Source organism: Eubalaena glacialis, chromosome 14, assembly GCF_028564815.1.
Source record: "Eubalaena glacialis isolate mEubGla1 chromosome 14, mEubGla1.1.hap2.+ XY, whole genome shotgun sequence".
Taxonomy (NCBI): domain Eukaryota; kingdom Metazoa; phylum Chordata; class Mammalia; order Artiodactyla; family Balaenidae; genus Eubalaena; species Eubalaena glacialis.
In genome coordinates, this window is record NC_083729.1 from 31,406,519 (window position 1) to 31,467,466 (window position 60,948).

General features: G+C 41.7%; 1 long non-coding RNA gene across 2 annotated transcripts; it reads right to left on the bottom strand.

Moving 5' to 3' along the window:
• Positions 1-11,557: 11,557 nt before the first annotated feature.
• On the bottom strand, positions 11,558-60,188 carry LOC133105251 (uncharacterized). 2 transcript variants are annotated; one of them, XR_009703821.1, is made up of 4 exons: positions 60,066-60,188; positions 52,948-54,580; positions 27,088-27,152; positions 11,558-11,645 (listed from the first exon to the last, which is right to left on the bottom strand). It is a non-coding gene; the product is annotated as an uncharacterized LOC133105251 (long non-coding RNA). The 2 variants fall into 2 exon arrangements; XR_009703820.1 differs by having other exon boundaries at positions 11,627-11,645; positions 27,054-27,152.
• Positions 60,189-60,948: the final 760 nt, after the last annotated feature.

The following is a 60,948-nucleotide window of genomic DNA, read 5'->3' on the forward strand; positions in this document are numbered from 1 at the left end:
TTAGTGTGTTTTAACTTGTCTGTTCCATGGGTTTAGCTCAAGAAAATGGAGAGGAAAAAAAACCCTCCCATTCAAGGTTGTTGTAAGGACTACAGATGAAGTATATGAAGTTCCTGGCGCACAGGAGATATCGAACAAATGTCAGTCAGTAGCAGCAGCGGGAGTAGAAATGAAAACTGACTCCCAAGTTCTCAGACTCTGCCCATCACAGAGTCCTTCTCTGCCCTAAGTGTCCCACAGTCCTGGTCCACACACCTGTGCTCCTCACCCGCAGCCAGTGGAAGCTCTAGCATTGTTGAAGCTTGTGTGACAGGAAAAGCAAAATGGAGTCGGTATTGCTAAGAGCACTCTAAAATGGAGCCAGGGGGCCATTAAGGAAATGTGACTTATGCACATCTCAGCCTGGATGGAATCTGACCTTTGGACCAGATGAAGTTATCCAGAACATCTGCCAGAAACTCATGACAGCCTATCTACTTATCGGACTCTTACCCTAAAATAACTCATGACAGTTTATCTACTAATTGGACCTTATCCTAAAAAAAACTCATGATTCCTTAAGGACAAATATTTTCTGACTTGCGTCAGAGTTGTTCACAATTCTTACCAGGCAACTTTTTAAAGCCTGTGGCCTTTTGTCTTAATAAGCCCCTGACTCTTTCTCTTCCCTGGAACACCCTTTCGGGATTACCCGAATCTGTGTCTCCCAAATTGCAATTCTTAGGACCCCAAATAAATTATTTTCTTACTTGCAGCCTCCTGCATTACTTTTTTGGTGGACACTTGGGGAGGCAATGAGACTGGCGTGGGGGAGGTGTAGCCAACTGCTGAGAGAATCAAGGTACAGCTGAACTTACCTGGTGGATGTGATCACTAGCTGGCCCACTTGCCAGCCAACACCACCAGCTACAAATCCACCTAGAAGGTTTCTTAAATGCACTTGATAGGATCAAAATCTAGGATGTTTCCCCCTTTTAAACAATCAATGTTTCCAACAGCAAAGTACAGCACTTTCTTAGTGTCTTCCTTCTACAAATTACAGTGGGATGCGTCTTAGTCACATGCTTAGCCAATTATTTTATGTGTTTGTTCATATGATGATTTTGACCACATGCTTTGCTACATGCTTGCTGTGAGTGGTTTTTTAAAAGCTGTTAAAGACTGGGACCCTACCACCCACCCCACCAAGTCATCCGTTGGTATCAGCACAACCTCCCAGCTTCAAAGAGGTAGTTCCTAGGAAGATAGGGGCCATTGGGGCAATATTCTTGATCCTGATACCAAAGTTAACAAGGGAATCTGCTGCTCGTGTTGCATTCTCAACAACAGAAATGACAGGTGTGCCCCTCAGAATCCTCAGAGACGCTGAAAAGCGGGAGAGGGGGAGCAATGAGGAGGTCTAGGAAGGCATGACCGGAAGATCTTACCTCCCTGACTTTCTCTATCCATGAGTCCTTTATGCTGAAAGCTATTTATGCCAGCTGGATTCTCTGAATTTGGGCTTGGTATGTTGACTGAAAAAAATGCACGACGTGAGAGTAGCGAGTTAAGTTTTATTTGGGGCAAAATGAGGACTATAGCCCAAGAGACAGCTTCTCAGATAACTCTGAGGAACTATTCCAAAGAGATAAGGGGGGAGGTCAGTATATATATGATTTGGGTGAAGGCGGATACGTGCAGTCAAGCACACATTTTTGGCAGACGATTACTGCTAGTCATAAGGGGCAGATGTCTCTGTTAATGATTTTAGTGCTTTTCTAGGTATGAGAAGATGCAAGAATTTGGGTTCATAAAATCTTCTGAAAATCACTATCTATAGCCCCATTCTTCCAGTTTTTCCCAGAGCACAGAGTGCCTCTTTCCTGATCTCCGCCCTGAAGTCCTTTCAGAGTGTGTTGAAGATCAGTGACTGCAGTGCCTAGTGACTTCATCCTTATAGAGGCAAGATGGCGTGTGACAATTTTTCGTCCACAGGTATAGTGTTGATGTTCTGTGGATGGGTCAGGATCTCTTGTCCTCACCCAAAATGTCACCATGTTGAATGGTGCTTTGCTCTCTGCTGGCTCTCTTCATTGGTTTCAGATGAGCGAAGTGTAGCCTTTGGGTCAGAGGACTTATTAAAGAGGAAAAATAAAAAATAAAGCCTCTGTGTATACAGAATGGGTCAGAGCAGTAGACCAAAATTTGAACTATGAGAAAGAGAAATTGGGGAGATAGGGAAAATGGAGTTCAGAATTTTTATTATGACCAATTTCTCAAAAGCTGGCAAAAAAATTGAAGCTGGAGTAGAGAATGTAAAAAAATTCACAAGTAGTTGCTATTTTAGCTAAGTTGAGGAAAAAACATTGAACTTCAAATGAAAATAATGTTCAAAGATGAACATAGGGCCCATTCAAGATGTGGAGGAGTGATGAGCAGGGAAATACCTGCAAAAAGAGACTAGATGTTATTTGAAAAAGAAGTGGGACTCAAAGGTACACACACACTCACACACAGATAAAACAAAATATTTTAATGATTTCCCTTTCCTGTGGTCTACTTTAGAATTCACCCACAAGCCATTTGCTTTTGTGGTTATTCAGATTTTTTTTCTCTTCTTACTACCTCCTACTGTGTATTCCTGATTCCCAGAGTTTGGGCTGAATAAGGGAGAGGAAGTGAAATTCAAATCACTATATTTTATCCATTGGCCTTTTGGCTAAGAGATATGAGGGGTGAAGAGGTGCTTGTGGCTAAATTGTGGTTTGTAGAACGTGTGGGTGTTGTTTATTTTTGTTTTTAACTACTGTACCCATATTAGCCCAATTTACCACATAAGTCCTGTTAGGGCAGGAAAGAGAAAGACTCCACAAACATTTGTTGAATGCCTTGACTCTGCTTTGCTCCTTCTCTTAATCATTCCTCAGCAGAGTCTTAGCAACTTCCCCCAACAATATCCATGCTAAAGGCTAATTAATCCAGTCCTCAATAATGTGCTAACCATTAGTTGGATATAAAGTGGTCTAAAGTTTATACCATCAAAAGATTTTATAACATGTTCTTTAATGTCAGCAACAATGTAAAAAAGAGGAATTCTAAACTACTCAGGAGGATAAGCTATTTTCAAATAGTTCAGCAGTAAATATTTGATACCAACAAGAAACATGCTAAATGCAAATGGGATTTCTCAGTGCATTAAAGCAAATCAGCAAAGACCTTAACCTGGGAATGCTGAGGACACTTTCTTAGCCACTAATTCATGTCATTACATATATGTATAACAATGCATCCTTTTTGTAATTTTCAATATTTCAGGTCACTCACTAACCTGGTCTGCCCTTCAATCATTTGAAGTCTGAATAAGTGAGGTTTTATTATCATTTACAAAACTGTATAACAAGGCAGGAAGAAGTATGTTTATCTAATATTGGGTGTTTCTTTCTCCTTGTTTAATCTGGAAAGGAGGGGAAAAAAAGCAAAATTCTGTCCAGCAAAATGACTTAGGGCTGGATAAAAAGACAAGTGTCTCTGAGGTCCGTAAGGATTGCAAATGCGATTTGAAAAAAGAGAAGAGATCCAAGAAGTCAGAAAGCCCAGCTCAGTGTAGAAAGTGTCTTCTATTAGAACTCAGATTCCAATTTCATCCTACCAAGCTGGGGATAATCATCAGGGAAGCTAAAGTCCCTTCCAGGCCAAGCATTCCCCATGACCTGGGGAGAAACTCAACCCACCAACATGTATTTGGAAAGGCACCAGCCACATCAGGCTCCCAAAGAGCCCTACACTTTAGGGTTTTGGGGAGAACCCCAAGTTATCAAGGAGAGATAGACCTCTTGTCTCTACCCTTGGTGGTAAGCATTGTTTCAGAGTCATCAAAAGAAAGATATGCTTTTTTTTTTTTTCTCTGCTTTGCAAACTGGACAGCTGAAAGAGAAGGCAAAGATAAAAAGAAAGACATATAGTATATTCCAGGGGTCTCACATTTTTAGAGCCTCTTCATCTGTGACTCTACATTCCACTGAGGTCACGTCTGCCTTCTGAAAGGCTTATCACTCTATATCCTAAATTCAACTCAGTAACTTGTTCAACTTTGACTGAGAGACATTTTTAAGAGAAGTCCCATAAAAGCATAAAATTTTAGATATGGCAAAGGCAATTAATATCTACATAAAACTGATACACTTGCCTGATTCAGAGGCGGAAATTGGCCTCTGTGTATTTTCTACTATTAAAAGTAATGTGGCTTAATAAACAGGCTGCAGGCTGTGTTGAGTGTGTCAGCCTGTTCTTGGCTCTTGGAGAGTGGAGAGGTTATGAGAACCTACTAGATTATCTTACGTTCATTCCTATCCCTGCGCCTCTGTTCATGCTGATTTCTTTGCCTGGAATTTCCACCCTGTTTCTCATTTAAGGTCCCACTACAAGTTCAATTCCTTTGTGAATCCTTCCCACAAACTCTTGCCCACAAGCCTCTCCCCTTTTTCTCTTTCTTAGTATCACTAATTACTATAACGCCTTCTTTAATACTAGATCATACAGTAAGTTTTGTTTTAGTACATATGGCTCTCCTTTTCCCCCCAATTATTTTTTAAGTGTTTCTAAGGCCAGAATTTTTTTTCCCTCTCTCTAAATCTCTCTCTCCTCCTGACCTCTCATTCCTGTCTCTCTCTTAATTTTCTGTGCTAGGAAACTAATGATAACAAATATTTCCTGCATATGTACTATGTGCCAGTAGATGTACTAAGTGATTTACATGCTTTATCACAGAATACATGTAGAATAGTCACCAAATTAAATTGAATTTAGTTGAAAAAAATTAATATGGTTTATACGTCCTTGGTCATTGAATCACTTGCTCCGATCTTTAACCATCCTCTTCCTTTCCTTTTCACTACTCTTGGAAGTAAGTGTCACCTCCAGGGATACTTCACAATCCCACCATCAATATCTCAGGGACTGCAGTTAGGGCAGCTCAAAAGAAAATCAAATTCAGTTATTTGAGTACCAAGTACATGACAACAAGATGACCTTCTGACTGGCATGGTCATTAGTTTCTGGACTAAACACCCCTCAGAGAAAACAATAGCAGAAAATGCCAAGTAGGTGCTGATATCCAGTCTGTGACATGACAAAGCAGTTAAGCTCCATTTTCACCCACTCACAATTCAGCTCCCCATCCTCCCTTCCCAAGCCATTCTTGTCTCCTTCATACACCCTCACCTGGTTTCCCCTGACCCTAAGTCCTAAAAGAAGCCTAATTCACTTCCATGTCCTGCTTCCCTCCATGAAAATAAAAGATGAGACAATAACTGTATCTAGCTCTTCTTTAAGATGTTCAAACTGACTTGATTTCCAGCTGAAATTAAAACTGGCCAGATGAGGTGGTTTTAAGGAAATGGTAATTCTTATTTTGACCACCAAGTCAGCACAACAGGCCATTGTATATATAAATCCACCCAAAGTCAGTCAGCTAAATAGACAATGCCTAGAGCTATAGATACAGTATCTACACGACTCCTTCAAATGAACCTTTATTCATTTGTTTAGTCTATAGCAGAAAGCCAACTGCCTCACTTCAGTTCAGAGGGGGAATGCTGAGATATTGTACAAACTACATGCAGTTTTCCAAGCTTCAGGAAATTTGAACTGAAACATGGACTAAAAAAGCCCATAGTACATTTACGTGTTGAGCTGTTGTTTAAAACCTTTTCATATGTGATGAGCTCATATTCAAAATGTTTTGACTCAACATTCATAAGGGCTTGGCAAGGACTCGTGGGGAGGAGTGCCCTGTCACGGGAAATAGGAGAAAAACAAGGCCACCTCAGCACATTCCCAGGCCTTCATGGGCCAGGGTTTCTGTTATTAAAAAAAGAAAAAAGTCAAATAGAGACGCTCTTCTCTCAATCCGGCACTAATTCCAAGGTTACAATAAGTCAACAGTCACTTTTCCCATGGCTTCCTACTACAGAGTGTCTCAACAAAGTGTATACTTAGTATATTAATATATTAATATATGTTTTAAAGAGTAGAGCAGTTAGACATTAACTAATATCTGTTTTGGTTATGCTAAAGTCACACATGTTTTAAAAAGCCACCATTTCAGAGTGGACCACATGCAAGATACATATTGCCTTAATAAATACATTTAACTGCTGAAAGGGATTCACATTTTCCTAGGACACACAGTTCTGAGCGAGTTTATAAAGGCCCGGAGTTGTTAGCTCTAAGGGTGATAGGTCTGGTAGTCACCAGCATATATGCCCCACAGCTTGGGTCCAGCCACAGATTTACTCTCAGATGCCAACACTTCTTGAAAAAGTCCTTGGAAGGGACTATCAACACAGTTCATGCATAAAGTTTTCACCCTCAAAAAGACTTTCTGTTCTTGTGTCTCAATTGAACCTGTAGGTAATCCAAGTTAAAGAGCTAAAATGGCTGCAGTGAATGGACCACATGGAATGCCATGCTGAGCGATATAGACTTCATATTTCCATTAATGGGGCATCCAGTAAATTTCTAAAAGTCTGTTTGAGGCTATTAATCCAGCAAGAGTAGGAAGATGGATTCAAGGGAGTAGACGCTCTGGGGAGATGTAGGGAGCAGATCAAGGCAGAAGGGATGCTTAGGAAGAAGAATTGAGAAGCCCTGATAACTGAGCAGATATAGAGGATAAAGAAGAGAGGTGGAAGGACTTCCCTGGTGGCTCAGTGGTTAAGACTTTGCGCTCCCAATGCAGGGGGCCCAGGTTCGATCCCTGGCCAGGGAACTAGATCCCACATGCATGCCACAACTAAGAGTTCGCATGTCACAACTAAGGAGCCCATGTGCCACAACTAAGGAGCCCTCAAGCCACAACCAAGGAGCCCACGAGCTGCAACTAAGGAACCCTCCTGCCGCAACTAAGACCCAGTGCAACCAAATAAATAAATAAATATTTTTAAAAAAATAAAAAAGAAGAGAGGTGGATGGGATACAGGGATGACGTCAAGGTTTCTATCCAGAGAGCTGGGAGTGTGATGCAATCATTGACAGAAACAGCAAACCAGGAGTAGGAGCCAGTTGGCAATGAATTAAGAAGAGGGTTGAACTCAAAGAATCTTGAAGCTGGGACAGATCTTAAAGAAGACACCAAGCCCAACTTTCTACTTCTTCTATGTACCAATATTTCAGAGACAAAACTGAGGCCCAGAGTGGAGAGCATAAAGACTCATTGAAGGTTTCACAGCCAGTTGGCATGAAATACACACTAATACCGACTCTTTGGTCTCTTGGTTCTTTCTGCCCTGTGATCGTTCAATTGTCCTGTGCAAAAGCTAGAAATCTTTCAGTTGCAAGTGATAGAAAACCCAACCCAATTTGACTTGCACAAATAGAAATCTATAGGCTCATATAGCTTTAAAGTCCAAAAGCTTCATGTGATGCTTGGTTCAGCAACTCAACAATGTCACTAAGTACCTAGTTTCTTTTTGTCTGGTCTCTGCTCAACATCCTAGGTGGTTCCAAGATGGGTGTGAACAGGTCCCTGGGCTGTGGGCTTACTCATTCATATCCAGCAGGAAGGAGAGAAGATATTTGTTCTGGAATTCCAAGTAAAAGTCTTGAGACTGGGCTTCCCTGGTGGCGCAGTGGTTGAGAATCTGCCTGCCAATGCAGGGGACACGGGTTCGAGCCCTGGTCTGGGAGGATCCCACATGCCGCGGAGCAACTGGGCCCATGAGCCACGATTGCTGAGCCTGCGCGTCTGGAGCCTGTGCTCTGCAACGAGAGGGGCCGCGATAGTGAGAGGCCCGCGCACCGCGATGAGGAGTGTCCCCCGCTTGCCACAACTAGAGAAAGCCCTCGCACAGAAACGAGGACCCAACATAGCCATAAATAAATACATAAATTAATTAAAAAAAAAAAAAAAAAAGTCTTGAGACTTACTCCAATTGGATCTGCTTACTCACATGTCCACCCAGAACCAATCACAATGACCAGGGAGTCAACTATGCTTATCTGGGTCACATGCTTCACCCCTGGAATCAGATTTCATAGAGCCAAATGGATCCCCAAACTGAAATGAGGGCTATAAAGAAGAAAATGATAGAAGATATAGGACCAACCAAAAATGTCTATTACACATTGGTTGTCTAAATCTCTCTCTTTTTCTCCATATCAAGTTTATAGCTTTTGTGTTAGATACAATGATTAAGTGGTTTGCTCAAAGTTTCAAAAATATATTATACAGAAATCAGAATCTCCATACTCACCATAGTACTGAGAAAAGGGAGCAGGGGTTTAACAAATATGTTAAAGGGAAAAAAAAGTAATCAGAGTGATTAGGCTCAAACTCTAGGCAAATGCAACCAAGTCTTTCCCCTGAGATATATTTTCGGCAGCATTCTCTAAAGCCAAGTAAAGTCTGAGGCTGCTGTGTGCCGGGGCCTTTTCCCCTCACTTCAGTTGTGGGCTGGCTTGTTGATTGGTGACCCTACAATACGAAGCCTCTTGTCACTCTGACATCAATGATGAGTGGTATGGCAAGGCTTGGTATAGCTTTGATAATTACTTAAAAATGACTCTAAACTACCCAGTTTTTGTTTTTTTTCCTACACCATTGCCTAAGGAAGTCTTTAGCAACCACTGGTACATGCTTCTGAGAAACATTTGACCACAAGTGTCTTAGATTCAAAACACATTAATATGTATGTATTTATGTATTACGTTTGGTTCCCAAGCCCAGTATCATAGAGATAGGAGGTGCTCTGGTCCCAGGCTTAGACTCCTGATAATGACCCCACGTGGGGAAGAGCATCTTGCAGCCTCCGACACGGGCAGTTCTTACTTGGTGAAAGGTTTCTTTTTCGGGAAGCCAGAGCCACTATTCCGTGGCCTCTGAGGCACCATTCAAGAATGGGAGGTTGATTTTATGGTTGGTTTGCTTTCATTTGTTTTCATCTGGTACCTGGCACCATGGCCATCATTCCATGTTTGTCTTGGCTCCTGACTCCAATTCTTCGGGCACCAGTGGTTTCTGAAGTCTTTCTCATGTCATTTCCCAGTATGGCTCAAACTGCCTTGTGAATTAGCAGAATGAAGAAATGGCCCCGAGGGACATGGTCTTGAAGCCCCATGAGGAGAGACACAGCCACATGATTCCCTGTAAATGAAGTGTGAATGAGACCATATGTTCAGAAAAGGGAAAGCTAGCATGGGTCTAGCATGATCAACTGCTTTGTATTCCAAGGCGAACACGCAGCTCTTGCAAGAAGGGAATCCTACCATGTTACTCTCTGAGTGAATAAAGTTCACTTTTGCAGGAAAGAAGTTCAGTGTGTATTTAGGAATGAACGTGTGTGCATGGATGTGTGGGCACATGCATATTTGCTTTATTTTTTTTTTATTGAAGTATAGTTGATTTGCAATGCTGTGTTAGTTTCTGGTATACAGCAAAGTGATTCAGATATATATGTATATACACATATATTGAATATCTAAAATAATATATATTATTCTTTTCCATTATGGTTTATTACAGGGTATTTAATGTAGCTCCCTGTGCTGTACAGTAGGACCTTGTTGTTTATCTATTTTATATATAGTAGTTGGTAACTGCTAATTCCAAACTCCTAATTTATCCCTCCCCTGCCTTCCCCTTTGTCAACCATAAGTTTATTTGCTTTAAAATATTAACTATTTAAATTATTAATATTAAATTAAAATATTTTCTGTTAACTGCTGACAACAGCAATCCCAAAAAACCAGACCCCCTGTTTCTCCCCACTTGGAAATGGCCTGTTTGCCTCCTGGAGCAGCGGCTGAGGTGTTGCATAGGTTCATCCCTGTCCTCCCTGGCCTGGCCTCCCCAGTCTCTGAAGTCTGCGTGTCCTGAGCCTTCCTTCCCAGCCTCCCTGCTCCTGTCATGCAAAGTTACTCAACGCCCAATAGTGGCTGTTCCCACCATGTTCCCTTTGTGCGTATGGGTCCCTCTGCACTGCCATTACGCGGCAAAGAAGGGGAAAGGGCTCCACATTTACATCCCCAGCCTTGGGAAGCAGACCTTGCCCCCTCCCCTGCCTCGCACCAACCCTTGCTGGCCGGCTCTCTGTAGTCCAGCATGTGCCATTTCTCCTCTTGGCCAAATTTCACGACACAGACTCTACACAGTTTAGAAGTATCAAGAGTAGTGCTTCATCTTTTTCAATCCACTTCAAGCTTAGGTTTAAATCTACCAAACCAGCTCTTCTTTTATCTTTTATCTGTTTTATCGTTAAGATCCTTTTCTCTTTGGGGCCTTTGTTAATACTGCTTGATACGGTGTAAGAGACCAGCCTTTTTTATGACAGTCTGATTTACCGAATCTTCTTCTATTTTCTCCTCTGTGAAATAGTGATAATACTGACTCACTGTCTGCTTCCTGGAGCTGTTGTGAGGAGTAAGAGAAATTACATGTGAAATTCCTCACTTGGAAACTGATTCATAACTGGGGCTCAATAAATGTTAATAACACTCCCCCACCACCACTAACCACATCTACTGTGACTAAGGTAGATTCAGATTGGCAAGTCACACTCTACAACAGTGCTTCTCAAGCCCTGGTGCACAATGCAATCACCTGGGGAGCTTTAAAAGTACTTGTGTCTGGGAGCCACTCTCCTGTCCCACCTTTAAATATCTGAAGCGTTGGACCTCCTTATTTCTTGTTAGGTAATATTTCTGCTGCCACACCAGACATGTGGTTTTCTCCCTCCGGCTCCTCTCATTCTTCCCTTTCCACTAAGCTTTGGGGAAGTTTGTTACACAGCAATAGAAGCACACCTTGGAGATATTATGGGTTCGGTTCCAGACAATCGCAATCAAATGAATCTCACAGGGTTTTTGGTTTCCCAGTGCATAGAAAAGTTACGTTTACTTTATACTGTAGTCTATTAAGTATGTAATAGCATTATGTCTAAAACAACATTGTGCATGCCTTAATTTATTGCTAAAAAATGCTGACCACTGTCTGAGCCTTCAATGAGTCATAATCCTTTTGCTGGTGAAGGGTTTGAAATATTACAAGGATTACCAAAATGTGACACAGAGACACGAAGTGAGCAAATGCTATTGGAAAAATGGTGCCCATAGACTTGCTCAACACCGGTTGCCAGAAACTTTCAATTCATTAAAAAATGCAACATTTGCAAAGTGCAGAGCAAAGTGCAATAAAACGAGGTGTGCCTGTAGATAACTATCATACTCCTCTTATCACAACATGGCACTGTTATGACCCTCACTTTCAGATAGATTTTCATTTTTGGGTGACTTGTTTCTCAGGAATAAGGTGGTCATTAAATTTGCAAGACTGGATATATTAGTGGGTCCCTCTATGACTTTGATATATCGCCCTTGTCTGTTAGCTTTATTAAAAATGAATGTCTTCTTTATTAGTAGTTTATTCTCATTGGTGGGCCCATCTTGAGATTCCATCTCTGAAAAAATGAAAGATCACCTCCCCTCTCTAGGATATTGGATAATTCATCAGTGTGGAACACATCCTGGAGCCCTCCTTCTGTTCACAAACCCCTTCCTACCTCATCATTAAACATGATCACAGAGGCTGATGAGTCCTTTCTGTTCTTGGAACAGGTTCTACTTTTTCAGGGACACCTTGCTGACTCCCAGGTCCCTGTGTTTATTCTCTCCTGCTTGGGCAGACAGGAACAAATACAAGTCAATACTTTAAAACAGACATGTATTTAATATTTTTAAAAATAATACCTACATATTCTAATATACTCTTCTATTCACCTTTCTTTTATAACTATATTTTTATACATGTATTATTTTGGAGTATTATTATGAACTCATAGCCTTTCACAGACTCACCCTGTACCAATTTGCCATAACTGGTTTTATTAGTTGATGTTCACATCTGCACATCTGGGCTAATAGAAACTCCTCAAGCATTGCTCTGATAGTCTTGAAAGATCCTTGTTTTTAGACCACAGCAATGAGATGTTTCAAGCCTGACTGTTTTTCCTGTCCCAAAACTGGAATCAACTAACTTCCAAGAAATTCTGATTGCTTTGAGCAGTCAGAAAAGAATAGTATTAGAAATGACAATCCAAGCTTCTCGCTGGTGCATCGTGGAGGGGAGAAGTACTAGGCCCTTGGCCATTGCTGCTCGGGGCCTGTTTTGTGACAGAGCCAAATAAGATGTTTTTTAGGGTAGGAATTCATACTGATTTTCCTGATACAATGTGTTATGTTGCTATTCCTTGTTCTAGAAAAATAGAGTGAATATTCCTAGAAAGCCTAAAGGTAGGTCGTTTCCCAGCCGGGCAGTGAGACGGAGGCCCCCCAGAGACACTGGCTCCTCAGGACAAGGTTACACAGCTTTGTCCTCAGGAGAGGAGAGCCGTGGGGCTCACAGCTTGCTTGATGGCACTGCCTGGCCACCTGGTTCCTTCCCAGAGCTGCGTTTCTTTCTATCAGGATTAACGCTTCATCTCCAATTTGCTTCTTTACTCCTCCAAGTTTTTTCTTTGACTCCAAGCAGCCCCACTGCACCACTATACGGGGCCAACTGCCCGGTTCGCTCAAGACTGAGAGGGTTTCCGGGAGGCAGGACTTTCCGTTTGCAAACCAGGATAGTCCGGGGCCAACCAGGATGAGTTGGTCTTCCCATCGCCTGTGGGCAAAGGACCTCATTACTTCTGTACAGAGTGAGAAAAAGATGCTTCAAACTCTGCTCAGTAGAATCTTAAAGGATGGAATAAAAACATGTTTAGGATTTACATGTAAGGCAATATTCATGTGAATTTAAGAGTCAGGCTGCAGTATTCTTCAGCACATACAGCCAAAATAATTACATGAAAAACTGGAAGAAGCTGAGCTGGTTAAGCTAGTAAACACACAGCTGTGAACAATCTTCTTATTCAAAAAGCCCTGGTCTTCGGGCTGCAGAGCCTGGTTTTCCTTCCCTATCTCAGAGGGCCCTATAGAAGGTAGGCGTGAAAAACCAGTGGGACAGGGCAGATTCTCAAGGGGGGAAATGGTGTAGAGAGTAAAGCCTTTGTAAGTCCATACTCTGAACTTGGGCCCCATATCAGTGGTCAAGAGTTTAAGTGAAGGTATATTCCACTGTACTCTCATGAATATTGGTCTTACAAACAACACTGCGCTCAGAGCCTTGGCCTGTCCAAGAGCTGTGTTAATTAACTCTGAGCAACTCCTAAGAGGGCCAGAGGACAGCTCCTGGGGCCTTGTATGAAGCACAGGTAGCTTGAGTTGGAAGAGCCCCACCCTCTCCCACCCCTGGGGTAACCTGGTCCAACTTCCCCTTACAGATGAGTAAACTGAAGCCTGGAGAGGTAAAGAGACTTACCCAAAAGACATAGCTGGACACTATTAAAGCTGGAATTTAGAATCCAAATTTCCTGACTCTTTCCACTAAATAAATCCCACTGCCTTCCTGCTGCTCCAAATGTGTGTCTCGTCTGTCAGAGAATTCCGATAAAGGAACCAAAGAGAGTTTGAATACTGAGAGAGAGCTACTCTTCTGGACTTCTAATCTCCGAAGAACACATTTTACCAAAGGAAGAGAATTGTGAAATCATTTGGTCTATTACATGGGGCTTCAATAAGATTCAAATAATTTCAGCTGAATTCTTGCTAATCAACAGTACAGCCTTGACCTTAGCAAACACATCAGGCAAATTGAGTGGATTCAGTTACACAATTATCTCCTCTTTGGCCTCTTTAGACGTAAATGAAAGGAAATTGCTTTACCACCATTCCTAGTGAGGAAATTCACATCACAGAGAAACAAAAGCTGCCATTCTTTCTAAACACTGCACATATTCTCATCTTAGGATCTTTGCTCTTGCTGTCCCTTCTGCTTGTTTATCCCAGAGCTTCAGATGGCTTCCTCCTCATCTTTTGGTCTCAACTCAAATACTCTTTCTCCAATAAGCCTTCTCTTGTTGCCTCAATTAAAGCAGTTCTAGGGCTTCTCTGGTGGCACAGTGGTTGAGAATCTGCCTGCCAATGCAGGGGACACAGGTTCGAGCCCTGGTCTGGGAAGATCCCACATGTCACGGACCAACTAGGCCCGTAAGCCACAACTACTGAGCTTACGTGTCTGGAGCCTGTGCTCCGCAACAAGAGAGGCCGCGATAGTGAGAGGCCCGCGCACCGCGATGAAGAGTGGCCCCCGCTTGCCGCAACTAGAGAAAGCCCTCGCACAGAAACAAAGACCCAACACAGCCAAAAATTAATTAATTAATTAATTAATTTTTTTTAAAAAGAGCAGTTCTATGCTCAGCCCCAGTCACGCATCATCTGTAGTAGGTTGAAAGTGTCCCCCCAGAATTCATGTCGAACCAGAATCTCAGAATGTGACCTTGTTTGGAACAGATGTAATTAAGGTAACTATTGAGATAAGATCATACTGACTAGGATGAGCCTTAAATCCAATGAGCGTATCCTTGTAGGAGACAGAAAAGTACACACAGAGACACAGAGAGAAGGCCATGTAAAGATGGAGGCAGAGACTGGAGTGATGCTGCCACAGATCAAGGAACACCAGGAACCACCAGGAGCTAGAAGGGGCAAGGAGAGAGTCTCTCCTAGAGCTTTTTGATAGAGTGTGACCCTGTCGACATCTTGATTTCAGACTTCTGGCCTCCTGAAATATGAGAGAACATCCTATTGTTTTAAGCCACCAAGCTTGTGATAATTTATTACAGCAGCCCTAGGAAACTAATACACCATCATGCTACCACCCACATTATCTTCTCCACAGCCCTTAACCACTTGTGGTTTCTTCACAGCTGTTCCCGTCTTCCATCTCTTTCTTCTTCATAGAGACTCCTGCTTGTTTGGGGTGTTTATCCATCCTGTGTGTTCAGAGAAAATGAGCCCACCCCTGACCTGGCGGCAGAAGAGTGACTAGTCTAAATCCAGTATAGTCACTTCACTCCTCTGACCCATGATTGATTTCAACATGGGTGTAAAATAAACCCCTGGACAAGCAGTAAGAGGAAGTCTGTGGTGAGGCCTCTGATTGTCTTAGTCTGCTGGGGCTGCCATAACAAAATACCATGGATCAGGTGGCTTACACAACAGAAATTTATTTTCTCAAGATTCTAAGAGCTGAGAAGTCCAAGATCAAGGTGCCAGCTGGTTTGGTTCCCAGTGAGGGCCCTCAGCCACCATCTCACTGTGTGCTCACTTGACCTCTTTGTGCACACGCAGGGAGACAGAGAGAAAGCAAGCTCTCTGGTGTTTATTCTTATAAGGGCACTAATCCCATCCTGAGGGCCACAGCCTCATGACCTCATCTAACCCTAAGTATCTCCCAAAGTTCCTGTCTCCAAATACCACCCCCATTAGGGTTAGGGCATCAACATACGAATTTGGTGAGGACATAATTCAATCCATAGCAATGATCATAAGAGGTGCAATGAGGAGAAGCCACCATTCCTGTTTTGGGATATAACTATGTGAAGAGGTGGTACTTGGAGCTACAGGAACCAAACTGGTTCATGAGACATAACCCCAAGGAGGAAGCCAACATCCTAAGGGTGGCCGTGCAGTGGATGGAAGAGCTAGGTCTTCAGTTACACTGTTGGGTCTATGGATTAACCATCTCTGGAATGGCCCTCTCTGGGTTGTTACTTGTTTGGGAACGTGTGTGTGTGTGTGTAGGTGAGTGATTATCCTTTAGGCCACTTGTAGTTGGATATTTTGTAACTTGAAAGCATCCTAAGTGATTCCTTGGTATCTATAGTTATAGAATATTATCTATTTCATTTCTTTGTGTGCTTCTGTGTTCCACACATTGGGGTGTAGGCTCCTCAACAGCAGGGTTCATCCGCCTTGCTCCTAGGACTCTCTAGTTTTTAGTCTATGCTTAGCACATAGCAGATGTTCAGCAAATATTTGCTGAATGGTCTTACTTTGACAATTCTTCCTAAATATGTTCCCTTATATTCCTACCACCATCACCTTAGCATATCTTTTTTTTTTTTTTTTTATAAATTTATTTATTTATTTTTGACGTGTTGGGTCTTCGTTTCTGTGCGAGGGCTTTCTCCAGTTGTGGCGAGCGGGGGCCACTCTTCATCGCAGTGCACGGGCCTCTCACTATCGCGGCCTCTCTTGTTGGGGAGCACAGGCTCCAGACGCGCAGGCTCAGTAGTTGTGGCTCACGGGCCCAGTTGCTCCGTGGCATGTGGGATCTTCCCAGACCAGGGCTCGAACCCGTGTCCCCTGCATTGGCAGGCAGATTCTCAACCACTGCGCCACCAGGGAAGCCCACCTTAGCATATCTTTATTAGCCCACACCTGGACTATTGCTAAAGGCTTCTAACTCATCACCCTCCCAACTTCTTCCCACATAAGAGCATATTAAACTCCTCTATTAGATTAACTTTATTAAAATCTCCGGTGGATATATCTCTTGCCTTTTTGAAAACATTTGGTGGCTCCCCAGTGCCTGCAGAATAAAATCCCAAATCCTTCTATCTTCCTTAAAACCCTCCATAACATGACTCTCATCTACCTTACCAGTCTTAGCTTTGTGGATTGTCTACACTGACCGTCCACTCCTGGCAAACTGATCTTTCTACTGTCCCCAAACTTGGCTTTCACTTTTCCTCATGCATGTCTCTGTCACATCCATTTCTCTGCTAGGGAGCTTCTACTCCTCGCAATTGAACTTGTCCACATTTTACTCATCCTTCAAAGTATGGTTCCCATCACAAAAATCTCACCTCTTCCATGGAGTCGGTCCTGACAAGGCCCCACAGGACATAATGTCAGAGAGACTCTAGCACCATTATTTGCACACATACTCATGTTGCCCTGGTGTGTGTGTGTGTGTGTGTGTGTGTCTCCCCATTGGGATTGTGTGCTCCTGGAGAACAGGAGCCATGTTTCAAAGTTGTTGGTTTTTGTTTTGTTTCGTTTTTTAAATTTATTTATTTATTTATTTATTATTTTTGGCTGCATTGGATCTTTGTTGCTGTGCATGGGCTTTCTCTAGTTGCGGCAAGCGGGGGTTACTCTTCGTTGCGGTGCGCGGGCTTCTCATTGCGGTGGCTTCTCTTGTTGCGGAACACAGGCTCTAGGTGCGCAGGCTTCAGTAGTTGTGGCGCTTGGGCTCAGTAGTCGTGGCACATGGGCTTTAGAGTGCAGGCTCAGTAGTTGTGGCGCATGGGCTTAGTTGCTCCACGGCATGTGGGATCTTCCCAGACCAGGGCTCGAAACCATGTCCCCTGCATTGGCAGGCGGATTCTTAACCACTGTGCCATGAGGGAAGTCCCTGGTTTGTTTGTTTGTTTTATTTTATTGAAATATAGTTGATTTACAATGTCATGTTAGTTTCAGGTGTACAGCACAGTGATTCAGTCATATATACGTGTATATATATATATATATATATATATATATATATATATATATATATATTCTTTTTCAGATTCTTTTCCCTTATAGGTTATTACAAAATCAAAGTTGTTGTTTTGTTTGTCTCTTTGTTTTAGTTTTGTTGTTAGTGTCGTTTTCCGATTTATCCTTCCAGGGCCTTGAATGATATATAGAATAAGTGACAATATGTGAAATAAGTGACAGATTGCCTGTGTTACACAAACAGATACACAGCATGATTCTCTGCTGGCTCCGACCCTAAAGCCTCCCCAAGTCCCCCTGGGAGTCTCTCCTGGAACTTAGGTGTGTTCTTACACAAGTCCTCTCAGCCACCACCCACTGGAATGCAGTCTTCATGTGGCTTCTTGGACAACATTACCAAATGGATTCAGAGGTAGAGAAAAGGGCAGAAGGTGGGTCCAGGTAGGACTGAGATAATTTGAGAAGACTCAGGAAATACCTCTTTGGGACTCCCAGAAACAACTGGGGAAACATTTGGATTGTCCCACACAATCAAGTGAGGAGAGTCAAAAGAATGTGCTGCCTTACTTTGGGGTCCCCACTATTGCCACCCTCACTCCAGGACTTGCTTCCTGCGGTTGGCTGCCTGGAGTCACAGGGAACCCAAACCACATGTCACTGACCTACCTCTGCAGACAAAGAGCATACACCTTCTACACACAGACAAACACCTAGATCATTCTCTGAACCAATAATCCTAAGCAGGGCTGCGCTGTCCTCCCAAAGTCTCAGAGATTTTGCAGAACCACGAATTCAGTTCTGTGAGCTGCACCTCTGCCCCAGGACTCAGACGAAGCCAACAAGTGCTGACTCAGAATGAAATCTAGCCCAGATGCCTTAGTGTCCTGCATTCCTCTGCCCGTCCCTTAGAAGTTATCTTCTTTACCCCCAAACAACCTCCCTCCTTGCCCCAAACACCCTCCTTTCTCTCACCTTTGCATGCTCACAGGCCCTTTAGATTCCACAATCAGTCATTTCAATACAAGGCTTATTTTTCACTTTGAAACTTTAAAACTTGAAACCCAGGGATCAAATGTTTACCCACTGTCAGGTTGAATCTGTTCACTGTGAGATGCTGCACCACTGACTTTTGCCCGTGCAACCATCTGGTTGAAATACAAGTGAATGTGAACGTTCTATCTAAAATACTTCTTCAGGGCTTCCCTGGTGGCGCAGTGGTTAAGAATCCGCCTGCCAATGCAGGCAACAGGGGTTCGAGCCCTCGTCCGGGAAGATCCCACATGCCGCGGAGCAACTAAGCCTGTGCGCCACAACTACTGAGCCTGTGCTCTAGAACCCACGAGCCACAACTACTGAGCCCACGTGCCACAACTACTGAAGCCTGTGCACCTAGAGCCCGTGCTCTGTAACAAGAGAAGCCACCGCAATGAGAAGCCCACGCACCGCAACGAAGAGTAGCCCCCGCTCACCGCAACTAGAGAAAAGCCGTGTGCAGCAACAAAGACCCAATGCAGCCAAATAAATAAATAAATTTTTTTAAGTGGGTAGGTTTAAAAAAAATAAAAAATAAAATAAAATAAAATACTTCTTCATGAAATACTCAAGTCATCAAATAATTGAAAGCCTAGACCACTGATCAGGTTGTAAAACTGTGAAATTCTCTCAGTTGTCAGAAGTAGTTTGAAATTAAACTGAAAAACGTCTTATGGTCTCTAAGGAACACATGTTAATTGTAGGAAGAGCTACAGAGAAAATGATGTCCTCCTGTAAGGTGCCAGAATTCTTCCTTAGAGTTCTTCCAAGGTCAGAGGGCTGATCACCTCTTTGCTGCCATCCATGGTCCCCGTGTGGCTGGGAAGAGCTCATTCACCACCGAGTTTATTTCCAAATAGTAGTTTACCATAACATACATAATATTATTTTCTGAAAAAATACTTCAACCTTGTATATTGACCCAAGCTAACTATAAACATACCAAAGAAAAAGGTCCCATATAATCTGGCCATTTATGGACATAGTACCTGGGGGGAAACTTTAAATTCTCTATGTCATAAATTAAGAAATTTCTCTATAAGAGCTCTTGTTGAATTATAGCTGACAACAGTATGAGTAGCACAGTCACGCCACTGAATTCTTCCCAGCTCCAGCTCCGTAATTCACCCACTCCCACATGTCCTCTCTTCTTGAACTTAGAAAACTTTTCTTAATAAGTGTCACTTATGGGATCCTAATGCGAGATATAAGAGGGGAAAATTTCAATAGCTATTCCAAGACTTACAACATTGTAGGGAACAAATGCTGGATTTAAAGACTAAAAATATAGGATTGAGTGCAGCTTCCACCAGATACTGGGTGTGTTACCCTGGGAAAGTCACTTGCCTTCTTTGAGCTTCAGTTTTCTCATCTGTTAATTGTTCAATAGGTTCAGTCATTCGCAATCATTTTTATTATCTTCTCAAGTCCCCTTTAGCTATTGTGATAGAGAGAGAGATGACTGGATAGATGGATAGATAGATAGATAGATAGATAGATAGATAGATAGATAGATAGATAGATAATCTGGACCAGATAGAACAATCGTAATTAAGATTCTGGTGTTCAAAGTGAGCAAACCCAAGTAAGGAGCATCCCTTTTCGTAATGCTGTTCTGACAGAGTCAATAGTCTCTGTGTGGATGTGCAATAAATTACAAAGACTTGGGTTGCATTTTCAAAATGTAAAGAGCTAGAGAGTCAGAGGAGAACTCCAAATCCCCATTTTTTTCAATCCATCAACTGCTTCCAAAGGCTCATGGGGGAATTATGAAAACAGGTGGCTCCAAAATGATGTAAATTCCTTGTTGCCAACTGGACCTAGGGCCTGAGCCCTAGCCATGCTGATGTGGGCCAGACATGTAAACAGGGAGGACTTCTGTTGCCCAGAAGGCTTGAACAGCCCAGACCAACAGCAGCATAGTAGCCAACTTGGCCTCTTCCCTATGGCCCACACTCTCACCTTGGCGGGGTTGGGGCAGTGTGCTATGGTCTTAACAACTTGGAAAAGGAAGGAAGGATGAACCCAGGAAACGAGAGGAACGAGAGCTCTTCTCCCTGAGGCTGACAGCAGCTGCTCCAAATCATCATTCCCTGTGCCCTAACCTATTCCTGCCTGGCCTTCCCAGAACAAGACGCTCCCCCATGTGAGGCAGCTCCATGCCTTTTGTACTGCTCCAGAGGCCTGGGGAGTAGGATTCCAAGTGGGAGGGAAACGATGCAAGAAAGAAAAACCAAAGAGTCAACAACATAAATATATAAGCGCCTTTAAACTCCCCTAAAATCTCCCCAATTGTATCCTGTCCCTGGATGTGGGTCACACGCCAATTTCCCAACAATGGAGTTGTGATGGGGAGATGGGGAACAGAGAAAGTAGTCTGGAAAAAGCACTTTATGAATGCAAATAAGAAGGCATAGGCTTCAGGGACTTCCCTGGCGGTCCAGTGGTCAGGACTTCACCTTCCAGCGCAGGGGGTGCGGGTTTAATCCCTGGTCTGGGAGCTAGGATCCCACATGCCTCGCAGCCAAGGAACCAAAGCATAAAACAGAAGCAATATTGTAACAAATTCAATAAAGACTTTAAAAATGGGCAATAAAAGAAGTCATAGGCTTCAGTACCAAGATGTCAATGGTTTTTCATTAACAAATATTGCGAGCTTCTCTGTGCCAGGCACTGTTCTAGGTGCTTCTTCTGTAGGAGTTACATTCTAGCTCTGGTAAAGAGTGTGATAATAAGGTATGTCCCAGGACCTCAGAGCCTGGCAATAACTCGTACTCTTACCTCTCTTCTGGTATCTTATTGTCCTGTCCATTCTTTGTATCATCCTTTCTGTGTTGCCTTAGGTTGGCACCCTCTGTCCATCTTTCCCATTTGAAGCCCTCTGGGAATAAGGCTATGCTTCATTCACTAGTGATTGTCAACAGCTCCCAGCCCAACACCTACTCATAGAACAAGCAGGTTAAATGTTTGTGGAAGGAAAGAAGGAAGAAAGGAAAAAAAGAGGAAGAGAGCTTCTTCTGGCTTTCTTCTGGAGACTTCTTATTATACTTATTCAAGGAAGAATTAAGTTTCAGTTATTATTGGTCATACATTTTGAACTCTTCACCTCACAACTGCCATACGTTTATACTGTGGACCAATCCAACTGAAACAAACTTACATTTTAAATGTGTCATTTTTCAGAGCAAAGAATAAATCAGCAAGGGGCTCTCAGAAACAGACCATACTGCTGCATCACCAAGAGTGATTATTTCAGCAGCAGGCCCTAGGGTCTCTGACATTGCATGGCCTTAATTTACTGGAGGGGCTTTCCCAAGTGTTATTTTCGTAAACAGTCAGATTAATATAGGGGCTTTTTCTTGCATTCATTTGGAAAAATCTTATCCTGATGTAGAACATTCAAGCTCCACTGCCTACAAAGAAGCTAAAATCTTTCTTCTGAGTTGTTGCCCCTGAGACTTCAGTCTCATCTTGTCTGAAGCATAAAATGCAGGCTTAATTTTGTTTTGTTTTCCTTAAAATGTAGAAAGCACTTCAGGTCAAAGAACTGGAGAGAATGTGAATGCTGACTCTATATTATGTTTTTAGTTATTTTTGGTTTCCTTCTGTCCTTACTTTACTGTGGACTTTTTCCCCATTCATCCCCTTACCCCCTGGGTATCATTCTGACCTTGAAGGAACAGCTTCTTAACCTACCTACAGCCATGAGAGGCCCACCAGATTCTCACTACCATGGAATTCTATCAGGAGTCAAGATTTCCCAATCACAAGTCCGAGGGGCCTTCCTGGGTAACTTGGGCTCCATGCTGCCTCCTCAGAGGCCCCATGAACCACCCAAGATGGCTGGTTGTCAGTGTCACCCTTTTCCTTTTCCAGCCAACTATCTTTGAAAGAAAGGAAAAAAAAAAACAGACCTCTTTGAACACACCCATTTCTTTCCCAAATAATTCTGTTTAATGAATTCCCTATTAGGCCAAATCTAATGCGCTGAAATTTCTGCCAAGCATGTCATTCTGCACAAAAGGGGTTTGAAAATAGCCAGAAGCTAGTTCGAGGAGAGAACATGTGAAGGGACTCGATGAGGAGTTTCCCATCCATGGCCGGAGGTCCACTACTGCCTCGCTGTGTGCAGATTTGGGCTGAGCTATGCATCACATTGTTCATGTAAAGAAAAAGCAACTGTTCTCCCCGAGTGCCCATTCCCTGCTCCGAATGGCTGCGATCAACAGCCCCAAGACCCTAATTGCCACAGCCTATTAGAAATAATGAGACTTACGTGGCAGAAGCCAAGGGTAAAAGCGACATCTCACAACACAAAAGGTTAATATCAACATATACTGCTAGTGAGTGCAAAGGGCACATCAATTGGTGACTCATTACTGGGGTTTGACCCATGGGGAAAGTGTCATTTAGCAGAGAGGCTTTCTCAGGATGTGACAGCAAAAGTTACAAAAGATAAGGACTTGCCTGTGGAACACGCTCAACTAATGAGAGCTGAAAATTGTTTGAAATATCCCAATGACCTCACAGATGGGGGATGCTGATTAAGGTGGCTACATGAGGCTCCTTTCTTGTCTGACAGCCCATTGAGAAGCTTTGGTGAGATGTGACTAACAGGCCGTGAAGGTGTCTCCATCTTCTCCGACATGGTCCATGCTTTGGGCAAAACAAACACGAAAAATAAGTCCAAATTGACATGCATGTTTGAGTTTAGTTTCCAGAGACATGTTTTGGGAAAAGAGCACTGGTGGGGCCGTCAGCTAGGATTTCTTTATGGCCAAGGGGTTTTGTGACTCCTTGCGTGACTAATCGCATGACTGCGCTGGGGGTGAGCCAACGGCAAATTTAGGTCTTGAACACTCGACAAAACAACCCCACTGTTCTGTGGGTGAAATTCTATGGAGCTTCATGTGTAATTAAATGAAAGTCTCACAAGGGTCTACACCTTAATCATTCTCAATGTTTATATGTGGCACAAAGGAAGGATTTTTTGCCACATCAGAACGCCTCCATGGAACAATGGAGAAATGGAATCAGATTTTTGTTTGCTTTGTCCAATATTTTCTGAGACAGAGACATTTCACAGAAGAAACCCTGAAGTTCTCTGGGTCTTCATTTAATGCCTGGGACTTTGAAAAGAGTCCACTTTTATGGATGCCCTGCCCCTATCTCCTACTAGAGATGAGGATGAGGATGCATCTCAGACTGTTCATCTCAACTGTTTCTCCAGCAAAACCAGAAGTAATACCTGCTCATTTGCCACCTCATTTAAAATGACAAGAATCACTCATGTCTTGCAAAAATAGTCACATCGCCTCATAAAAAGAACTTATCACTGGGTTAAATAAGATTATACAAGGGTTTTTATAATAACATTTAGGACAAAATTTCTCAAGCTTTCCTAACTAGTTGTACTAGTTATCAATAGCCTCATAACAAATTATCACAAAGCACAGTGGCTCAAACAACAATTAACTTTTATTATCCCACATAGTCTCTGTGGGCAACCTCATAAGGTTGCAGTCAAGATGACGACCAGGGCTGTGATATCATGTGAAGGCTTGTCTGGGGCTGGAGGATTTACTTTCAAGCTGGCTCACTCACATGTCTGGCAAATTAGTGCCTGCTGTATTACAGAGGCCACATTTCCTTGCCGTTCAGCCTCTCTGTAGAGCTGAGTGAGTGTCTTCAGGACATGGCAGCTAGCTTCCCCCAGAGCAATAATCCAAGAGAGAGAAAGATGGAACTTTCATGTCATAGCCTCAGAAGTCATGTACCATCATATCCTCAATATCCTAGTGATTATACGGGTCAGCCCAATTCGATGTGGGAGGGGACTACCTATGGGTATGACTCTCAGGAGGCAAGAATCTTTGGGTAACATCTTGCCTCGATATTTAAAATATTAAAAGTATACCAGCCTGGGGCTTCCCTGGTGGCACAGTGGTTGAGAATATGCCTGCCAATGCAGGGAACAAGGGTTTGAGCCCTGGTCCGGGAAGATCCCACATGCCACGGAGCAACTAAGCCCGTGAACCACAACTACTGAGCCTGAGCTCTAGAGTCCGTGAGCCACAACTACTGAGCCTGCGCACCTAGAGCCCATGCTCTGCAACAAGAGAAGCCACCGCAATGAGAAGCCCACGCACCGCAAAGAAGAGTAGCCCCCACTCGCCACAACTAGAGAAAGCCTGCTCGCAGCAACGAAGACCCAACACAGCCAAAAATAAATAAATAAATTTATAAAATAAAAAATAAAAGTTTACCAGCCTGATTAAAAGATACGAAGAATATGGTTGTTGATCTAATCAATCGGAATTCTACAAAAGAGACAAAAGCAAAGAACCCCACGGTAAATTTTCTGAGGAAAATATACTCCATTTGACCAAAAACATTTTTTTCTTATACTAACGAATATATGTTTATATATTATGCCTGTAAGGCCAAAATGAAGAGATGAATTAAGAGATTATTCAAGAGAGGCTGATCTTGGTAGATTCTTAAAAAACAAGGTTTTTTTGTAAAACAACTTACTATCTTTTGACTCAAGAGCAGGATTTTTGACCTAAAGCATCTAGAAAATTTCAGAGTTGCCCTTTTTCAGTAGATGTCTATGGAATATTCTACAATCATTCACCAATGCGCCAGGTATGGAGAATTCAAGAGTAACAAGATGGAGAAAATCTAAAGTGGCTAATTCTAGAATCCATTTTAGGGAGAAACCCACCTCTTTAGGAAAATAGACTTGATAAACCTTTTCAGGAAAAGTGAGTCCCTGTGAGTACGAATGTGGCCAAGGTTTATATATGTTCTATATTTATTAGAACTAAACTGATTTATAAAATTTATCAATATTTTATTTCATAAAATAAATTCTTATTCAAACACTTGATGAACCAGTTTAAAAGAATCAACTTTTCTTATCTCTCTTCTAAAAAAAAAAATATGTGGTAGACTTGTTCATCTGGTTTGGTATTATCACAAAATTAGATGTTCCATCCTTTCATTTATATTTAATTCCATTTTCTGAATAAGAATCAGAATTTTCTTAGACTGCTTTTGTTTCATTTCACTTCCAGCATCAACACTAGAAGTTGGTTTTCTTTTCTAGGTGATTTTTCATCAAAAAATTAGAATTTTCTATAACACAAATGAACTTACCTACGAAACAGAAACAGACTCACAGACGTAGAGAACAGTCTTGTGGTTGCCAAGGGTGAGGGGAGGTGGGGGAGGGATGGACTGGGAGTTTGGGATTAGCAAATGCAAACTATTATGTTGATATATAGAATGAATATACAAGGTCCTACTGTATAGCCCAGGGAACTATATACAATATCTTGTAATCAACAATAATGGAAAAGAACATGGAAAAGAATATACATATATATGTATAACTGAATCACTTTGCTGTATACCACAAACTAACACAACACTGTAAATCAACTATACTTCAATAAAATAAATTTTTTTAAAAAGAAGGAAAAAAATAGAATTTTCATTACCTCATAGGAGTTATTAAATGCACATTAATGAGTAGAGAACCCTAAGACAGATTTAATAGGTGAATTCTAGGTAGTTAGCTGGCCTCACCCACAACTTCAAGACTCAAATTCCTGGAAAACTACTCTATGTTGTGTGTCTTCAGGATCACACGTGAAGAATCAAAGTCACAAATGTTAAATTCACACATACCAAGAGTCTACTGAGTATCTTTTAAAGTAATAAAAGAGCTATTTATTTATAAGTAACAATTCAAACACTATTAACATTGTTCATTTAATAGATCCACATATATTATACAGAGCTAAAACTTAGGTCCAAACAACCATCAACACATATTAGTCTCTCCTTTCATTGAAATATTTGAAGTAAAGATTATCTAATTAGTGATGTAGTTGTAATAGTAGTAGAATGTTCTCAGCACAATTAATGGAAATCATGAAGTCAAGAAAAAGGCACATTTAGGTAAGGTAATAAGGTTAGTATTGGTCATTTAGGTTTGAGGTACTTGTACATGAAAATGTAAAGAGGTCCAACAAGAAGGTATCAATATGGACCCGGACTAGCTCAGCTGATGGGCTGAGAATGGAAATAATCCTATGCTGGGAGGGAGGATAGTAGAAAGACTGAATAAAAGTCTCTGGTAAATCCAGCAAGAACTTTGAAGAGCCAGAATCCAAGCCCAGATCTATTAAATACAAAAGTGTATATTTTTCACTCTTTGGAATAAAATCCAAGAAAGTTTGTATAGCTCACTGGAATGAGTCAGTTTCAAGGTCATAGGCCAAGCATTTAAATTTTAGGCTATTTCTCTTTGCTTATGAGGTAAACAAGCCTAAGCTATTACTGTTTCTTTGGCTCTAAGACCTTATCATAAAAAACAAAAATGGTTATTTATGAAAATACACTACCTGCTATAACAGAGAGCTCCAAAATCTCAGTGATTTACATATTAAAATTTAATTCTGCTCACACAAAGTTCAATGTGAACACCCCTGGTGGAGTAGCTCTCCTATTCTCCAAGTGGTGACTTGGAGATCCAAGCTCCTTTCATTCTTGGGTTGTCACCTTTCGACATGAGACTTTCAAGGTCACCATAAAAGGTAATAAAGCATGGGGAAGGCACATGCATACTCAGCCACCTCAGCCTGGAAGCTCACGTTCTACTGACTGGAACTAGTTGCACAGCCCCACCTGGATGAACGAGATGAGTAAATGTCATTTCTAGCTGGGCAGCCGCCTCCCAACAGTATTCTGCCCTGTGGAAAGGAAGCATGAATTATTATCAGCTAGCTGTCTCTGCCACAGTTTGTTTGATTTTTCATTTGCTTTTCACATCAAAGAATGATTTGCATTAATTAAATAAAGCAAAAAGGTTATTTGAGCACTGCTTTTTTTTAATTTATTTTTTTAATTTTCTTGGCCACGTTGCGCGGCTTGTGAGATCTTAGTTCCCTGACCAGGGATTGAACCTGGGGTCACAGCAGTGAAAGTACCAAGTCCTAAACACTGGACCGCCAGGGAACTCCCCTTGGGCACCTCTTTTAAATAAAAATATTAGTAACAGCACTTCGCAGTCATAGAATGGCTTCTCACATACTTTAGCTCATGTGGTTCTCATGGCAATCCAATGAAAAAGGTGTTATATCAGACCCCAAAAATGGCTATTGTCCACTATGCTAGTTCCAGTTTTATGTTCCAGTATTGGACAATGTGTTATCATGCTTCATTTGTCAACGTGTTTCTAAATATAATGGATATTCAGAAACTACAACAACGTAAAAAATTGAACAATTGAGGAGGACAAAGATAGGATATGAATTAAAACCTGAGCATGTGATAAATTTGCTTTCAGTGAAAAAGATGTAGAAGAAGAAAAGGAAGAAGGAGGAGGAGGAGAAAGAGAAAGAAGAGAATTTTTTCCAACTTTTCACACCAACAGTTAAACAATAACTGTGAGATTCATGATGGTTTAACGTTAATGGCAAAATATTTTGTCTCCTACCCCAACTTCTCTGACTTAAATAAATGGAGAAACATAGCATGTTCATGGATTAGAAAACTCTATAGTATTAGAATGACAATGCTGCCCAAATTCTCCCCAAGATTCAACATAATCCCCATCAAAATTCCTATAGAAATTTTTGCCAAAACTGACAACCCCACGAGCCACAAATATTGAGCCCATGCGCCGCAACTACTGAGCCTGTGCGCCTAGAGCCCATGCTCTGCAACAAGAGAAGCCACCGCAATGAGAAGCCCGCGCACCGCAACGAAGAGTAGCCCCCGCTCGCCACAACTAGAGAAAGCCTGCGCGCAGCAACGAAGACCCAATGCAGCCAAAAATAAATAAATAAATAAATATATATTTTTTAAAATGATATGAACTGACTCCTCACCAAAGAATAGATGTAAATAGCCAATAAATACATGAAAAGATGTTCAACATCGTTAGTCCTCAGTTGTGACATATGTATAACAATGCAAATTAAAACCACAATGTGATACCACTACACACCCATTAGTTTGACTAAGATTAAAAAGACTGAATGTGTCACCAAATGAATGAATATGAAATGAGTGAATATGTTGAGGAATTGAAACTCTTATACCCTGATGATAGGAATAGAAAATGATACAAGCACTGCCAAAACAATTTGGCAGTTTCTTAAAAGTTTAATATACACCTATCATGTGACAAAGCCATTTCACTCCTAGGTATTTAACCAAAAGAAATAAAAACATATATTTACACAAAGATTATGCATGAATGTTCTTAGCAGGTTTATTTGTAAAAGCGAAAAATTGGAAACAATCCAAATATCTATCAACAGGTGAACGGGTTAGTAAATTATAGTCTATCCATACAGTGGAGTACTACTCATCAATTAAAGGGATGAATTATCAATACATACAACAACATGGCTGAATCTCAAATTCACTATGCTGAATAAAACAAACTAGGCAAAAATAGACACCTGGGCTCAAGTCCCAACTCCACTTGGCTATGCAACATTGAGCAAGTGACTTAATATCTACCTGCTTTAGTTTTCTCACCCATTAAATAGGAATAAGAATAATAATAATTGCTACCACTTACTGAGCTCTTACTATGTTTCAAGGTCTTTACTTTCAATATCTCATTTAATCCTCTAAACTCCATCATATTTGAGATAATGCACGTTTAGTACTTACCATTATATGCAATAAATTGTAGTCATTATTATTACTTTCTTACTAATTTCTTATTAATAATAAATAAATGAATCAATATATGTTGATATGTGTTTAACACAATAGATTAGTTTTTTCTGTTTTTGAACGTAAATGGAATCATATTTGTGTATTTTGTGACTGCCTTTTTTCATTCATTGTGTGAAAGACCCAATGGAATGCCCTGTAGAGAGATAAAAAGATGAATAAGACAGAGGCCCTATCCTCCAGAATCTTATAATCTAGAATTGGAAACAAAACATATACACAGATAACTATAGCACAAGATAGCAATAACTAGAAGCAAATATGTATTATAAGAGAGGGTCGTGGAAAAATCTCATAGAGAAAATAGTGCTTAAGCTGAGCCTAGAAGGATGGTGGCATCTCACCAGGAAAAGCTGCTGGGGATAAAGAAACTCTGGACATAATAGCACAGAGAAAGAAAGCAGGAGCATTGAGAACAACAGCAAATAGTGCATCATTAGTGGAGCACAGGTTGTGTGAAAGCATGTGTGAGCAAGGAAGGTCAGATCCTGGATGGTCTTGGATAGCAGGCAAGAAGTTTGGACTTCATTCTGAATACATTAGGGTACATTGGTGTGTCTTGAGCCAAGGAGTGATATCGTGTTGTGTGTAAGCAGGATTACTATGGCAGCGATATGGCCAAAGGAGAGCTGAGAGGTAGGAAGAGTGACTTAGAAGCTTTTGTGATGAGCTAAGTGGGGCCTGAACAGAGATGGTGGCTGAAAGAATGACAGGTATGTAAGAATTGATTTTAAGGTAGCATCAAATTGATATAGTGACTAATTAAATTGGACCAGAGGAGAGAAACAAATCAAAGGGACTCCAAAGTGGCAAACTTGCTTGACTGGAAAAATGGAAAGACCACTATTAGAAATACAGAAGTCAAGAATAAAAGGACATTTGAACAGGATAAAAGGAGTGCTAACAAGAAAGGGGGAAAATGAATATTTGGATTACATTAAAATTAACAGTTCTTTTCATCCAAAAAACACCATTAAGAGAATGGAAAGCAAACCACAGAGTGGTTGAAATATCTAACAAAGGAATCATCTCCAGGATATATAAAGAACTGGTACAAATCAATATGAAAAAAAAAAACAACCCAATAGAAAAATGGACAGAAAGACATGAATAGGTACTTCACAGGATGCTCTGCAAATGGGCAATAAACATGAAAAGTTGCTTAACTTCATTAGTCACTGGGGAGATATAAATTAAAGCCTTAATGAGATAACATTGCACACCTACCAGAAATAACTAAAATTTAAAAAAAAAAAACAGGCAATACCAAATATTGGCAAAAGTGTGGACCAATTGGATTTTCATACATTGCTGGTAGAAAGGTCAGTTGGTATTGGTATAGCCACTTTAGAAAACTGTTCAGCAATATCTACTAAAAATGAACACGTATCCAGAGACCCAGCAATTCCATTCCTAAGCAGAACAGAAGAGAAAAGCATATGTCCACCAAAAAAACTTACAAGAATGTTTAAAGCAGCATTATTCATATAACAGCCTGACACTGGAAACTACCCAAATGCCTTTTAACAACAGAATGGATTTTAAGAAATATGGTATATTTGCATAATGGAATATTATTTATTAATGAGAATGAATAAACTATCTCTACATGTAACAACTTGGAATGATATTATAAACATGATGCTGAATGAAAAAAGACAGTCACAAAATACATAAATATGATTCCATTTAAGTTCAAAAACAGAAAAAACTAATCTATTGTGTTAAAACTCAGGATAGTGGTTATTTGGGGGTGTTTATTTGGGGTAGTGACTAGAAGGGGGCAGGAGGGGCATATCTGGGGGTGCTAGTAATGTTCTGTTTCCTGATCTTGGTGCTGGTTACAATGGTGTGTTCCCTCTGTGAAAATTCCTTGAATGTGAATAAACTTCTGTTATACATTAATAAAAAATGTATTCCTAAAAAAAGCAAGTTTGGGGGTTAGATGATGCAGTCAGAATTAGAAATGATAATTTTTGTGGAAATACAGATATTAAACAAGGAGGAAATGTGGGTCTATGTTAGGAGTTGACAGGATGTTACTGGAGATAAATGCATTTGTCATTCATTACAATAGTCATAGATAATGATAAAGAGAAAGGAGAGAGAAAACTAAAGAAAGAATCTTGGGGAATGTTTACCCATAGGTGTTGGAAAAAGAAAAATAGAGAAGAAAACAGATAGAAAAGGATCAAGAAATGAATGCACATAAGCCAACCCAGAAGAATGCTTCATAGAGAGAAGAGGGGCAGCTGATCAGCAACTGCAGATGCAGGACAGGGAATTCCCTGGCGGTCCAGGGGTTAGGACTTGGTGCTTTCACTGCTATGGGCCCAGGTTCGATCCCTGGTCAGGGAACTAAGACCCCACAAGCCACGTGGCACGGCCAAAAAAATTTTTTTAATAAAATAAAATTAAAAAAAAAACAAATGCAGCACAGTGGTTAAGAGCATGGGCTTTGGGGCTTCCCTGGTGGTGCAGTGGTTGGGAGTCCGCCTGCCAATGCAGGGGACACGGGTTCGAGCCCTGGGCTGGGAGGATCCCACATGCCGCAGAGCGACTGGGCCCGTGAGCCACAACTGCTGAGCCTGCGCGTCTGGAGCCTGTGCTCCGCAACAAGGGAGGCCGCGATAGTGAGAGGCCCGCGCACCGCGATGAAGAGTGGCTCCCGCTTGCCACAGCTAGAGAAAGCCCTCGCACAGAAACAAAGACCCAACACAGTCAAAAATAAATAAATAAATAATAAAATAAAATACATTAAAAAAAAAAAAAAAAGAGCATGGGCTTTGGAGCCAGAGTTTCTGGGTTCGAATCCTCCATTTCTTTGTCTGTAAAATGGGGCTACAAATGGACATTACCTCATTGAGTTAATGCATCTGAACAGTGGCTAACGGCCAGTGATCTGGAGTGCTCCAGAAGGATGAGAAAAGGCTGCTTGATTTAATAGTTAGGACTTGAGATGTTAGCAGAGTAATGGCAGGGGGAGGGCAGAAGCAAGATTCCAAAGTATGGTGAGAAAATAGATTTCAGAAAGAGTGAACCAGTGATGAGCAACCAGTGCCCAAAAGGCCACAAGTGGATCCTCCAGCTTTCTAGCGCGACACTACTGTCAACCTCTCCAGTTCCCAAGTATTCATTCACTCACATTCCAGCCAGGAGGGTGGAGGCCAGAGGTTGGCCAGGTTCCGCATTAGGCAGAGACCTCCAGGCATGTGGCCCAGAAAGAATCATTGGTTTTCTCAGTTGCCTAGAAGTTTGAAAGCAGCCATAACTATCCTACAGAAATGATGCTTGGGAGGAGTTCCTGTTTCTCAAATTAAGAAACCTCCCCAACAAAACCCACCCAGGAAGGAGAGAAGAGCCCTAGACGATTGTCCACAAAACACCAACTCAACGGTTCCATCTCAAGTTTCTTTTCCAGTGGGCCACTGATTGGCTGCCCAAGGGATAAAATGCATATGATTTGGCAAAAGACACAAACCCACTTCTGAAAAATAAAGACAAAAAAAAACAACCTTAAAAGCAGCCAGAGAAAACTGACACTTTATCTATAGGGAGGAAATAATTAGGATGACAGCACACATTTCTCTCTTCAAAAATCATGGAGGCCAGAAGAAAGTGTTACAATATATTTCAAGTGTAGAAAGAAAAGAATTGTCGACACAGAATCCTATATCCAATGAAGATGTCTTTCAGGAATGAAGGGAAAAATAAGACACTCTCAGATAAAGGAAAACAGAATTTGTTGCTCAAAGACCTATACTAATGGATAGATAAAGGAAGTCTTCTAAACAAAAGGGAAATGGGGAAAAAAAGGAAACTTGGAACATCAGGAAGGCAGGAAGAACTCAGTAAGTAAAAATGTGGGTAAATATAATAGATTTTCCTTCTTTTGAGTTTTCTAAATTGTTCGATACTTGGAGAAACATTATAACACTGTCTGATGAGGTTCTAGATGTACATACAGAAAATATTTAAGACAATTATATTATAAGAAGGTAAAGGGACATAAATGGAAGTAAAGTTTCAATACTTCACTCAAACTGGTAAGATGACACTAGTAGCCTGTGATGCGTTATATATACATAATGGAACACCTAGAACAAGCCACTTTAAAAGAGATATACTTTAAAATACTACATATAAATCAATATAGAATTCTTTAGAATCTTCAAGCATTTCATAATAAGGCATGAAAATGAAAACAAAGACATGAAAAACAGAGAGAATAAGCAGAAAACAAAATGGCACATTTAAGCCCTAAAACATCAATAATTCCGTGAAATGTAAATGGTTTAAATACACCGATTAAAAGAGATTGGCAGAGTAGATTAAAAAACATGACCCAACTGTAATCTGTCTACAAGAAACTCACTTCAAACATCCTATAGGCAGGTTGAAAGTAAATCACACATGGGGTGTCACTACACGCCTATCAGAATGGCTAACATAAAAAACAGCAATGATGCCAAACGCTGGCAAGCACGTGGAGAAACTAGATGACTCAGACACTCGTGGTGGGAACGTAAAATGGTACGGCCACTCTGGAAAACAACTGGACAGTTTCTAAGAAACTAAACACTTATTTTTCTTGTAAAACTAATCTATCATACACCTCAGCAATCGCACTCTTGGGCGTTTATCCCAAAGAAATGAAGGCTTATGTTCACACAAAGGCCTGTATGCAAGTGTTTATAGTAGCTTTATTCATAATAGCCCCAAACTGGAAACAACTCAGATATCCTTCAATGGATGACTGCTTTAAAAAAAACAACAACTGTGGTACATCCATATGATGGAATACTACTCAGCCATTAAAAAGAATACACTACTGATACCCACAACAACCTGGATGAATCTCCAGAGAATCATGTTGAGTGGGAAAAGCCAATCCCTAAAAGTTACATACTGTGTGATTCCATTTATATACCATTCTGAAACTACAAAATTATAGAAATGGTGAACAAATTAGTGGTTGCCTGGGACTAAGGAGGGGGTGAGGGTGAGAGGGAAGTGTGTGTGGCTATAAAGGGGCAACATGAGGGATCCTCGTGGTGATGGAAATGTTCTGCATCTTGACTGTATCACTGTCAGTGTCCTGGTAATAGGATTGCATTGTAGTTTTCAAGATGTTACCTTTGGGAGAAACTGAGGAAAGGGCACATGGGATCTCTCAGTATTATTTCTTACAAGAGCATGTGAATCAATAACTGTCTTAAAAAGCGTTTCTTATGTCACACTCTTTTTTGTAACAAACACTTGATACTGAGAATAACATATCCAAACCTTCAAGAATCCCCAAATATCAGAAAATGGATGTGCACCTACAGGCCTGTTCCCATATCACACTTCCTCTGGAATCACAGGTCCACTGGAACATCTTCAGTTCACCTCACTACATTTTCAACTTTTGCTGGAGTTTTACCCTTCCCTTTATGTTTATTTCCACAGAGCCATCCTTATTTCCCAGAGTCACTGCACCCAAGGACGAATCAAGAGCCATGGATCTGCTTCAGGGGGCAGCAGATGCCAGGTCTTGGGATGCTCAAATCTTGGCAGAAAAATGCCAAATTGCTGCAAGCATTAGTGAGGACCATAGTGCCAAATCTGGAGATGTCTAGGGCATGCCACGCCACTTTCTTTTTTCTGCATGAAAAAAAGGGGTCATTAATATCTATTCAGAAGTGCCAAAAACATATATGATGGCAGAGAGCAATTATTCAAAAGTGAAGAAAATGAAGGCCTTCTGTTTATGGCATGATTCTCTCAATCCGAAGTTTGAATATTTCAGGGTAGAGCTACATCCTAGACCTTCATCTCACACCATTCAACCTGCAAGTTAAACATTAATCACACCCCGCTGAAAGCTCCTTACATTTATGTAAGGTGTTGTCTTAGTCAGCTCGGGCTGCTAGAACAAAAATACCATAGACTTGCAATCTTATCCACAAGAGAAATTTATTTCTCACAGTTCTAGAGACAGGAATTCCAAGATCACGACGCCAGCATGGTTTGGTTCCTGTGAGAGCCCATTTCCTGGGTTATAAACAGCTGTCTTCTCACTGTAGCTTCACGTGGTAGAAGCGGCTAGAGAGCTCTCTGGGGTCTCTTTTATAAGGGCACTAATCTCAGCCACTTTCTAGATATTTATTTTTATACGAGAAAAACCAGGATCTGTGCCTTGCTGCTGTCAGAACCTCACCATAGCATCCAGAGGGGTGATACTTGCTGGTGGCAATAGGGAAAAAAATGAATGATTCTCCCTCCTGACTCACACTGACTGGGGGTGGGGTTCTCAGCAGGAGCAGCTCAGAAAGACTGCTTAGCGGGCACCCAGGGCAGCTGTTCATAGGGCCCCATGGCTGTTTCTGAAGGCCCTCTGAGCACCTCCCCAGCTGAAGTCCCAGCTGGACGCCAGAGCTGTTTTTTTAACCCTAACAAGATCTGTCATTAAACGTTACCGGAGCCTGACTTTGCCTCTTTCCCTCCGGGCCTTGCTAGTGGAGGTCAAAGGTCACATCATCCTTCCACACAGGCTCCTGGGCCTCCGGCTTTTGTTTGCCAGACCTCATAGTGATGATGAGCAAGCATCCTGGTCCTTGGAAGACACACAAGAAACCAGCGAACCATGGTCTTTAACAAACGGGGCCCCTCCAAAGCCAGCCGGTAACAACCACTTATGATATTTACAGCTTTCTGTCCGTGCAGATTAAACATAGGGAACGAAAAATGGAACTCTTTTGTCTGGTAAACTTACGTCATTCCTTGTTAAGACAAATTGCGAACAAACCTAGATTTTGTTGGGAAACAACTTTTGCTTCTAAAGACAGTCTTGGATGATGATGGGAGTGTTTCTGGGGACAAGGACATCCTGTACAATATTATTCTTAAGTGACAGTGTTTTATGATAATTTCATAAACGCTTTAGCTGTATTGTTTTCTAGCAACAGACTATATTTTGGCCAAGAGCAATATTTCTCACTCGTTCATTGGCAATTATTGTTGAAACAGATACCTTGTGGGTGCATTCCTCAGCAGAGAAACAACACCAAAGCAACAAGAGCTTGGCAGCCTGAGTTATCACTTTTTGTTTGAATTATGGACATTTTTCTAAAGATAAATCAGCACTTTGGGTGCTGAGGTCGAGGAAAGTGTTTAGTTTATTGTCTTTGCAATCTGAGAACCATGGAGTTAAGGGCAATGGATTTTGGCAGAGAAAATTTTTTTTTTCAAAGAAGGCATATGTGCAAGCCCAATATGTCAATTTAAACCCAGAAGTGCTTTGATTCAAACCAAGTAGGAGACTAGAGCTCACCTGATCAGCAACCCTACTCCTCATGCCCACCCTAACCCACTGCCCCCACCAATGGGGTCCCCCAAAGAGGCTCTGTAGAGTATGGCTTGAAAACCACAGGTCTGTCAAATGTGCCTGCACTGGTTGCTAGAAGACCTTGATGCCTAATAGACCTGCAAAGCCGTGTGAGCTTGGGGAAGCTCCATGGTCTCACTGTGTCTGGCTTTCTCATCTGGTAAATATGGATCCCTTATTCCACCTGCCCAATGGGGCTGGAATGGATTCGGAATAGTGAGCAAAATCTGCCCATAAGCCCATGGCACCCCACCACTGCCCATAAGGGTTGTTTCTTTTTTTTCTTTTTTTTTTTTTTTGGCCACAGCAATCGAACCCATGCCCCCTGCAGTGAAAGCACGGAGTCCCAACCACTGGACCGCTAGTGAAGTCCCCTAATGGTTGTTTCTTAAAATAACTTTATATAAGTCACCCATTGAAAGAATACAGCCCAATGGTTTTAATATATTCACAGAGGTTTACGACTATCACCACAGTCAATATTAAAACATTTTCATCTTTGCTGTGCAAAAGCTTTTAAGTTTCATTAGGTCCCATTTGTTTATTTTTGGTTTTATTTCCATTTCTCTAGGAGGTGGGTCAAAAAGGATCTTGCTGTGATTTATGTCATAGAGTGTTCTGCCTATGTTTTCCCCTAACAGATTTATAGTGTCTGGCCTTACATTTAGGTCTTTAATCCATTTTGAGTTTATTTTTGTGTATGGTGTTAGGGAGTGTTCTAATTTCATTCTTTTACTTGTAGCTGTCCAGTTTTCCCAGCACCACTTATTGAAGAGGCTGTCTTTTCTCCATTGTATATTCTTGCCTCCTTGGAATCTAAAAAAAATAAACGGTTCTGAAGAATCTAGGGGCAGGACAGGAATAAAGACGCAGACATAGAGAATGGACTTGAGGACACGGGGAGGGGGAAGGGTAAGCTGGGATGAAGTGAGAGAGTAGCATTGACATATATACACTACCAAATGTAAAATAGATAGCTAGTGGAAAGCAGCCGCATAGCACAGGCATATCAGCTCGGTGCTTTGTGACCACTTAGAGGGGTGGGATAGGGAGGGTGGGAGGGAGATACAAGAGGCAGGGGATATGGGGATATATGTATACATATAGCTGATTCACTGTGTTATACAGCAGAAACTAACACAACATTGTAAACCAATTATACTCCAATAAAGACGTTAAAAAAAAATTTTTTTAAAGGAAAAAATAAATAAATTTTAAAAAATAAAACATTTTCATCACCCCCAAAAGAAACCCTGTTCTCATTAGCAGTCACTCCCCATTTCTCCCCACCTCACATGCAGCCTCAGGCAACCACCAATCTAATTTCTGTCTGCACAGATTTACCTATTCTGGACATTTCATATAAATGGAATCACATAATATAGAATCCTTTGCGACTAGCTTTTTCCACTTAGCATGTTTTCGGGGTTCATCATTAGTTCATTTCTTTTTATTGCAGAATAATATTCCATTGTACAGATATACCATGTTTTGTTTAGCCATTCTTCAGTTGAAGGACACTTAGATTGTGTCCATGTTTCAGCTATTTTGAATAATGCTGCTCCGAACATAATTGAACATTAAAAACATGTACAAGTTTTTTGTTTTTTGTTTTTTGTTTTTTTTTGTGGACATGTATTTTCATTTCTTCTGGATATGTACCTGGGAGTAGTTCTATGTTTAACCTATGGTAACTCTATATTTAACCTTTTGAGGAGCTGCCAGACTTTTTCAAAACAGCTACACCATTTCACATTCCCACCAGCAGTATATGAGGGTTCCAATCTCTCCACATTTTTGCCAACACTTGTTATTATTTGTCTTTTTGATCATAGCAGTCCTAATGGATACAAAGTAGTACCTCATTGTGATTTTGGTTTGCCTTTCCCTGATGGCTAGTAAAGTTGAACATCTTTTCATGTGCTCACAATGAATCTTTATTTTTTAAGATAGTGGCAGGAAATTTAATAGTGTAAGATGTCAAGATAGATGAAACTCTGTAAGCGTCAATTGTTTTCTATGTCTGTCAAGTATACTTCTCAGAGTTTTGAAGACATGAAAATATTTTTACTTAAGTTATGGGAACTATCTATCTCCCCCAGCGCTCCCCGCTATTCACCTAACTTCATTACTATGCCCTGAACTGAACCAAACTCTATTGCAAAACATGTATTTCTACAAAACTCTGAAAAACAGATGAACTCCAAAATCGTGCCAATAATTCACTTTCTCAATAAATCCTAGCATGCCAGGTGACCTGAATTTCACAAGGCTGACACTCTGCAAAGCCCTAGAGTGCCATTCACAATTTCAGCTATGTGCCTGGAGCCCCCTGGAGCTGGGCAGTGCCCACCTTGTGAGGCAGCCTTTCCCAACACACCTCTAACAGGAAGTGCCCTTGAGAGTTGCTCTTTAGTCAAACATGGGAGTGATTTGCACTGACCTAAGGGGCATCTGCAAAATGGCCAAGTCGGGTGAAGGGTGGAGTGAGATCTGTTGTGTTCATCTAACTGTTGATTTCACAGCCTTGCTTGGAGCAATGGCTACCCCAGCATCCTCAGAAAGCTCTTTCTCAGCCACAGCCAGTTACTAAAGGCAGCTCTGTACAGAAGTTAGGAGAGAGCACTGGCTCTGGTACCCAACGAGTCTTGATGAAAGCACCTACCACCACCCGTCAGCTCTGCGATCTTACAAAGATTCCTTCATCATTCTGAGTCTCAGTTTCTTTATCTGTACAACTAATAATACATTGCTCAAAGAGCTGTGAGAATTAATAACACAGTGTATATACAGAATTTTGCAGCATGCTTAGGACACAGTAGGTCCACAACAAATGTTGCTATTATTGTTATTTTTATTACCAACCGTCCATTAATGCATAAGGATTTCTCACTTCCAGGTACTTACTTACACTTACGGTTTCCTCTGTCCAATATACTGTCCCATACGCTTTGCCCAAGTAATTCGTGTTAATCCTCTGACCTAGGTTTATAGGTACCTCCCCTGTACCACCAAGAGTAGGTGCCCCTTCCATGACCTCACAAGCATCCAATCTTACTCATAGTATGGTCACTATTACCCTGTCTCTAATTGCCTGTGTGCTTGTCTGCACCCTCCACCAGAGCCTGGGCTCCTGTACTTGCTGGGAATTTCATAAATATTTGTCCAGTTTCTGCCTGTGCCTGACTCTGAGTTACGGTCTCTTTGCCATCCTCAGTACCTCCATGAAAGGAAAAGAAAATAACAGTGATTGAGTTCACCACATGCCAGTACTGTCCATATGTTAGTTCATATAATCCTAACAGAAGACTAGGTGAGGCAGGTATTCCTTGCTCTAAGGATAAGAAACGGTTGGCATGGGAGTTTAATTAACTTGATTAACTCACCTTAACTTGTCTAAGGTCCCACAGGCACCGGGCTGGGGTTGGCATCCGGAGTAGGTGCTTCCTGCACTATCCCCGCAAAGGTTCTCCCTGTCTTCTTTAAGATCTAGTTCCCAGTACTCCACAGGGCTCAACTCAGCTACTGCTGGTTTGGTGATGAGGAACCAGGAACCATGTTGTGGGGTGGGTGGAAGAACATATTTTTTCCCTTTATCCTTTATTACAAAAACACTCAGTTATTTATTAATATCTGCTCCATTTGTTTAACTGAGTTTGAATGTTTAGAAGGAGGTGGAGCAAATCCTCTCTGGGGCCCTTTCTCAGGGAGGAGAGTTCGGGTAGGGTTAGAAACGGGGCTGAGGTCTGGAGATCAGGGATGGGTGCCTGGGGGCCAAAGATGGGGTGGACTGGCCAGAGGAAGGCAAAGGTTTGGTAGGAGACTGAAGACAAAAGCTCTGGTTGTGCATCTGACCAACCCTGCAAACCCCACACCCATTTTCTGAGAGGCTTCGTGGTTTGAGACGATCGCACATCTGTGGGTCTGCATGCCACAGCATCCTGGGACCTTCTCTGTGCTGTCCCAGCCCTGCTCAGCAGACAGGACTGTGCATGCAAAATTGCATGGAATTGTAAAAGCCTGGGGTTCAGGGGCAACCTCCCCTACTTATCTGGAGACCCTTGTAGAGGTGGCTCCTCCCAGGGAAAGACTGTGGATATAAACAAGGACTCTTTTTTTTTTTTTTTTTTGGTCAAAATGAAGGACTCCAGAAGCAGCACATCAGCACATCTGTATTGGCAGCACATCTGCTTCGAGCCAGCATCTGCTTTGTGCGATGTGATTGTTAACGAACTGAAAAGGATCCCGCTGCTTTTATTTCCAGGGCACAGGAAGCAAAGTGAGGAATTTATTTGTTCCTTAGTTATTTTTTCAACAAATCCATATTGAGCACCTCCTCTGTGCAAAGTAGAGTAGAAAAGTGGAATTAAGTTATGGTCTGTACTCTCTAGACAACGTGGGAGAAAAGGCAATGTGGTTGAGGAATTATACCGTTGATGTGTCTCATGCATGTTGAGCACTCGGCAGGGGAACTTATATCCTGCAAACTATAAGACATTGTTGAGAGAATTTATAAGATCTAAATCAGTGAGAAAACATCCATGTTTATGGACTGGAAGACTTAATATGGTTAAGACAGCAATACTCCCCCAAAAGACCTGCAGATTCAATGCAATCTCTATCAGAATCCCAGCTGAATGCTAAAAATTCACATGGAAACAAAGGAAACCAGAACAGCCAAGACAAACTTAAAAGAGAACAAATTTGGAGGACTTACACATACTGATTTTTTACACATCCAGAATTAAACCCATGTATCTACACAAAAACTTGTACATAAATGTTTATAGTGGCATTATTTACAATAGCCAAAAGGTGGAAACAACCCAAATGTCCACCAAGTGATGAATGGATAAACAAAATGAGTTATATCCATACAATGGAATTTTATTTGGCCATACAGAAGAATGAAGTACTGATACATACTATGACATAGATGAACCTTGAAAACAATATGCTAAGTGAAAGAGAGCAGTCACACATAACAAAACACATAATATTCCATTTATATGAATTGTCCAGAATAAGCAAATAGAGAGAGACAAAAGTAAATTAGCTTAGCGTCAAGAGGAATGGAGAAACTGAAGTATGACAGCTAGTGGGTATGGAATTTAGTTCTGAGTTGATGAAATGCTCAAAAATTGATTGTGGTGATGAACAACTCTGTGAATATACTAAAACCATTGAATTGTACGCTTTAATCGAGTCCGTGAATTATATCTCAATAAAACTGTAACAAAAAAAGCCAGAAATGAACATTGCCTTAGAGCACTTTATGCTCTTTTTAAAAAATGTCTTCTAATCGCATCTAGCTAAATTGTACATTAGACCCCTTACATCCCACAGAAGGACAGAAGCGTGCAACTGACTTCTCCTGGCTTCTGTACCTGTAAAAGGGGTGAGAAGAATGTCTGCACTATCTCTGACTTCAATACTCAGAGTCTTACACAGGGTTTATCCATCATACGCGGTGGACTCCTGAGAGTCCCTGTTGTCTTGGGTGAAAAATGTAACAGGGTATTTTTGTGGCGTAACAAGGACTGCTGTTTCCAAAACACACTGCTTGGTACAGAACTCTGGGGGAAGGAGATGGAAAATGTTAATGGGCTCAAGATACTTCTAAGGAGGAAACTGACCAAGACTTACACCTTTTCCCTCGAGAAGATCAATGATATTAGACCTGTGTAACACAATGGGTTTCAACAGAGGTTCTCAGGCGAGAAAGGACACCAAAAAGAATCTCAACAAGAAGGAAGGAGAGTCTAGAACAGAGACTGCCTCAAGGGCAGGCTCTTGGTTAGGGTAGGGGTAGGGGTGCTTGTAGAGCCCATCCAGGTATCCCTCATGGCCCCAAGATGGGAGCAGGCAGAATGATAAAGAACACCCAGGGTCATGGGCCTATAAGGTAGAGGGAGAGTCTGAAATTCCTTGAGAGGGAGAGTCTGGAATTCCTGCCCAGAATACACATAAGTATATTGTACAAAATGGTATGACTGGTTTAGGATATGGTAAATGGCATGACTGGCTTAGGATATGGTATTGCTGGTTTAGGATACTGAGATCTCACACTTAAGGAAAACTCTGTCAGCAGGCAATTCTCCAATGCTGATTTTAATAAGGTGTTACCTCCTAATTATGTAAAGATGATTATCTTCCATTGAAGACAAATTAGCATTGTGATATTACTGGAAGCAGCATGAAATGGATATCAACTTCATTATTTCTGGGACAGAAATTAGAAATGGAATTAAAAGGGTTTTTTAATGTGGTCATTGCCATGACCACTACAGTTGTCGTTATTGAGCTGCAGCAAGTCAGCACATACACAGACACACACATGGGCCCACAACATGAATCCGGTTCTGTCTACTTCAGGGCAGGTTCTTTTGCACGTTGCATGATTTGTTCTCAAATTTCTCATGTGCTTACTCAATTCACTCTCCACTTTTTTACTTTCAAATTCCCAAAAAACCTAATTTGAAATCTTCATTTGACCTCATGAGCATAGACACAAACACTGATGCTGATATCACGTGATCATAATCAACTAAAGATCTTCTAGAGCAAAGGTAGTGAACTCTTTCTGTAAAGTACCAGATGGTAAATATTTTAGGCATCATGGGCCATACACTTTCTCCACTATTTTCAGCTCCACCACTGTAGCATGAAAACAGCCATAAACATTACATAAACAAATCAGCATAGCTGTGCTTCAATAAAACTTGCTATACAGGGACTTCCCTGGTGGCGCAGTGGATAAGACCCTGCGCTCCCAATGCAGGGGGCCTGGGTTCGATCCCTAGTCAGGGAACTAGATCCCACATGCGTGCCTCAACTAATAGTTCGCATGCCACAACTAAGGAACCCGCCTGCCGCAACTAAGGAGCCCACATGCTGCAACTAAGACCTGGTGCAACCAAATAAATAAATATTTTTAAAAATAAGTAAAAATAAAACTTATTATACAAATAAACAGGTAGTGGGCTGGATTTAGTCCATGAGCCATAATTTGCTAATCCCTGTTCTAGAATATCCTTAAACTACCCTAAATTTTATGTTGTAATTAAAATGGTAACATGAAATTTTAAAGTGTTCTTGGAGAACTGTTGAACTCTTGAGAATGTGGATCTATGGACTTGTTTGAGAAAAATTTGCCTGAGGAAGCCAGAATATAAACACACAGACCAGGAATGGGGAACCTTGGCCCAGTTTGAGAGACAAAGTATACACCATGAAAATAACCTCAGGGACTTCTCTGGTGGCGCAGTGGTTAAGAATCTGTCTGCCAGTGCAGGGCACGTGGGTTCGACCCCTGGTCTGGGAAGATCCCACGTGCCGAAGAGCAGCTAAGCCCCTGCACCACAACTACTGAGCCTGCGCTCTAGAGCCCACAAGCCACAACTACTGAAGCCCACGTGCCTAGAGCCCGTGCTCCGCAACAAGAGGAGCCACCGCAATGAGAAGCCCATGCACCACAACGAAGAGTAGCCCCCGCTCGCTGCAACTAGAGAAAGCCCGCACATGGCAACAAAGACCCAATGCAGCCAATAAAATAAAATAATAAATAAATAAATTTATTAAAAAAAAAAAAAAGATGGTCCCTGAGGATAGAGGCTTGGACTGGCTATGCCTGTGTCCCACACTAGATTAAGTATAATATCCTAGCAACAGATAGTGCTCAATAAATGACCATTAAGTGAATCAAGTGAAAATCTATAGAGGACCTTCTGGTTCAAACTCTGACATTTAAAGAGCTTGGAAGTCATCAGTCCTGTACTCACAACAAGAAAAAAAACTAAGCAAATTGAAAACCAACAACTTTTCTTAGGAACATCAGAGAATTTAAATCACAGGACAAACCATCATCTTGAAATCTGGAGAGACAGGTGCATATGGAAAATGAAAGCTGAGATCAGCTTACCTGAAGCAGAAGCCACTAGAAGCAGTGACCAGTAGGAACACTTTAATGGTAATTTTGAGGAATTAATGGAGGCTGAGTGTGGAAAATTTGAGATTTAAAAACCCTGGTGGGGGTTGGGGGCAGATTTTGGGGGAAGGAGGTTAGGCTACCTTTTCATGGTTTTTACTTCAAAGATTCCTACCAGGTTCTCACAGTGAAGATTGGAGGACAATTCCCTCCTGTTTCCAGCAGAGGGAGGAGGGAAGTAACGATTTTTAATTATACCAGGGGAAAAGTAACCCTTATGACGTAAGTCCAGAGCATTCTCCATAGGTGAGACCTGTACTCTAACAGAAATTGACCTAAGAGGGCTTCCCTCATGACGCAGTAGTTAAGAATCTGCCTGCCAATGCAGGGGACACGGGTTCAAGCCCTGGTCCGGGAAGATCCCACATGCCGCAGAGCAACTAAGCCTGTGAGCCGCAACTACTGAGCTCACGAGCCACAACTACTGAAGCCCACATGCCTAGAGCCCGTGCTCCGCAACAAGAGAAGCCACCGCAATGAGAAGCCCACGCATTGCAACAAAGAGTAGCCCCACTCACCACAACTAGAGAAAGCCCACACGCAGTAATGAAGACCCAATGCAGCCAAAAATAAATAAAAATAAAAAAGAAATTAATTTAAAAAAAAGAAGAAATCGACCTAAGAAAAGGGAAATTAGCCACCTCTAACCCCCTCTAGTCTTCTTGTCTCATATAAGGGGAGGGAGAAGGCTAAGGAACATTTCTGAAGGCCACAGCCCAGGGACTCAGGCCCACTAAAAACCTGACATTTAATCACAAAATTATAAAACACCTCCTCCCACCCACATCCAATCACTACACCAGCAGGGCTCCACTACAATTACAGTGGCATACAACCGAGAGCTGCAAGACACAGATTCTATTTAAGAAGTGTTTAGGGAGACATAAAAACAACACAAGAAGGAAAAAAAAACAAGGAAACCAGAAGAAAATGGAGCCTCTGGCACCTACAGCGGCAGAAGACATTAAACATAGCACAGCTCATGCTAAAAGCCTAATTATCTCAGTTTCTTTACCCAATATATCATGTCCAGCTTTCAGCAAAAAAAGGAGATGACATTCTAGAAAGCAAGGAAAAACACAGTCTGAAGAGACAAAAGAAGCATAAGAGACTCAGGCATAACATAGCTTTTGGAATTATCAGATAGGGAGTTTAAAACAACTATGATTAATGTTAAGGGCTCTCAAGGAAAATGAGACAACATGCAAGAACAGATGAGTAATGTAAACAGAGCAATGGAAACTCTAAAAGGAATCAGTGAACTTGAAGATATGTCATCTCTAAAAAGAAATGCAAAGAGAAAGAATGATTTTTTTAAATGGAACAGAATATCAAGGAACTGTGGAACAAGTACAAAAGGTAGAACAAATGTGAAGTGGAAATACTAGAAGAAGAAGAAAGAGAGAAAGGAACATAAGATATATTTGAAGTAATAATGGCTGAAAAAGTCTCAAAATTAATGACAGACACCAAACCACAGATGCAGAGAAGCTCAGAGAATACCAAGGAGAATAAATACCAAAAAAATCTATATCAAACTACAGAAAGCCAAAGACAAAGAGAAAAAAATTTTTTAAGAAAAAAAGAAACCTGATCTGTAGAAGATCAAAGATAAAAATTACATTGGACTTCTCTTCAGAATACATGCAAGCAAGAAGAGAATGGAGTGAAATATTTAAAGTATTGAAGGAAAAGCCATCAACCTGGAGTTCTGTATCCAGTGAAATTATCACTGGATATACAAAGAACACAAAAAACTCAACAATAAGAAATGAACAACCCAATTAAAAAATAGGCAAAATATCTGAACACACCCCTCACTAAATAAAAATACAGACTTTAAATAAGTACATGAAAAGATGACATCATATATCATTAGGGAATTGCAAATTAAAACAACAGTGAGCTACTAATACACATCTATTAGAATCGTTAAAAACAAAACAAAACAAAAAAAACCTGACAGTACCAAACGTTCCACACTAATGCAAGATGTTAATAATAGGCAAACTGTTTTGGTGGGGAGGGACTGCATATGGGGACTCTCTGTATTATCTGCCCAATTTTTGTGTAAATTGAAAACTGTTCTAAAAACTGAAGTCTCCTAATTTTTAAAAAACCAGTACAGGGTAAATTGAGGATGCATGGAAGATTCACAGAGTAAAAGAATGACAAAGATCAAATGGGTTCAGAGCTAGAAGAGACCTTAGGATTGGTCATTTGTTCATCACATATTTATTGGACACTTACAGAGTGTCACTCTCTGTGTGAGGCACGGCAAGTACAATGAGAACAAGACGGCCCCATCGCAGTAGAGTACTAAGTGAACAAGGTCAAATTATCCCACTTTTGATACGTGTGTGTGTGTGTATGTGTCAAGGGTGGAGGAGAACTTTGAGAAGATTGTCACTAAGACATTAACAGTAGTTATTTCTGGATGGGCTTTATTTCCTTTTACTGGTTCATATCATTTCATAGTGTTTCTATGATACGCATGCTTTGCCATTGTAATAAGAAAATAAAATAATAAAAGTAATTTTTCTTTTATTCTAAAGATGCCACTTTACAGAATACTCCCAGGCAAAGGTGAATTTGGAGCCAGGATTGTGAAAACATACGAATTGGAGTGGGGTGAATGGGTGGGTGGAGAAAGGTCGTTTCTTGCAAGGAAAGTACACAGCGAGAGCCCTGGGTACTGCACAGAATTGTCTTTGGTGGCCCCAGAGGACAAGCCCAGTGGCTTCTGCAGTGGATTTCACTCAGTGGCAGCAACCCTTGACCACCACTAACCACGGCCAGTTTTGTGATCCTGAGAGTTTTTAACACTTGCTAATTTCCACTGAGTTTCCTCTACCCGTGTTTTCCAAAGGGTGTTTCACAGAAGACTAGTCCCCCAGGTATCAGTAGGTGGATTTCCATGGTTAGATGCTTTTGATAAATGCTAGATTGAACAAAGAGCACAATTATTGAGAGCAGAACCTATCAAAGCCCTTTTTATTCTATGATACAATATGTAACTCCAAAACAGAGTATACAGTATTTCCCAAATTTATTTGAGAAAAAAATCACCCTCTCTACTTTGTTTGTTTGGGTGGGGGCAAGAGAATTTTACAGAATGGGTGTCATCATTTGTTACACACTTTGAGAAGTGTTACTCTGCCATACGTCATAGCAGTGATTCATGCGCCATGATTTATCTTCTTTGTCACTATAACCCCTAGTACCTTCAGCACCAAGCACAGCAGCTAGTACACAGAAGACTCTCAAATATTTGTTAAGTAAGTGAATGAATGAACTTCATTAAGAAAAATTGACTTAATGAAACTCTACATCTTCTGTTTCCCTTCCAGATTTTACTTACACTTCCCTACAGAGACCATCCCAACTTGAGCAATCCACATAGGCGTGGAAGAATTAAAAATCTAGGCCCTTTCACCAGGACTGTCTTTCCCAAGGGTTTCTGTCACTGACAAATGAAATTCTCTTCCCAGCTGAGAGTCAGGGACATATCAAGGAAGATGGGTCTGTGGTTCATCTTACTGCTCCCCCTTCAACCAATTCAACTTGCTTCACAACAGTCAGCTGGGAATGGCCTCCAAAGAAAACAACCAGTTGGATTATATGAATGCGTGACTGTCAGAGCAATAAAGCCTTGCTCTTTCCCCTTCTCCTTCAAAGGTTTAGCAAGGACACGCTTTCCCCACATAGCCTGCATAGCCTGATAACAGCTGTCCCAGAGTATGGATTGCATATGGATTACAACTAATTGGGGTCAAGAAGAGATTGCCTACAGTTTTGCCCAGAGCTCTTCTTGGGCTGAGAAAGTGTATGCTCCCTCAGATATTTTCCTACCCCTTACGGTACTAGTTCCTACCTTCTACGGATTTCTGTCATTGAACAACTAAGAAGCTATTAATTTCATTTCTTCTAAGGACTGAAGGAGCTCCTTAGTCCCTCAAAATACAACAGAGGAAAAATCTGTTCAGCCAAAATTCAAGCCTAAATTTAAAATCCAAATATTTGAAGTGATCATGATGTCCACATGCTACGAAATACAACTTTCTTTTAAAAAGAAAATCCTGGTGATTGTACTATTTTATGTAGAATGCTGTTCAGTCTAGAGCCATTTCAAACCCTCAAAACTTTATACATGCAAGGAAAGCAAACTGAAAGTGAAAGTCACTCAGTTTACTCTTATTTCTAAGATTAGTTTCAACCTCCCTGGTTTTCAACACTCTTGCCAGTGTCCAGACTACTAGAGGCAGCCACAGCAAGGGATTTCCTCAGTCACATAGAGAACCTGGAATAAATTACTCTGGAGGAATGGGTGCCATTTCTAAGTTTGTGGTTGGCTTCACTGTATTTAAAGCAAAGGTTATTAGACACTAATGCTGCACAGATTTCCTAAATATTCTGTATTTCCAATGGCAGAGCCAGATGTGAACCATATCAGGAGAGACATGCATGACAGCGTTTTCCTAAATGCCCGTGATGAATTATAATTTGCAAAGGGGAAAATTGCAGCTGTGTGGTGCCAGGGTAATTTCCTCCAAATACCACTCCCATCAGGTCATTTTCTCATCAGGGAGAGCTAGGGCTCTCTTTTGTGTGAAATCTAAAGGCTGGTATTAAAGACCTCAGTCGTCTGCCTGCCCTACCTTGAGACCAGCCAAAAGGATCCCTACACCCCAGGGCGACCTCTTTATTCTCCTCCTATATACTTTGCTTGAGTGGCTCCCTCTGGCATCCATAGCTCCAATGTCCATCAAAACCTGGCTCAAACCTCATTAATGTCAAGGAGCCTTCCCTATCCAGCCCCTCTCCGTGCTGATCCTTCTCCTGTATTTGGCATTCCCCGTAGTTATCCGTAAGTCGTCACTATGACTATTGGTGGGCCCACTGGAAAGCTTAGCGTGGAATATGTGCCCCCTTAAGGCAAGCGTGTGGAATGGACTCCCTGGTGTGCATTTTCTGCACTTCCTCCTTACCACCTTCACTGTAAGCCTCACCCTTGATTTTGCTTTGCTTTTTCATCACTTCTAAGTTGTTACTTTGCTTTCATTTATCTATTTTATGTGGTATCTTCAATCTTTTCTGGATCAAAGCAGAGTGTCAACGTGATTTTTTGGACCTTATTAGCATGTGCTTTTCCCTTAGTACATGTCCTCTTGGAGGGTCTTACCTCCCACTACTTCATATGCTCCTCTGAGGAAAAAATTACCTCAGAAGCAAGTTATCATCTTCTGTTCTAGATTGTTTGTTTGTTTGTTTGGTTTTTTTCTAAGCATGTTAAACACGAGGTTTATTTGAAGTACGAGTCCACTATGTGCTATACTGACAATAGACACAGGGCCAGAATAAGTTTGTAAATATTCATACACGTGTAAAAAAGACTACAACTTACACATACTTTATTTACTTGATTGAAAGCCTTATGATACATAAAATGCTTTCTATAGTTGATCTCAGCTTTGTTCACACCGAAGTGAGTTGTGTCTGGGTTTTCTGTGCTCAAGACTGCTCAATTGCTGCTCTGCCGCTGTTGGTTTGTTTTCTTTCAGGATCGAGGTGGTACTTTCATATAAAATCTTGTTTTTAATTCCTTCTCTGGCAAGTCTTTCCTGGATTCTTAGCTTTGCATAATTATACCTACAATGGAACCAACCTCCTAAAGTCACCAAGATAAATCCTCCTACTCCAACGTCACATGACCTAACTCTACCTTCCCGGTCCGGGGCTCCCCGGGCTCCGGCGCAGCCGCCATGGGGATAGTCGGCGCCTCCGCCCCACCCCGGCACCGCAGCTCTGTTCTAGTTTTTTGAAACTAACATTTTTTTTTTGTTCTTCCTTTGATTAAAATATTATATGTACAAGATCCTTTAAATATATTATCTGAACCCAGAATTATCATCTTTTGTTATACACGAAGAACCACGTAATCAGGAAAATTAAATGGTTGGCCCAAGGTCACCCAGCTAATAAAGACCCAAGACTCAAACTCAGGTCTGCCTGACCCCATGTCCCTTGGCTCTGCATGCCCTGAAACTGCCTAGCCCCACAATAGGCACTCGGTGCTCTGTACTAATTGATTTTTTTTAAAATTTATTTATGTATTTATTTATTTTTGGCTGTGTTGGGTCTTCGTTTCTGTGTGAGGGCTTTCTCTAATTGCGGCGAGCGGGGACTACTCTTCATCGCGGTGCGCGGGCCTCTCACTGTCGCGGCCTCTCTTGCTGAGGAGCACAGGCTCCAGACGCGCAGGCTCAGTAATTGTGGCTCACGGGCCTAGTTGCTCCGCGGCATGTGGGATCTTCCCAGACCAGGGCTCGAACCCGTGTCCCCCTGCATTGGCAGGCAGATTCTCAACCACTGCGCTACCAGGGAAGCCCACTAATTGATTTTGGAAGTACCACCAGGAAAACATGGTCTAGAAGGCAAAGCTATGGAAAGTTGAACTTGTAAAACTGAGTTGTAAAACAAATTGGCTTCATAAAAAGACTGATGAGACCCTAAGCAGGTCTCTCTGGGAAAGACAAGTCAGACCTATGAAGGTAACCAACATATAGGCTGTGGGGTGAACATAATACTGAAAGAGATACCATGTGCTGATGTCCAGGTTTGGATACAGAGAAAAGAATGGATGGGGCATACTCATTCGGGTTTAAGTCCAGGGCAAACTGATCCCGCTGTGTAACCATCACAAAATTTCTAGGGTTTCAATGAGGGTAACCTTGGTGGTTATCTCCTGAAGGGGGTCTGACAAAATGGGATAGACAGACTTTTTACATCTGAAGCCAGAATACAGAATCTTTGTTCACTGAGAGCCTTCACATATGTTATCTTCTCTATAACACTTTCCCTAGCTCCTCCTCTGTTTCATGTTTATATAATATTTACCACATGGTATTATACCAATGTGTCTGTATCTGTCTTCCCCACTAGACCATCAGCTATTCAAGGACCATAATATAATCTTTTGGAAACCTCATACATATGCACTTCTCCCCAAACTGATCTAATGATTGGATACAATTCCTATAAAGAAGTCAAATAGAATTGTTGAGGAATTTGACCAATAATTCTCAAATTTATGTGGAGAAGCCAAGATCTAAGAGTAAACAAGGCACTCCTGAAGAGGAATATCAAGACTTATTACAAAGCTGAAGTAATGAAGACAGTGTTTGCTGGCACAGATATAGACAAACTGCTCACTGGAATAGACTAGAGAACCCAGAAACAGCGACAGAAAGAGGAGATGGGGGTGGGTGCTTGAGATATGATGGAGAAGGCACTGCAGATCACTAAGGAAACAACGGATTCTTCAGTAAATGGTACAGGATCCACTGGTTACAATATGGAAAACAAAAAACAAAAAAACTGTAATCAGATCCTGCTTCATACTATACAGAAAAATCAAATCCTGGTGGGTCTTCAGACTCAGATGTAAAAGGCAAAACTCTAAAATATTTGAAGAAAATGTAGGAGAGTATCTTTAGGACCTCACGGTGGCAAAGATTTCTTAAACAAAACATGAAAGTACAAACTACAAAAGAAGAAATATTATAAATTTGGCCTCCTTCAAATTAAGAACTTCTGTTTCACAATAGATCCCGTGATGAAAGTGATCAGAAAAGCCACAAACCAGGAGAAGATATTTGCAATATGTATAACCAATAAAACATATGTAAAGCGGATTTCTTTTAATCTTCAAAGTCCAATAATTAAATGAATAAATACAAAGCCAACAGCCCAGTAGAAAAATGGGCAAAAGACAGGAACAGGCAGTTTACAGAGTAGTAAACTCGAGCCGTCCATAAATACATCAAAGAACACTCAATCTCATTAGTAATCAGGGAGACAAATTAAGACACCAGTGAGATACCATTTTTCGCCCACTGGATTGGCAAAAATTAAGAAGTCGGACACTGTCAAAATCTTGGTGAGGGTGTGAGTCAATCGGAATTTTTATACACTGTTGACAGGAGTCTAAACTAGACCAACTCCTTTGGAAAACATAAATTGAACGTTCACATACTTTATAGCCTAGTAATTCTACCCTAGAGAAACCCTTGCACATGTGCCTAAGGTTCATTTGATTCTACTTCTTTCTCAGTATAAACTCTAGAGAAGCTTTTGCACAGCATTTATGTATAGGAACATTCACAGCAACATTGTAATAACAACCAGACAACCCTTGTCCAAAGTAGCTGGAGAATGAGAACAATTATTTATTCATAGTTGTGCAATAAAATGTTACCTACCATAGCAAAAATAATGAACTCCTTGCCACATGGATGAACCTTAGAAACATTAATACTGAGTGAAAAAAAGCAAATGAAAAGAAGACTGGGTATGGTATAGTATAATACCATTTTTATAAAGCAAGCAAAATTAAATAGTATATTATTTGATGTTGTATACGTATGGGCTTACTTACTTTTTAAAACCAGGGGTTTATAGAAATAAAATTCAGAATGCTGGTCACTTCTTGGGGTAGGCAGGGCGTGGTACAGGAAAGGAGCCCACAAGCTGAAGCAATGGTATTGGCTGTGATCGCTAAGGCCCACAGATCTTCCTGTTGCTATTCTTGTTCATCATTACCTGTGTGATAGTTACATTCTTTTGCCAATATCAACTATGACATAATAATTATAAAAGGAAAAATCAGGTGGCCAGGCTTTTCTGAGAACACGGAAACAAGATTATTCCAGTAACTGATGATTTTGCCGGTGCCCACAGGCTTGCCAACATCTAACGTTAGAGGTGCACAGGGCAGCGAGGTCATCTAGGCCCATCACTAACTTTACAGATGAGGAAACTGAGGCTCAGCAACCATAGGCGACTGTTCCATGATCACCTGGCAGAGGCAGGAGCCACATCCAGGTCTTCTGACACTTCCTGCCTTGCACCAAGTCCCCAGGCCATTCCTTTGGTCTGGTGGATAATAAAAAGAAAAGGAAGCTCTAATCTTCTTTATCTTTGCCTCTCTAAGACCTGAAACAAGGCCTGACAATTTGTTGGCTCTCAAAATATCTGTTCACTGGATATTACGGAATTCTTGATGGATTGTCCACAAGGTGTCCCTCAAGTGGTAAAAGGTAATTCTCTCTCCTGGTTCAAGAGCTTCAGACCCAAAAAAAAGATTCCTGGAAGCAAAACAGAAGAAACTATCAGTCCTGTCATTAGCAGGCATTCCCAGAACTCACATGTGTGGACACACGGGAGGAGGGAAGGGAGGCCAGAGATCTCAGCAGTAGCCATGGATGGATTTCCCAGCTGGTCCCAGCAGGCCAGCCTCGCGTGACTGACTTCTGTAGCTTGAGGTGTAGATTTCGGAAGAAAGAAGCCAAGCCCTGTGAATGTGTCTTTGTTGCCTCAGAGGCGAGGAGTTGCCAGGATCTGTGGTTTGGCTGTGGAATGAGCAGTGGAAGCACTTTCTCTTCCATTAGATCTGCAATAACAGCCTGGCTGCTCCCAGTCATGTACGTTCCTGGCAAGGCAAGCGGTTTCCATCTTACTTCACTGATGGCTTCCCTGAACCTCGGGTTTCCCCAGTCCCAGAAGTCTGTGTGGTGAAAGTCCCCTCAGGTATCATCATCATTATACTTTTTGTTTTTGGAAAAGGTTTCTTGAATACTCACCTTTTATTCATTCACTTAAAATATTTGTTGGAACCCTACTAGGTTCTATATGTTTTAAACGTTCGTTTGTTAATATGATTACATCCTCAAGTTGATTTTATCCACATATCACAGATGAAAAGGCTGAAGCCATGTGAGTTTTGATAAGAAGTCCGCAGTTGCAGAGTTGAATCAGTTACTCTTGCTGTGGAATAAACTGCCCCGAAATACAGAGTGTTAAGATAATAGAAACACGTTAAGCTTAAAATTCTGTGCATCAACAATTTAGGATGGTTTTGCAGTGTTGGCTAAGTTATGTTGTACATTGGTGGTCAGCTCTGGGTTGGCTAGGCAAGAAGCTGAATGGCTGACTGGCTGGTAACTGGAGTCCCTCGGGTCTCCTCCACAGGATCGCCCATCTTCCAGGAGACTGACGTGGCCTTGTTTTCACTGTGGATGCAAGAATCCAAAAGCAAATCAGTCTAATTCAAGTATCATTATTCTTCCTCCCCTGGTTTTTCCAGACCTTTCCTATCACCAGAAGGCTGAGCCAGGATCCTCGTTTGTGGGGACTTGGCAGCCTCCTTCTCTAACTCAGCAAAGGCTCTTAAAAGCTCTAACTTCCCGTGAATTTTATTTGGTCACTAATATTATACCTGTTTACATTTCAGCAACTTTTGTCATTGCAGCATATTTCCCCCGATATTTTGTATCTCTACCTTGGGCTCTTGATTACTCTTGAAATTAATTCCAAAATGTTTTGTCATAATTGTTTAAAATAGACTCTATTTTTTAGAGAAGTTTTAGGTCCACACCAAAATCGAGTGGAAAGTACAGAGAGTTCCCTTATACCCCCTGCGCTCACACATGCGTGGCCTCCCCACTGTCAACATCCCCAACCAGAGTGGCACATTTGTTACAGTTGATGAATCCACCCTGACACATCATTATCACTCAACGTCCTTAGTTTACATTAGGGGTCACTGTTGGTGTTGTACGTTCTATGTGTTTTGACAAATGAATGATGGCATGTATCCACCATAATAGTATCATACAGAATAGTTCCACCACCCTAGAAATCCACTGTGCTCCATCTATTCATCCCTCCCTCCTCACTAGCCCCTGGCAACCACAGATCTATTTTTTACTCTCACCATAGTTCTGCATTTTCCAGAATGTCATAGTTGGAATCATACAATATGTAGCCTTTTCAGATTGACTTCTTTCACTAAGTAATAATATGCATTTAAGGTTCCTCTAAATCTCTTCATAGCTTAATTGTCCATTTCCTTTTAGCATGAATAACATTCCATTGCTGGGATGCACCACATCCATTCACCTACTGAAGGATGTCTTCATTGCTCCCAAGTTTTGGCAATTATGAAAAAATCTTCTATAAACATCAGTGTGCAGGTTTTTGTGTAGACATACGTTTTCAACTCATTTGGGTAAATACCAAGAAGCACAATTGCTGAATCGTGTGAAACTGCCAAAGTGTCTTCCAAAGTGGCTGTACCTAACTGAGTCACCTTGCTGTACAGCAGAAATTAGCACAACATTGTAAATCAACTATACTTCAATTTTTTAAAAAAATGGCTGTACCACTTTGCATTCCCATCAGCAATGAATGAGAGTTCCTGTTGCTCCACACCCTGGTCAGCATTCTGTACTGTTAGTGTTTCGAAATTTGGCCATTCTAATGAGTGTGTAATATTGTTTTAATGTCAAAATTTTATCAGTTAGACTGTAACATTTTTCTGGAGCTTGTACTTTCCTTGATATTTGTTTTTCCTGTTCCTTTCCTTCTTTCCTCTTATAATATCTTTGTACATTACAAGATGTTATGGTGGTTCCTTTTTAATTTCTTTTTATAGAAGCAGGTGAGATTTTCCTGTATTAGATTTTTGCTTTCTTATATATGTTACTTGCCTGTGTTAGTCCACCATTTACACTGAAAATCGTGACGTGGAAGGAAGGGGAGAGATAAGGCACTTCCATAGTTCTTTTCCTTTCAGTCCTTCCTTACTCATCAGGAAGTTGAGAGTGTAGGTAGAATGTGTGCATATCAGAAGTAAAGTGGGGGACTTCCCTGGTGGCGCAATGGTTAAGAATCCACCTGCCAATGCAGGGGACACGGGTTCGAGCCCTGGTCCGGGAAGATCCCACATGCCACAGAGCAACTAAGCCCGTGCGCCACAGCTACTGAGCCCACGTGCCCAGAGCCCGTGTTCCACAACAAGAGAAACCACCGCAATGAGAAGCCCGCACACCACAACAAAGAGTAGCCCCTGCTCGCCACAACTAGAGAAAGCCCGCGTGCAGCAACTAAGACTCAACGCAGCCAAAAATAAATAAATAGATAAATAAATTTATTTTTAAAAAAAGAAGAAGTAAAGTGAAAAGAGCTGAGCTCATTGTGTGCAGTGTTTCTACTGTTCTGGTAAAGACCAAATATATCTGCATGTGTGAGCTACAAAATATGAATTGTGTAATTTCAGTGATTGTGCATATAAGTTAAATGCTCTTATATTTAATAACTTAAAACAGGCATTGCACAATATAAGGACGAATGGTAAAATTCGCGCTAATAATATTAAATTTTAACTTTACTTACAAAAACATTAACTAGTAAATAAAAAAATCATAAGTCAAAAGAGAGAGAACACAGGAGAAAGGAAAAGCTTTATATTCTAGGACCTTTAATGGCACTTTTCCCCTGATTTTTGAACAAGGGTCTTGCATTTTCACTTTGCACTTGGCCCAACAAATTAGGTAGCCAGCCCTGCATAGGAGGTTAGTGCTGAAAAGACCCTACAGATTATCTAGCTCAATCCCTTCACTGCACAAGGAAGATGAGGCCCAGAGAAGTGAAGTGACATCTTGCTCAGGAAATGAAAAGGGAAGGGTAGGTTGGGAGGAACTTCATCCATCTTCAGACCTTGAGGAGTGAGCTAGGGGTTTACTGAAACAGGCTAAATCCAGAGGGACCCCCATCTCCCGATCTGTCCTTGTCCAGGTTTCCTGGCGCCCACTGGCTCCCATGATGATCCAAGGGTTCCCAGAGCCAGCCTTGTCTCCAGGGTTCAAGGGCAGTGGAGCCAAGCTCCCAGCATTCTTTGCAGCTGTGCGTATTTTGGCCACATTCTGACCATCCTGGATTCCCCCGCTAGGCATCACTCCCACACATTTAACGGCCAGACAATATCTTACACCACCAATCGTGTCCCGCCAGCCCTGGGCACCTGGGGACTTTCAACAGACATGTGTTCTGTTCTTGGGAATGTTAGGCTTCTAGTAAGTCCATAAGGCTTTTAAAATTTTGGGAAATGCTGTATAGCACAAGGAACTCTTCTCAATACTCTGTAATGACCTATATGGGAAAAGAAGCTTAAAAAAGAGTGGATATATGTATATTTATAACTGCTTCACTTTGCTGTACAGCAGAAACTAACACAACATTGTAAATCAACTATACTCCAATAAATTTTTTTTAACATCTTTATTCGATTATAATTGCTTTACAATGGTGTGTTAGTTTCTGCTGTATAACAAAGTGAATCAGCTATACGAATACATATATCCCCATATCTCCTCCCTCTTGCGTTTCCCTCCCACCCTCCCTATCCCACCCCTCTAGGTGGTCACAAAGCACCTAGCTGATCTCCCTGTGCTATGTGGCTGCTTCCCACTAGCTATCAATAAATTTTTTTAAAAAATAAAATAAAATAAAATGGATACTTAAAAAAAAAGTTTGGGAAATGAATTGTTCAAGGTGGGGTTTAGGGGGAACAGGGAGTCCTGATGCAGTGTCCTGAATCTTCCTCCCTTGGACAAATGTCTTCTTTTCTATGAAGAAAAAAACAGTAGGGGAATGAAGAGAGTGCTAGGAGGACTGAATTGGGAAAGATGTGATGTCTTTTCCTGTTTTTCTGGTAAAATCCTTGTTGTGAGGCTTGGAAATGCTGATTTTGAAAGATTTAACAATTTCTTTGCTGGCAACTGATTGAGTAACACATGTAACAGGAGTCTTTTATCAGATGTCATGTCATATGATATTCAAGCCGGCACCACATACACACACACACACACACACACACACACAAATTTTGTTTTCACTTCTACAGGGAATAAGAAAAAAATGGACACTTTTCCTCAAATTACAGTGAGATATTTTTACCCTCCCCTACATCCCTAGAGCCCACGTCATTCCCAAAATACAGCAATGTTTGAAAGGACACCATGTACCATTTCATTCCTTTGGGTGGAAACATGATTTTGAACTCCACCCGGCCTTCCCTCCACCTTCATTAAAACTCTAGAAGTACATTTTCTTCGAATGATATGTTTTCTGGGATTTCTTGATGTTGCCTGAAAACTATTTCTTTCAAAACGTTTTGGCCCAGGCCATGGCTAGCATGCAGTGACAAAGCCGATTGGGACCGGGGTTGCGCAGAAGGGAAAAGGGCCTCCTCAGGGGCCACCACACCCTCTCTCAGCTTTCAGGCTGCTCATACTTTCTTGGGGAACATCCTTTCCAGCCACCACCAGCCACAGGGTTTACAAACAAGCTCACAGCCTCTGGCTTCCATGCTGTGGGGATAGCTTCAGGCTCCACCCCTGACCCTCTGGCCCTGCCTGGATCGCACCTCTCCCACGCAGCCCTCCCACCAGACCCTTCACTTTGGTCGGGCTCTTTCTGTCCACTGACTCCTGTGTGCTGGACTTCAGGATTCTCATTCACTTCCTGAGCTTCCTCACCAGGACTCAGAATTCAGTCCTCCCGCCCAGTTCTCTTCATGCTCTTGCAAGAACCAGTTCAAGGGAATTCCCTGGCTGTCCAGTAATTAGGACTCGGCGCTTTCACTGAAGGGGGCCCAGGTTCGATCCTGGTTGGGGAAGTAACATCCCGAAAGCCTCCCAGCATGGCCAAAAAAAAAAAAGAACCAGTTCAAATGCAATGGCCCCTCCAGGCCTCCCTCATTGCTCCAGAACATCCTAGAGCATCTGAGCAAGGCCAGGATTCTAGCAATTATCTTCGCCTCATCTTTGCTTCTCCCACTCAGGAACAAGGACATATTTTTCTATGCCTCCCCGTCCACCCCAATGCCTAGCTCAGAATATGTATGTAGGTGTTCAATAAAGATTAGCTGTACACTAACAAATGTAAAATAGATAGCTAGTGGGAAGCAGCTGCATCACATGGGGAGATCAGCTCGGTGCTTTGTGACCACCTAGAGGGGTGGGATAGGGAGGGTGGGAGATAGACGCAAGAGGGAGGAGATATGGGGATATATGTATACATATAGCTGATTCACTTTGTTATACAGTAGAAATTAACACACCACTGTAAAGCAATTATACTCCAATAAAGATGTTAAAAAAATAAATATAAAAAAGATAAAATAAAATAAAAAGATTAGCTGTACAAATTAAAAGTTATCCACTGCAAGCGCAGAGTTCTTTAACATACCGGCACAAAAACTCAGTAAACATACGTGGTGGGAACTTCGATTTCAGTTCGATAAATGTCTCTCAGTTGTGTTCTCAAACGCACCCACCCACTCCCCCCGGCATCACTGCAAAGGCCATAAGGGAGGTTGTCACACCCCTGAGATCTGAAAAGTCACGTGGGCTGCTCTGCCCAGCTGTAGGGCACTCAGGGCTGCTGTTGAGCTTTGAACAAATCCTGGGATTATTTATAATTGAACATCAGTCTCAGTGAGCCTTCGGAGCCATGAAGGAGTTTATTATTCGCCACCCCACATGTTTCCCTCTGTCCTCTCGCCTCCCCCTCCGGCCTGACATCCTGCCACACTCACAGCAGGCTCTCCGGCTTGCGGGGGCCTCAGGGCACCTGGGCTGGCCAGCGGCCACCTTCCCGCCGGATTGTTCCAGGAGTCCGGAATCACAGACCACCCTGAACGCCCACACATACCCTTCCGACTGGGATGGAGCATCCAAGGGTGAGAATGGCCAGCTGAGGCGGAAACTCCACAAGACCGACTTACTCCAGGCTTATCTCAGCGGGGGCCTGCAGAGTCGGGACAGAAACGGACGCCACTGGGAGGGCCTGAGTGGGAGCTCGGTCCTGTCTCCACCCACGTGACCACCTCCCTCCGCATCCCCTGGGCCTGGGCCTACCCCGCCCGTGAACATAGCAAGCTCTTAGGCCTCTAACGTGAATCATGCCCAGGCCACGTGACTAGGAAAGTGAAACCATAAAGAACATTAGCCCTGGAGAGGCAGGTAAAGATCTTCTAAGAGGGTGAATGTAAAACTATTCTAGCTGCAGAGCCCTTTCTTCAAAAGAATCTTACCAGAAAACCCAATGAGCAAAACGGATGAAACCCCAGGAAGAAAAGCCCTTCGCTTTCACATCTATGGAGCCAAGGTGTTTTGATTTTATCTCCCTTCCATCTTGACCAGCTGGGGCCCCTGACATCTCGGAGCCCACCTACGGTGTGCCCTCAGAGACTCTAAAGCCAGGCCAGCAGGCAGCCTTCCCTTGCCCGTGCAGGAATGGTGTTTATAGAAAGCCGTAGAAGATGGGCACACTGAAGAAAGCGTTAGAATGTTCTCTCTTGAGAGTGGTAGAAGCCCAGTACAAACAAGCTTAATTAAGATGCGGCTTCATTGTAAAGATCCTGGAGCAGGGCTTCCCTGGTGGCGCAGTGGTTGAGAATCTGCCTGCCAATGCAGGGGACATGGGTTCGAGCCCTGGTCTGGGAAGATCCCACATGCCGCGGAGCAACTAGGCCCATGAGCCACAATTGCTGAGCCTGCGCATCTGGAGCCTGTGCTCCTCAACAAGAGAGGCC